At 36.5% G+C, this 60,948-nt stretch overlaps 1 protein-coding gene, 1 long non-coding RNA gene and 1 pseudogene across 2 annotated transcripts; 1 reads left to right on the forward strand and 2 right to left on the reverse strand.

Moving 5' to 3' along the window:
* Positions 1 to 17,530: 17,530 nt before the first annotated feature.
* Positions 17,531 to 40,573, reverse strand: LOC119538337. Its single transcript, XR_005217547.1, has 3 exons — positions 40,227 to 40,573; positions 24,700 to 24,846; positions 17,531 to 18,115 (listed from the first exon to the last, which is right to left on the reverse strand). It is a non-coding gene; the product is annotated as an uncharacterized LOC119538337 (long non-coding RNA).
* Positions 32,770 to 34,767, reverse strand: LOC119538336 (annotated as a pseudogene).
* BIRC3 (baculoviral IAP repeat containing 3) lies at positions 40,482 to 60,370 on the forward strand. The gene is made up of 9 exons (XM_037841225.1): positions 40,482 to 40,635; positions 43,642 to 47,178; positions 47,287 to 47,386; positions 50,066 to 50,144; positions 53,162 to 53,210; positions 54,767 to 55,009; positions 58,818 to 59,072; positions 59,336 to 59,377; positions 59,511 to 60,370. The coding sequence occupies exons 2-9, from the start codon at positions 46,329 to 46,331 to the stop codon at positions 59,702 to 59,704; spliced, it is 1,812 nt and encodes a 603-aa protein (XP_037697153.1). The 5' UTR covers positions 40,482 to 40,635; positions 43,642 to 46,328; the 3' UTR covers positions 59,705 to 60,370.
* The last annotated feature ends 578 nt before the right edge of the window (positions 60,371 to 60,948 follow it).

Consider the following 60,948-nt stretch of genomic DNA (forward strand, 5'->3'; position numbering starts at 1 on the left):
TTGAAATCTCTTAGCCACTGAAACCTTATTTTGTTACATTTATGTCCCCACTTTTGGTCAAGAAGGCATTGTCAGGTTCTATCTGATGTAAGGAAAATGTTCAGAGATAGATTGTGGTGATGAACGCATAACTATGTTATCATACTGTGGACAGTGGATTGTATACCATGGATGATTGTATGGTGTGTGAATGTATTTCAATAAAACTGAATTTAATTTAAAAAAAAAAAAAAAAAAAAGAAGGCATTGTCAATCCCACAATGCCAGGGCCAGGCTCATCCCTGGGAGTCATGTTCCACATTGCCAGGGATACGTACACCAACAGTGGGTACTATCCTGATTTTATCATCCTGATTTTATACATGAATAAAGAGAGATTTGTAGGTTATTTTGCTTCAGACCTTAGAGCTATTAAGTAGTGAAACCAGATTAAAACCCAGGTGTGCTGTTTGGATGTATTATGTCCCCCAAAATACCATTATCTTTGATGCAGTCTTGTGTGGGCAGGAAACGTATTGGTGCTGATTGGGTTGGAGACTTCTGATTGGATGTTTCTGTGGAGATCACTCACTGTGGGCAAGATCTTTCATTGGATAATTTCCAGGGAGGTATGGCCCCGCCCATTCCGCATGGGCCTTTATTAGTTTACTGGAGCACTATATAAGCTCAGACAGAAGGAGTGAGCTTGCTACAGCCAAGAGGGACACTTAGAAGAATGTATAGAAGCTGAGAGAGTAGCTGCAGATGAGAGACAGTTTGAAGATGGCCATTGAAAGTAGACTCTTGCTCAGGAGATGCTAAGAGAGAAAGAACACCCCAAAAGCAACTAAGAGTGACATTTTGGAGGAACTGCAGCCTAGAGAGGAACGTCCTGGGAGAAAGCCATTTTGAAACCAGAACTTTGGAGCAGACACCAGCCACGTGCCTTCCCAGCTAACAGAGGTTTTCCGGACACCATGGCCATCCTCCAGTTAAGGTACCCGATTGTTGATGGCTTACCTTGGACACTTTATGGCCTTAAGCCTGTGACTGTGTAATCAAATAAAACCCCCTTTATAAAAGCCATGCATTTCTTGTGTTTTGTATTCCAGCAGCATTGACAAACTAGAACAAATACCATTTAGGAAGGAAAAGGTAGGCTGAAAATGTTAAAGAGAACTTTCACTACTTTACTGTAGTGAAAGTACAGTACTTTAGTATTGGCCTAGTAGTATTTAGGGCCAGGCTGAAAGCCAGTATTTCAGTTTTAACAAATGAGATAATGCATTCACTCAATAAGCATTTATTGAGTGCCTTGTAGATATAGAATGATAATTAGATTTTAAAAATTATACAGAGGAAAATAAAACCAATACTAGAGAGATAATATGGCAAGTTTTTTCCAATGATTCTGTTATCAACATAGAATTAGCATACAAGTGCAGAGTTAAACTCCATTTTCTATGAAGCTATTGTAAAAGAGTTATGTCTAAAACTGTATCTTTTCAGTGATTTTTCTTCCCAATAATCTCTCTACTGCCTCAATACATTTTGGGACTATGACTTGCAGCCACATTTTCGGGGGGAGGGTCAGGACACCAGCACTGTGACTTTAAAAAAGGTATTATTAGAATGCATTTTAAATAAATTAAGAAAAACATAGAACTAACCTACATCTTTGTACAGCAAGGGTTGGCAAAGTAAGGTCTGCAGGTCAAACCCAGCCTGTTGCCTGTTTTTATGGCTGGCAAGTTAAGAGTGGTTTTTACATTTTTAAATGTTTGCGAAAAAAAAGAAAAAAAGAATACCATTTCATGAACTGTAAAAATTAGATTAAATTCAAATTTCAGTGTCTATAAACAAAGTTTTATTGGGACACAAACATACCCATCCTTTTACATATTGTCTATGGCTGCTTTTGTGCTAAAATGGCAGAGTTTAGTAGTTTGAGCTGCAGAGCCTACAACTGGTTCTTAACAGAAAAAGTTTTCCAACCCCTGATGTAGAGTATTATTTTCCAAACTGTATTCTGTGGAATAGTTTTACCAGATGCTCTGCCTAAAAAAGGCTTTCATGGTCATTTAAGTTGGCACAACAGATTCTGCACATCATCATTCATTTTTGGATAATCATTGTGTACATTAGCATATTAAAGATTCTGAGAAGCCCCGCAGCAAATAAATCTGAGAAGTCCTGCAGCAACTAATTGTTTATTTAAGCCAGTTTCCAAAGCTTGTTTGAGAACAGTCTCTCCACAACATTCTCTTCTACATAATACCTATCAATATCCCATGGTTTAAAGAAATTCTAGTATTGGAGAGTTAGCTAGGGTCTTCCTTACAGGGGTGAGGTATTTTCAAGCAACTTTCCTGCCCGTCCTTTGATTCAACATGCTCCCACGGTACTCATTAAATTTCTAAGGAATCTTAGAAATCATTTCATTGAAACTTCTCATTTTACCGATTGGGAGATAGAATTGATAACGATCAGGGAAATTTCTCCCTGGAAAGCCCATCCCCTGGTTGTACATATGTCTTAATCTTTCAGCTCCTTCAGGTTATTGCTGAAATGTCACCTTCCCAGTAAGAGTTTCCTGATCACCCTAAAGAAAACAGAAAACCTTCTTTCTAGCATTCCCTGTTTACCTTTACTGTTTTCTTTTCCTTCATGGCATTTATCACTATTCATTATCTAACTTACTCTATACTACCTTTTAAAAAAAAAATTGTATGTCACCCCTCATTAGAATATAGGCTCCAAGGGATTTTTGTCTATTTTGTTCACTGTTTTATCACAGGATCTACAACAGCATATGACTCATAGAGCTACTCAATGTATATTGTTGTATTCATAAGCAGCTGAATCATGCTTGTTCCCAGACCTCCTGTATCCTCAGTTAAGGAAGTATGTGGAGTAATAGAACACATATGAAATTTTAGCTTCATCTATATTTGTATTCAAAATTCTGATTCCGGCACTGAGTAGCTGTTGCAATCTGGACTAGGTGTCACCTCAGTAACAGTGATATAAACAAGACACAGGTTTTATTTCTCTTTCCTGATAAAGAAATCCAGGGTTGATATGGCAACTTGACAGTCATCAGGGATCCAATTCTCCTTCCATCTATATGTCCCACAATCCTTGGAGCATGGTTTCCATTCTCAAGTGCTCCTACGGGAGCTGCAGTCATGGCGTCTGCCTGTTTGGCAGGAAGAAAAACTCCGTTTCCTCTAAAAAGCTTTCCCAATGACTTCTAATTTTCTCTCACTGACCATCCCTTGGCTGAGAAATATAGTATTTTAGACTGGGCATATTGCCAACCCAAAGAAACCTTTTCCTTTCTTGGTAAAGAAAACGGAGAGAGTGGATACTGGGTAGGCAACCAGTAGTCTTTGACATAGTGGCTGTGTAACTTTGGCAGATTATCTAATGATACCTACCTTGTAAAATGACAATTAAAGATTATGGATATAAAGTGCGGGCACAGACTGTAATATCTGGAAAGTGGATATTTTACTGAGAACTGAGTATGAAACTACATTCAAATCACAAAACTCCTTTTCAAATATCTTTTCTGCTAATTTAGGATTGTTTATATGTAGTTTCATATATATTAACTGAGTTAGTCCTGGGGATTAAACCTAAGGAAAATAAGCTGTTGGGTTTAAGAAACATCATTCATCTGCACTGTGTGAAAAAAATTTGGAAAATTTGTGGTAGTACATGTAGCAGGTGCCTCTTGGGTTGGATGCCGTGCTCAAAATCATACCCCCACTTTGGGTATCTGTGTGACACCTGAAATTCAGAGCTACAGCTGGTCAACTATAAATGTTAGTATTATATCATAGAGCAACTGTTTAAAAAGCTGAAAAAGAGTTCAGACTTCAATTAGAGATATGAATGAAGCACATCTGGTTAGGACTAAGGCAAATCAGGCCAAGGGGTAAAGGATGGTATTAACTGTGTTTTAAAACTTCAACTTCTGTGTGAGACCAAGGGAAGAGATGTTTATTTGGTGCAGGATATATATTTTCTGCAGCACACTAAATAATTTAACTTGTATGGTCAGTTCATTCAAACACCATAATTACATGGAACTTTGAATAGGAAGTGAGATCTGGTAGGTTTGTACAGGGTTAGTGTGAAATCCTGATACATCCCAAAGTAATTTGGGAAGAGAATTAAAATATATTTGCAGGGCCCCTATGAGGAATTGGGGGAAAATGTGGAAATGTCGGACATCCCCACCTGGGTTTTTACTTACATTCACACTAACGTTGAGGACTAAACAATTCAGTAGGCCAAGTCCTCGATCGTGGGGCTTATCCTTACGACACAAAGGAGAGGCTAAGCCTACTCACAATTGTGCCTAAAAGTCTCCCCAAGAGAACCTCTTTTACTGCTCAGATGTGGCCTTTCTCTTTCTATAAGCCCATTTGGCAGGTGAATTCACTGCCCTCCCGCCATGTGGGACATGACTCCAGGGGTGTAAATTTCCCTGGGGACATGGGACATGACTCCCAGGGCTAAGCCCGGCATTGTGGGATTGAGAAAATCTTCTTGACCAAAAGGGGTAGGCAAAATGAAACTAATGTTTCAGTGGCTGAGAGATTTCAAATGGAGTCAAGAGGTCACTCTGGAGGGCATTCTTATGTGCTATAGAGATATCCCTTTTTAGTTTTTAGTATACTTGAATAGCTAGAAGAAAATACCTGAAACTGTCGAACTGCAGCCCAGTAGCCTTGATTCTTGAAGAACTATGTAGCTTACACAGTATGACTGTGTGATTGTGAAAACTTTGTGGCTCATACTTCCTTTATCCAATGTATGGACAGATGAGTAGAAAAATGGGGACAAAAATAGTTTGGGATGGAGGGGTGACAGAATGCTTTGGGTGTTCTTTTTTACATTTATTTTTATTCTTATTTTTATTCTTTTTGGAGTAAAGAAATTGTTCAAAAATTGATTTTGGTGATGAATGCACAACTATATGATAGTACTATGAACAGTTGATTGTACACTGTGGATGACTGTATGGTATGTGAATATATCTCAATAAAACTGAATTTAAAAAAAAATCATTCCTCCCTGTGGTGGGTTGAATTGTGTACCCTAGTTTGGACATGTTCTTGGTCTTGTTCCACATTCTGGCGGGTGTGTATTCATCATAAATTGGATTGCTTCAAGATGTTACTTCAGTTAAGGTGTGGCCCAGATGAATCAGGTTGGGGTTTAATCTGGATTACTAGATTCCTTTATAAGCAGAGTGGAAGTTAGATGGAGAGAGAACCCACAGGGAACAGCCAGAAGCCAAAAGTGAATGGAACCAAAAGGAGAAGAAACTTCCATGTGCATTGCCATGCAACAGAAAAGCCAAGGAACCCCAAAGATTGCCGGCCCATCAGAAGACCTGGAAGAAAGCAAGACTTTTAGCCTCTGAAACTGCGAGCCAATAAATTCCTGTTAGTAAGCTAATCCATTATATGGTATTTATTTTAGCAGCTAGGAAACTAAAATATTCCCTTTCTAGTAACTGCCAGTAGTAGGGCCAGTCCTATATGACTTTGCCTTGAGGCTTTAGCTGATTGGCCCAAGGAGAAACCCTGATCCTGGAGTATTGTAGGTCCTGAAATTCTGTGTGCTGCTTTGACATCTTTGAGCCTCACAGAACCCCAAAGGCCTAACTGTGAGTGCCCTGCTTTCTCCTGATATGCCCTCTACCTTGCAGGAAAGGCCACCTACCACTCTGGCTCCCTTATAATCTGGACCAGCTGCATACCATCTAGTCCTCATCTTAACATAACAGGCTTCAGTTCTCTGACAGACCATGAAATTATCGGTGGGAACCAGGCAGCATCCCATCCTCTGATCTCTACAAAGCCTGCCTCCCACAGCCCTGCTGATTCATTCTGCTCTGAAGTATATGCATGGCCCATGATGTGTGATGTCCTCCTCCACCTCCAGGCTGTGAGTGTATGTAACTAATATACTCATCTGTCCTGTGTCCTGTCCTGTGTGATGGCACATGTTTGGCCATCACACTCTATTTAGGGTGGGGAATCCCTCCTTTACCAATGGGATGAATAGGAGGTGTTCAGAACACATGGACAATCAGATCTTCTTTTTACAGAATCTGGAATTTTGAACTACAAATGTAGAGAATCACTGTCGCTGAGTCTTGGCGCAGCTCTCTGTCCCTGCTTCCTGCCCCTCTAAGGGTAACCAGGATACCTCCAATTCATTTGTGCTTTGGGAATTGTTGAAGTTACCATAGTTCATTTTCTGTAACCAAAACAACCTTAATAAAATGCTGATTCTCAGGACTCTAAACCCAACATATAAAGAACAGTACACAAATTATAAATTACATCTACTCTCATGTGCTTTCTATTTAAATAAGCATATCCACTTAATTTTACCAATATTGAAATCATTGATTAAAAGATAAATCTGTTAGGAAAAAACAAGTTAACTTCATACCCACTGGTGAAAGACTGAAAGCTCTTCAAGATCAGGAACAGGACAAGGATGCCCAATGTCACCACAGTTATTCCACATTGTGCTGGAAGTTCTAGACAGAGCAATTAGGCAAGAAAAAGAAACTAAAGCATCAAAATTGGAAACGAAGAAGTAAAACTTTCCTGATTTGCAGATGACACGATCCTATATACAGACAATTCTGAAAAATCCACAACCAACACTTGTTATATTTGTGCTTTGGGTGTAAAGTCTAAGAAACTGCTACCTAACACAAGGTCCTGAAAATGCTTCCCTATTTTTTCTTAGGATTTTTATAGTTTTGGTTCTTAAATTTAGGTCCTTGATCCATTTTGAGTTAATTTTTGTATATGTGAGGTGGTGGTCCACTTTCATTCTTTTGCATATGGAGGTCCAGTTTTCCCAGCACTATTTGTTGAAGACACTTTTCTTTCCCCATTGAGTGGATATGGAACCCTTGCAAAAAATCAATTTCTGAACTCTTTACACCAAAAGCATAAAGAACAAAAGGAAGAACAGATAAAGGGATTTCAACAAAATTTTAAACTTTTGGGCATCAAAGGACTTCATCATGAAAGTAAAAAGACAACCTACAAAAACCACATATCTGATAAGGGCTTAATATCCAGAATATATAAAGAAATTCTACAATTCAATAATAAAAAGACAAATAACCCAATTTAAAAAGGGGCAGAGACTTGAATAGACATTTTTCCAAATAAGATACACAAATGGCTGAACAGTACATGAAAAGATGCGCAACATCATTAGCTATTAGGTAAATGTAAATTCAAACCACAATGAGATACCAATTCACACCCACTAGAATGGTTACTATTTAAAAAAAAAAAAAACCAGAAAATTACAAGTGTTGGAGGGAACGTGGAAAAATACGAACACTTGTTCATTGCCAGTGGGAACATAAAGTGGTGCAGCTGCTTCAGAAGACAGCTTTGGCGGTTCCTCAGAAAACTAAGTATAGAATTATCATATGACCTGGCAATCCTTCTTTTAGGTATAGACTCAAAAGAGTCTACTGTCCATCAACCAATGAATGGATAAACAAAATGTGGTTTATATATATGATGGAATATTATTCAGCAGTAAGAAGGAATGAAGTCCTGAAGCACAAAACAACATGGATGAACCTTGAGGACATTATGTTGAGTAAAATAAGCCAGATACCAAAGGTCAAATATAGTATGAGCTCACTAATATAAACTAATTATAATATGTAAACTCATAGTGGTAAAATCTAGAATATGGGTTACCAGGAGATATAATGAGGCTAGAGAATGGGGAGCAGATGCTTAATATGTACAAAATTTTTAACTAGGTTGAATTTAAATGTTTGGAAATGCACAGAAGTGATGGTAATACACATGGTGAGTGTAATTAAGAGCACTGAATTATGCATGTGATTGTGGTTGAAAGGGGAAGCTTAGAGTCATGTACGTCACTAGAAGGAAAGCTAGAGATTAAAACATGGGACTGTATAACAGAGCAAACCCTGTGGTGCATGATGACTCTGATTAACAGTGCAAATATTAAAAAGTTCTTTCATGAACTAGACAAATGTAAGTCACTATTACAAGGAGTTAATAATAGAGTGGTTTGTGAGAGAAAATGCAGCTATTGCAAACTATGAACTATAGTTAGTAATGTTTTAATATTCCTTCATCAACAGTAACAAATGTACCACACCAATGCTAGGAGTCAATAATGGGGGGTACAGGAATAGATATGGGATGTTTTGGGTTTTTTGTTTTGTTTTGTTTTGTTTTGGAGTAATGTAAATGTTCTAAAATTGATTGTGGTGATGAATGCACAACTATGTGATGATACTGTCAGCCCCTGATTGTATAGTTTGAATGGATTGTATGGTGTGTGAATATAGCTCAATAAAATCACATTAAAATTTTTGGAGAAAAGCTAACTGTCCAGCAAAGGGATCTTAGTTTTAAAACTAAATCAATTGGGCATAGATACAAGGATTTATTTCTGAACTACTTACACCAAAAGCACAAACAACAAAATAAAAAAAATAGATAAATGGGACCTCACCAAAATTTAAAACTTTTGTGCATCAAAGGACTTCATCATGAAAGTAAAAAGACAACCTACAAAATGGGAGAAAATATTTGGAAAACACATATCTGATAAGGGTTTACAATCCAGAGTATATAAAGAAATCCTACAATTCAATAATAAAAAGACAAACAACTCAATTAAAAAATACACATTTCTTCAAATAAGATAAACAATGGGCTAAAAAAGCACATGAAAAGATGCTCAACATCATTACCTATTAGGGAAATGCAAATCAAAACCACAATGAGATACTATTTCACACCCACTAGAATGGTTAATTACTATTAAAAAAAGAGAAAGTTACAAGTGTGGAGAGGATGTGGAAAAATACGAATACTTGTTCATTGCCAGTAGGAATGCAAAATGGTGCAGCCACTGTGGAAGACAGCTTGATGGTTCCTCAGAAAGCTAAGTATAAAATTACCATATGACCTGGCAATCCCTCTTACTAGGTATAGACTCAAAAGAATTGAAAGCAGGGCCTCAAACAGATATTTGCACACCGATGTTCACAGCAGCATTATTCACAATTGCCGAAAGATGGAGGCTACCCAAATGTCCATCAACCAATGAATGGATAAAGAAAATGTGGCATAAACAGACAATGGAATATTACTCACCTGTAAAAAGGAATGAAGTCCTGATTTGTGCAACAACATGGATGAACTCTGAAGACATTAGGTTGAATGAATGATCCAGACACAAAAAGGCAACTATTGTATGATCTCACAGATATGAAATAATTAGCCACTACAATGGCTATTGTGCCAGTTTGAATGTATTATGTCCCCCAGAAAAAGCCATGTTCTTTGATGCAATCTTGTGGGGCAGACATTTTAGTGCTGATTAGATTGGAATTTTTTGAGTGTTTCCATGGAGATGTGCCCCATCCAACTGAAGATGATAACTCTGATGAGATAATTTCCATGGAGGTGTGGCCCCATCCATTCAGGGTGGGCCTTGATTACAGTATATAAGCTCAGACAGAAGGGGCCAGCTTTCTACAGCCAAGAGGGACACTTGGAAGAAAGCACATCTGCAGATGAGAGACAGTTTGAAGACGGCCGTTGAAAGCAGACTCTTGCTCCAGAGAAGCTGAGAGAAGACAAATATCCCAAGTGCAACTAAGAGTGACATTTTTGAGGAACTGCAGCCTAGAGAGCAATGCCCTGGGAGAAAGCCATTTTGAAACCAGAACTTTGGAGCAGACACCGGCCACATGCCTTCCCAGCTAACAGAGGTTTTCTGGACACCATTGGCCATCCTCCAGTGAAGGTACCTGATTGCTGATGTGTTACCCTGGACACTTTATGGCCTAAAGACTGTAACTGTGTAACCAAATAAACCCCCTTTTATAAAAGCCAATCCATCTCTGGTGTTTTGCATTCCAGCAGCATTAGGAAACTAGAACAGCTATTTTAAAAAAATGGAATATAGCAATTGTTGGAGAGGATGTAAAGAAATAGACACCCTTGTTCATTGTTGGTGGGAATGTAAAATGATCCAGCCAGTAGAGAAAAACAGTTTTGCAGTTCCTCAGAAAGTTAAATATAGAATTACCATATGACCTGGCAATCCCACTTCTATTTATACATCCAAAAGAAATGAAAGCAGCGACTCAAGTAGATATTTGCATGCTCATGTCCATAGTGGCATTTTTCACAATTGCCAAAAGATGCAAGTAACCCAAGTGTCCATCAATAGATGAATAGATAAACCAATGTGTATATACATACAATAGTATATAATTCAGCTATAAAAAGGAATGAAGTTCTGATACACGCAACAACATGGATGAACCTTGAAGACATGTTGAGTGAAATACGCTGACACAAAAGGAGAAATATTACATGATTTCACTGATACAAAATAATTATATTAAGCAAATTCAGAGTCATAAACTAGAAAACAGGTTACCAGGGGCCGGGGTGGGGGTAGTGAATGGGGTGTTGATGCTAATTGGTAGAGTTTCTGTTTGGGGTGATGGAAAAGTTTTGGTAATGGATGGTGATGGTGATAGCACAAGATTGTGAACGTAATTAATAGCACTGAATCATACACTTGAATGTGGTTAAAAGGGGAAATGTTAGGTGGTTACATATGTTACTAGAATAAAAATTTTAAAACACACAAAAAAACATAGGACTGTGCAACACAAACAGTGACCCTTAATGTAAACTCTGGACTATAGCTAACAGTATAGTTATAATAATCTTTCATCAATTGTAACAAAGGTACCACACTAATGCAAAGTATTAATAATGGGGAAAACTGTGTGTGTGAGGGGGCGGGTATATAAGAACTTGGTATTTTTTGCATGATCTTTCTATAAACCTACAATTCTCTATTAAAAAAATACTTAAAAACACAAACCTGATTTTAAAGCAATCTTCATTTTAAGGGTAAACACTGCACACTGAAACGTATCAGCAGTACCAAATCTTCTTAAAAATGTTAGTGGACTTCAAGAATCAAAGCCTTCACATGGAGCTAACCAAGCCAAGAAAGATGCCAAGGTTGGGATTTCTACTCAGACCTTCATTTTACTATTATTTGGCTTGAAAATCTTCAGCCCAGTCCACAAGAAAGACAAAACAGAGTGGAGGCTAAAATGACCAGTTTTTAATATTAAAAATGCATACCAAATTGAAAGTTTGATGATTTCTTTACTTGGCACCAAGAATTAAATAAAAAAAGCCATACGAGGTATTTTATTTCTTAAGCTATGCATTTAAGTATTTGTCACTGCATTTTGCCTTATGCTAATCATTTAACATAATGATATCTGTTGGTGGCATTTTTTATAAAATAAGGATAAAGATAGTTTTTGTTCTGGCAACATACTTCCTTCTGGTGTCTCTGAGGGTGGGGGAAGGGAAGATGTAAAGGCTCTCAGAAAACTCTGGAGTGAGAGAGATGAGGAGTGGGAGTTCTCTTTAGCCTACCAATATTCTTGAGAATGCATCTACTGTAATGAACATTTCTCAGATTTACATGTTACATCCCGGGCTACCTGATCTATACGCTATTTCATTTCCAGTCAAATTTTTATATTTTAAAAATGTTCTTTAGATACTGTGGATGAAGATGCAAGTCACTCTGCCAAAGGCATTTTCAATCTTTTTTAAACTTTGCCCCTTGCTATCTGACCTTTAATGAATGCTTTTATATCGATGACAGATGTTCAGATTAGTACCTAATTATAATCCCGTATAACGTGCTTTCGTATTCGTTTGAAAAAACACAATTGCTGTGCGCATCCCACAGAAGGACCACAGCCAAATTTGATTCAGATGTGTAGACTCACGATGCCACGCACTCACCAAGAGGGTACGAAAAGGTTTACTACTCACATACTGAGATTTTCTAGGGGAGAAGAGGGCAGCTCCCAAGTAAGTCCAAGAATGGCCTGAGAGCAGGAAAAGGAGACTGGCTCGGCTTTCATTGTGATTAGGGGGTGGGGCTGGCGTGAGGTCGCTTAGTGGGCTTGGGCATGCGTGGTTTGAACTTCCTTTCACTGCCAAAGGAGGAAGCAGCTGGGGTTTCTCAGCTTGCGTAGATGTGGGGCAGAAGGGGAAGAGGGAAGCTGGGAATTAAAAGCTGTCAGCAGCCAAACGTCAAAAATGGTGTCAGACTATTACAAGAATAAAAGAGTTTTAAATCTCATGTTTATTATTAATAAATGTTTAGTTTGTAGTTTATCATGTTTCCCTGGTATTCAGTAGCACAAGAAAAACACTTAAGCAAATGTAAAAAAATCCGTTTATGGTCAGAAAGTTTTAGAATTGAGGGAAAGGAATACTTGAAGTGATATAAAGTATATTAAAATACCATAAAAGTGAACTTTCAAGCTTGTTCGTTTCAGAAGCTGCTTTACTCAAGTTTTAATGTGTCTGTTTCCTCTCCGTTAAAAGATAAATTTTCGGGTTTTTTTGTTTTTAAATGAACAAGTAGCTCAATGTTTTATCTTTATTTTTCAAATTTGAGGCATCTGAACTAAGTTACTGAGGGCTAGACTACCACTGTGGGGCTTGGGGTTTATATGTCCCCCCATTAGAATGTAAGTTCGATAAGGCTGAGACTTTAGGGTCTCTCTTGTTCACTGTCTACCGTTAAATAGTATCTGGCACACAGTAGACACCTTATATATATTGAACAGATGAATGGATGGCTGGATAGATAGATGAATTCAAGAGAGTTGCCACTAGATGGCAATGTTTGCTTGGATCTGTGCTCCAAATCTTCGCAGCATTTAAACAGTCTATAGCAGGGTCAAGCCACACATGCCTAAACCTGCCTGATGCAGCCCCCTAAGGACTGCTTACCCCCTACCAACCTTCTAAAACGCTAAGGGATTGAGAATCTTTATATCATCTCCTTGGAAGTAGTCTTAGATATTATCTATTTTATTCCAACTCCTCAATTTTTCAGGCCAAAGAAATCAGGATTGGTAGAGTGATTTAACCAATATCACACAAATAAAACTCAGATCTCCTGACTCCTTCCATTTCACTGGGGAACTAAAAGTCCCCTAATAAACCATAGTAGGAAAGTGTTGCTATTTGCTATCAAAATGAATATGAACTAAAATCTACTTGGTAATACATACTACATATATGATATACATATATATATGCATGTGTGTGTATATATATATATATAGTTTTGAAAATTTATATAAAAGTTACTATTGAAAAGAAATTCAAGAACATGAATTCCGCAAGTTGGCAGTGAGACCCCAGGCAAGGAGTCTGCAAACTTTTTCCGTAAAAGGGCTAGATAGTAATATTTTAGGCCTTGAAGAGCACATGGTCTCCTTCATAACTAGCCAACTCTGCCTTTGTAGCACAAAAATAACCTGAGACAATACATAAATAAATAAGGGTGATGGTTTCAATTCAACTTTATTTATGGAAACAATTTGAATTTCATACCATTTTCAGGTTTCATAAAATATTCTACTTTTGATTTTTTTCAACCATTAAAAAATACAAAAACTACTCTTAACTTGTATACGAAACAGAGGGTGGGCCAGATTTGGCGTGCAGACCTTAGTTTGCTGACCCTCCCTAGTCCATTATCAGGGTAGGATCACAGTGATTTCCTGCCGCTCTGACATTTTATATTTCCAAATCCTGGTGATATTAGAGTCCTGGCCCACTGTGCACTTACTCTAAATACCTATGCATCTACACTAAATTATGGCTTGGCTTAATCTTGCCCTTTCTTATCTTTCCATAAAAAATTTTAATATTTTATTCCTGTCTCCTACAGCTTAGAAACAACAGTTCCTGGTAGTTTATGAATTGGTATTGCACAGGCTGAACTCAGCCCAAAAATGTGTTTTTTCGGTAGTTATTTTTGTTTAGTTGTTTTATTTTGCCCATCCAGTATTTTAAATTCTTATTTTCTCAAGCCAACATTTGAAAGTCAACGATTTCACATAAAAGAATTGATTTATGGCTTCTCTTGAAAACCGAAAAGACCTGGCAAATGCTGGTCCACATTGTCACCTGGCAGCAATGGCACCAACTTTCATATAGGCATGCACTGCACGCTCCACCTGACCCCAGCCCCCACAATTCCAGTTACCTCCCTACACCCAGGCCTTGTCAGTTTCCTGCAAAAAAAGCAAGAAACAAATATGACCAGTTTGGAACAAAAGCCCCTGGCTACTAGACCACTCTGCCCTTCATAGCATCCACCTGATCTTGGTAGGCATTTTTTATTTTTATCTTTGATTTATAACTTTGGCAGCTCTATGTTAAAGCTTGTCACTTCACCAGAACCAAAGCACCTCTTTTACCTGGAAGTTATTTTGCTGTGACTCTGCCTGATGGCTCCAGCTAGGAAATGGCTCTGCTCTACTATGGTGTGAAGGCACAGGCACTCCTCTTTCCCTTGCTCCTTTTCTCATTCACCTCTGGGACAAAGTCTCTATCTATTTCTGTGTGTTCTGCAAACTTCCTGCAACAAAGACCCACCACTTCCACCCCACTCCAGCCACTGCAGTTTTCCAGATCTGCTTCAGCTGACTCAGGAAGTCTGTCCCTGCACTCACATTGACTTTTTACTTGTGGAGAGAGAAGCTGTGAGTTTCCCTCACTTTCTATAAATCAGCTAGGTCTGCTATTTCGGTCTTTAAGACTGATTTGTTTCTCCATTTGTCCTCAGGCTCAGCTTATCTGGCTTTTTTTTTTTTTCTCATAAGTGACAGAATGTTTTGAATCTGAAAGTTCACTCATATTCTCTTAGCTGCAAACCCCATTATGGCCTCCATGGAAGGAGGTTTCTATTTTATCGATTCTAACCATTTAAAAGCACCATGGCAGCTCTGCTACATTTGGTCCTGTGTTTAATCATATTCCCATGCCTTTTAACAGTAATTCAAAAAGCACTTTTTATATACAAATAGAGTGTCTCTAATCTAGCCATGATTCATTCATTCAATAAGCATATACTACATGTATATTGCATACAGCCAGGCTCTGTATTTGTCTATAAAGAGTTTCCACTCCTAAAAACTAGGTATGCAAAAAGTTGAAGTATAATAGAGTGCATTAAATGCATAGCAGGTATAGTGAAAATACAGCAGTCTTTTGTCATTCGGAAATGAAAAAAAAATCTGGAATTCAGAGGACTGCAGCACTGAGCCTTATGTAGAAAATAGGAGTGCTACTCCCTACTTCCCAGGCTAGTGTGAAAATTCAGAGTGAAAATATAAATTACGTAGTACAGTTCTTGACCCAAAATAGGTGCTCTATACATATTAATTCCTTTCCCCTTCTCTGTAATAGAGGCGTAAACAAAATTTTGTGGGAGCACGGAGGATGGAACAGCTACCTAAAAAGTTTCCTAAAAACTCTGCAAAGAAAGTAATGTTGGAGTTGGGTCTGGAAATATGAGTGGGAATTTGGAGGGCATAGAAGAAGAGCATTCCAGGCAGAGGACAAAGGAGATGGATAGAGGGGTACATGAGGTCCTCTGTGGAGTACATGCTGAAACAGAGTTATGAGTGCAAGAGCTTTATTGGGAAGTAATGCCTATAAAAAATAAAAGGGGCTGGGGAAATAGAATTGGGCAGGAAAGCATTCAAGGGTATCATACAGTGTAATTTGGATCGTAGCATTCTATTTGGAATTTTCCATGGCTTCCTGTTGCACTCAGAATAAAGTTCAGGCACCTTACCATGGTCCCCAAGGCCCTGCTTGACTTGACACCTGCCTGAGCCGGTAGCCCACTGCTTCTCAATCAAGGCATTGTTGCCCCCCAGAGACCAACTGACAATGTATTGAGACATTTTTAGTTCTTACAACCAGGAGGAGTTGGGGTTTGGTGTCATTGGTATCTGATGCTAAACATCATACCATGCATAAGACAAGCCTCCTGCCCGACCCCCATCCCTGCAACAAGGAATTATCTGGCCACAAATGACCATAGTGTCTATTTAGGGAAACCCTGCTTTAACTTCTGCTATTACTGCCCCCCTTACTCACTCCACTCCACCCACACTTCCTCAGATATACCAAGGTCTTTCACATCCTGGAGCCTTAGCACAGGTTGTTTCCTCTTCCCAGAAGCTTGTCTCCCCACTCTACCCAACTCACACTCCTCCCTCGGCTCCCAGCTCAGAAGCCACTTTTTCAGAGAGGAGTCTGACAACCAGTCCAAGGTTTGACTCCTCCAACCTCTCCTGTTCTTTTCTCTACCATCATCCTGTTGTCTTTCTCCATGATATTTAACACAATTTGTGAATTAGGATTTATTTCAATGTTTATTCATTTATTGTCTTTCTTTCTTACTATACTGTAAACGCCATATGCATTATACCCAGCAACTAGCAAAGTGCCTATAAAGCATTTTGTATACGCTCAAAAAATACTTGTTGAATGAATTAATGAATCAAGATGTCTTGGTTTGGGGAAGTTACATCCCAGATGCAGCATAAATTTCATTGGACTTTACAGCGTTTACCATTTGTCAGTTTTTTGTTATTTATTTTATTATTGATTGTCCCAAATTTTTTGTCATCAAAGTTTTCTCAGAGATTATTTTATAATTGTTTGCCATGTAGAGTATCTTATTTTAAAAGTCAATTGTTGAACTACCTAAAAATAAAATTTAACATATTTTTATAATCTTTCTTGCCTTGCCCCTGCCCGTTCCTCTCCCCACCTCCACCCCCACCCCCACCCCAGCTCCTGAAACTCTCATTCTCAAGCACTCTGTCCCTGGCAATCTTCCTTTTTCTCCAGAGGATTCCATTCACTCCCCTTCAGGCCTGGGTGCCTTTGTTCCCTCTCTCTTCCCAGATCGCCCTTCCCTAGACTTTCCCACATGGCTCACTCCCTTATTTCAGATCTCGACTTAAATGCCACCTCCTCAGATGGGGCTTTCCTGACCAGCTCTTTGGAGTAATCATCTCTCCTCACCACTGCTCTCTACCTCTCATCCTGCTCTGTTTCCCTTCAGAGAACACACACTACGTGTTTCTTTGCACAAAGCCTGTCTCCCCATTATCGAGCAAGCTCCCTGAGGACAGGGACTTTGCCTGCTTTGTTCAAGGCAGCATCCCTCATCCCTAGCAAAGAAGCTCTTGGCAAATATTGTTGAATGACTACATAAATATAGGAATTCTGGAACCCAGAAAATGGTACACATTAATAGTAACAAGAGTGCACAACCTCTGCAGCAACAACTTCTACCCTATAAAAAGCTGCCTTCTGGAAAAGAAGGGGCCGATTGTGTAATTCCTCCAGCAAATACAACTACCATCTTCTCTGGTATGAAGAGCATGTTTTCAGCCAACCTTTGATGAATTTCTCATGAGTCTTGTGGTACCTCTCACCACCTCCCCCACACTCCTTCTCATTACTTTTACAGAAAGTGTGGTGTCAACAGTAGTGAGAGAGGCTGACTGAGCTTCTGGTAGAGCAGGATCTCCTGGAAACAGAGAGGACAAAGCTAGAGGCAGTCAAAATTGATCTCATACTCAAATCCACTCATGCTCATGGCACTACCATAGTCTGGGAGCCAGTTCTCAGCACAATAAAAAATTCTGAGGGCTTTTTAAAAATCAATTTTATTGAGATATATTCACACACCTCACAAACCATCCAAAGTATACAATCACTGCCTCACAGTATCATCACATAGTTGTGCATACATCCCCATAATCAATTTAAGAACATTTTCATTACTCCTTAGGACAAGGGAAACACCAAATTAAATATGCCCACAATTCGGAACCATTTAAACAGAAAATCTTCATAACGGTGTTCTAAACTTTCTCACCATAACACAAGGACAGAGACCTGAGGAAAAACAGAATACAGGAAATTCTATTGGAAGAAACAGAATTCTTCTCAGTATTTCCCAGTCTTAACTAGGACCATGTTTTCTTTTTTTTGTTACCAATTGTACAATGTCACATCTTCTATTCTTCTTGTCAGACAGATATGATTTAGCACAGGAGTCTCCCATCAGCATTTCTGTCCAAATGTTGTTGGAGTAATGTTGAGCTGGAGGCTATATACAAAGGAATTAGCTGCAAAGACAATTACAGTTCAAGTAGGTATTTTAAAATATGAAATTTTGTGAAAATATTAAAAAAAAAAAAACACTTAAAATTCCCCTAAATATCTTGACCTTTAGTAACTAAACTACAATGCATGGTTTCATGCTTATGAAATTGTGCTCTGAATTGACTTCAAAATATTTTAGTTTCTTTTTTGGAGTTTCTTAGTCTTCATGGCTATATTAATAACAGGAAAGAAAAGTGAAAATTCCACAAAGCTATAAATTATGTATGTATTTTTTACTTTAAACAAAACAGAACAACGAACTTGAACCATCACTTCCAGGTTTTGCTTTGATCATTTGTATCTCTAATACAATAATAGTCACATTTCATGCAAAAATAAAAAATAAAACCTCCCTGCTTCTGGTTAGTAGTTGAATGTATTACCCAATACCTCTGACAATTAGATATCTTCAGTCACAGGAAACTCAGTGCCTTTGGGGGAAAGTCCTTTTCATTTGTGAACACTTTTGTGATTAGGGAGTTCTACATACTAAAGTTTTCTTTCATATTTACCTAACAAATATTTACTGACTTCTATGTTCCAGGGATACAAAGTCCTTGCTCTCATGGGACATAACTACCATTGGGGCATAGACTAAGCAAATAAAAGATGCATACTATCGTCAGGCTATTTTGTGCCTTGGTGAATAAGTACTAAAAGTACTTCAGGATAGAGATAAGGACTGAGATATAAATTGGTGAGCTGTCAGCTTGTGGACGTTTTTAGATCCGTGAGTGTAAACAGCAATAAGAGCCCTATGGCTCTCCGATAAAGCAGACGGGAAGTTAAAGAAAGATCCCTGCAACTTCCGTTTTTGTCCTCTGGGGTGGAAGTCTGTTCCTCAGCAAAATAAAAAAATAATAATAAAAAATAAAGTTTTTTGTTTTTGTTTTTGTTTTTTTTTTTTTAATTTGAAGAGCACTATTCTGCATGGCACAGAGAAGATGGAGCGCTTACTAACTCTCGTGGGAGCAGATTCCTTCCCACAGCCTCAGTGCAGAAAGGTAGCCGTGGGACAGTGGAGCTGCTAGGACTGTGCACCTAGGGGTGGTATCACCAGCGACAACTGCCACCCGCCAGCAGGAGCAGAGGCCACAGGGAAGCAATGCCAGGTTAATGCAGGAGCCTCCCCGGGGTGCTGTCCAGGCGAGGGATTGGCAGAGGTCTGGAATTCCAGTAATTATAGTAACCGAGATTGCTATTACCATGACCTATTTTCCTGTGACTCCGCCCACTCCCCACACCCTTCTTACTCCATCCCAGACTGGTATGATCAGGTTTCACTACAAAGCCTCATCTCTGTAATTCTAACCTTAGGCTATTTTATGCCTGGGTGAAATAAATTCAGGCCACAAATCTCACTCATTGAGATCTTCTTGAATTCTAAGTGTATTATCTAATTTACTATCAATTTCAGATTTCTGCCATTTGTAAAAATGATAAGCAGTGTTTTCATCCAATCAATTATATTCATGAAAATGTTGCAAAGGACAGATGTGAAATCAGACCTGAGCATCTTCTCTCCGAAGATATTGTCAGAATCTGCCAGGTGAAAAGAATCTGTTTAACAAGTATCAAGTTGTATTAAACTTCCAGGTACAAATTGATGCCACTTACACTATCATACAATAGTTTCTCTCCATTTTGCCACAAAGATATTGTAAGAGGCTTTGTCAAATGCTTTGATGAAATTCAGACATCTGAATTCATCATCTCATAAGTCACGTAAGCTTATCAAAACAGGAAGTGGGGTTAGTTGGGTCCAGATTGTTCCTTATGATTGCAAACTTTCTCATCGCAACCACCACTTCATTTTCTAAAAGCTAGCACACTGCCCTTTGGCTAATTCGTACTAGAATCTTGCTTAAGACGATTATTAATTTTTTTTAATCTGAATTATCTGCAGAATCTCCCTTCTTCCCCCTTTTGAAAATCAGAATGCTTCAATTCTTCCATATTTTGTGTGATTTTGAAAAATAATTGATGTCAATTGTTAAGTAACATCTTCTGCTGGTTTTTGTTGTTTTTTTTTTAAAAAGTCATTTGTCCAAGACAAGAAACAAGAATCATTTAAACTCCCAAGAACTGGAAGCAGGGATTCATATAGAACTTGTACACCAATGTTCATAGCAGCTTTATTCACAATGGCCAAAATGTGAAAGCAAACCAAGTGTCCATCAACAGATGAATAGATAAACAAACTGTGGTATATTCATACAACAGAATACTATACAGCCATAAAAAGGAATGAAGTTCTGATACATACTACAACATGGATAAATCTTGAAAACATTATGCTAAGTGAAATAAGCCAGACGTACACAAAACGACAAATATTGTAATATTCCACTTACATGAAATATCTAGAATAAGCAATTTCATAGAAAGTACATTAGAGGTTACCAGGGGCCGGAGGGAGGGGGAAAGGGGAATGCTTGCTGAATGGGTCAAGTGGTTCTGTTCTGGATGATGAAAAGATTTTATTAATGGTAGGTAGTGATGGTAGCACAACATTGTAGCCACTGAATTGTACACTTAGAAGTGGTTAAATGCTAAATTTTATATTATATATGTATGCTATCATAATTAAAAAAGAATTATTGAGTTACTATTTGCTTTTTCTATAGCCTCCTCATTTATCTTTATCTCCATTTCCTTCTTACTGTTTGCCCCATCTGATGCACCCCACCTTACAGGGAGTCAGGTTACTCAAGTAGCTGCTGACAGATGATGGGACCAAAAAGCTGTAGCTAGAACATGAAAGCCTGACTTAGTTGAGAGCAGTGAGGGACAACAGGATGAATCCAGGCTAATGTCCATTAGGAAGGAAAAAAGGTCCACTGCTTAGCAAACAATTAGAAAATTAAAGTTGGGCTTCAAAAGCAAGCCAGGACCAAGCAAGTATGATCTAAGGTGGTTGTGTTGAATGTGGTGTCACTAGCCACGTGAGCCATAAAGCACTTGAAATGTGGCTAGTGCTACTGAGAAGCTGAAGTTTTAATTTCAGTTTATAATTTTTAACCTTTTATTTTGAAGTAATTTCAAACTTACAGGACTGTTGCAAAAACAATACAAAACCCATACAGAGAATTCCACCATACCCCCCCATGCAAATTTTAACATTTGTCACACTTGCTGTTGCCATTCTATCTATCCACCTATCTATCCATACATCCATCTATTCATCTATCTGTCCGACCATCCATCCATCCATCCATCCATCCATCCATCCAATCAAATTTTGGTTTAATTTCAATTAATTTATATCTAAATTTAAACACTAAAGCAGAGGAAAATATTTTCCCATTCATTTCACTTTAACTGTTGTAAGATACTATTGTGACACTATAGTATGCATGCTGAGCATGTGTCATTTCTAGTATTACACGTAAGCACATCACTGATCTAGTTGGTACTAACAAAATTATTCAGTTTAAATGATTTTTCCTACACACCAATATAACATTTTAAAGTATTTATTTGAATATCTTATGTAGGCTGCACAAGTTACAGTGATGACTATGTAAACCATAATTGGTAATTAAATGGAAATACTTATTTTAATAATAACAAAATAAAATTATTCTATTTTAAAAATTAGGTAAGGACAAAATTGTAAGTTTAAAACTAAGTCATACTAGTGATGCAGAATTGAACAGAGATGTAGAAGCTAGTACTACAGTCAGAACAGCAAAGAGAAAAAACGACTGGAGGAATTCACAATGAATAGCAATACAATTTGCTGTGGCAGAGCAAAATTAAAGGGTTTGTTTAATGGTGTAAAACAAAATTGTTTAAAATAATAAAGTAGACAATGTTAAAAACATTTTCAGAAAATATATACTGAATTTGATGTTTCCTTTCAATAGTAAAAACAGTGTATGAATAAATGAAATTAGTCACCTGAAATCAGAATGAAACATCTAATTATTTTTATCTAATTATTTTTAACAGGATCTAAGTTTATAACTTTAGCCAAAAGCTATAAAATGGCTTGAATTCTAGCACAGAAAAGAAAACCATTTTTGGATGGAGGCATGGTAGAAGAAATTTTTATTTCAATATAGAGATACTATAGAAAATTTTTAGGAAAAGAGTAAAAATGATATTTTACCAAAAGTAAAATATCTTTAATTTAACTGCCCAACAATGGCCATAGAATACAAGCCCTTTCTAAGAATATCAAAGAACAATTGACTCAAAATTTGAACAATTGCACGTAATTTTCTTTAGCTTGTGACCTAAAAAGCCAAACTCCAGGCATAGTATAGTTGAACATTTTGCATTTGTCAAGGAATTTCAGCTAGATGTGAAAAAATTAGCCTCTTTCATGATGGAGGTGCTTCAGTGTTAGGTCAGAATCTGGATTCATTGGAATTTTAAAACAAGAAACTGATGTTTCCTGTATTGCTTTGCCCCACCATATGACACTATTGGAAATGTTTGCGCTTAGCTTTCTCACTCAGACTCAGTGGAAATTGTTACGGATACATTTGTTAAAATTGTTCAGAACGTATATGCAAATGCTATGAATCAGCACGTTAACGAAAATGTTGAAAGAAGTAAAAGACACTGAATGTAGTGATCTTGTGTTGTCAGTGCTTATTGGTTGAGTTGTAAAAGGGTTTTACAAAGATTTACTCTATTGTTAACTCCAGTTCAAGAAGATTTTGAAGATCAAAGACAAATAATCAGAAAAGTAACCGAAGACAAAATCTGGCAGCATGATTTATGTGTTTTCACTGATATCACACTGCATATGAACAAGCAAAATTTGACACTCCAAGGAAAGGAAAAGCTTATTTGTGATCTATTCCAGATGTATGATAATTAATGTTAAAATAAATGTTTCGTAATACAAATCAGCGATATTGAATTATACATTTTTCTAACATGAATTAACATGCAGAAGATTTTAATTGTAATCAACATTGTTATGTAAATTGGTTGCAAAAGCTATAAAAATTTGAAGAACACTTCGTTGCTAATGATAAATTTAGAGTTGCTTTTCAATTTATGCAACACCCCTTAACTCTGAATAGACATAAGTTAGAGAATTTACTTAACTTTGACATAGTTTTAAAATTGATAGACTTTTGCTTCAAAGTCAAATCGATTGTAAAAAACATGAAGAAGTTTTGTCAATGTGGATGAAGATATTAAAAGAAAATAATTTTTCATGCTCAATTTAGTTTTTGGAAAACTTTTAAATATGTTTGGAACATTTTGGGTGTGTGAATCTACTTTTTCAACTTTGAATTTTATGAACTCTAAATACAGATAAAATATTTTCAACGAAAATTTAGTATCTGAATTGAGATGTGCTGTAAACATAAAATATGCATGGATTTAAAAAATGTACTACAAAAACTGTAAAATATTTATATATGGATTACATATTGGATTGATAATATTTTGGATATATCAATTTAAATAAAATGTATTATGTATTATGACAACAAATTTCACTTGTTTCTTTTTACCTTTTTAAAATATGGCTACTAGAAAAATTAAAATTACATTCATGGCTCTTGTTATATTTCCATTGGACAGCACAAGATTAAGGCTCTTACCATAAACAACCCAAGAGTGTCTAGAACTCACCTTTATTTTCTGTAGTACATGGGTGTGTGTAGCCACTTCAAAGGGCCAGAGCTGGAGTGCACAGTTTTAAATCTTTTCAGTTCTATTGAATTGTCAGCTTAAGAGTTGGAGGCAGTATTGTGCTGGTAAATGTTTAACAACTGGCTTTGGGGAGTGGAGGTAAGGGGGTGGGGGAGGGGAGGGGGGAAAGCCCTGTTTTTTAGCATTATCCGATTTCCATGGTGTAAATATTCCCACTAATGACCCATTTCGATTTACCAATGTGACATCACTGAATAGGAGTTGGGAAGAAATGCTGACAATTGACTTTTGCAAGCTGGTAATAGCCAACTTCAGTTTGCCATTAGTCGGGACTGTATATTATTCTTCACTGTTTCTGCAGTATCTTGAACAATGTTCAACAAAGAACAAATTCATTTAAAGTATTTGTTGAAAGAATGAATAAAGGATTGCTTCTGCTAGCTCTGAGTTCCCCATTGTTTCTGTTTTTTTTTTTTTTCCAATCTTTTTGCCAATCTTTCTGAAATGTTCTTTCCCAAAATTTAGGGTAGATGTATGACTACAATAAGTATTCTATTCCTTGGCCATTGTCATGGATGCTGTGTTGCACTGCCAGATCCCTCTTTGCCTCTGAAGAACTTATTTCCTCAGCTACTAGGAATGTTGGCTGCTAATGAATCCCAGCTGAGAATCTCCCCAAAAATTATATTTAGCTGAAAGGATCTGCCTTGCTCATGGGTTCCCTAGCAGTAGCTTGCATCCAAAACTGCTTAATGTGGCCCCTTCAATTTCAGACATCTTTGGTGTGCCATCCCATTTTCATTCAGAGTTCTCTGTAGGACCTGCCAAGACCTCTGGTGAAACTTCCATCATAATTCAACTTGTACCTGCCTTTTTCACTCCTTTAGAAGTGATGTCTCTGAGAGACTCTTCCACAACCCACCTGCACGTGATCTCCATCTCAGGTTCTGTTTCTCAGAGAAAAAAAAAGTTTCATTGAAAAAAAGTTGAAGACAATGTTGCTCTTTTCTCTCAAGGTTTCTGTTATTTCCACGTTGCTTATAATGAGGGTCATGTCTTATCATTTTCTCTGTATAAGAAAGAAAATTTATCAGCAAGGAAAGTCAAGAAGTTATCTATGACAATGTTCCTAATAAAATTCTTGTGGAATGCATTTAATAGAATGAGTTTGCTACCAGATTTCTGAATAGTTGGTGCTCCTGTAACTAATGAATGTCTTATCACCTTTGGTTTACTACTTAGAAGGTTGTAATTTTACTTTGAGTCATTGTAGTAAAACCTACCTATTGGGATGACCGACCTCAGTCACATTCAGAATTGTTTTAGACATCAGAACAAGAATGACTGCCCAAAGCTGAAGTACTCGTAATCATATAGAATGAGGGCTATTTTCAATATTCCCTTATTGCAATATTCCCAGTTTCTAAGTCAATCTACTTTACTTTTAATTGGTAAAAACTAATGCTTTCCATTTTAAGAAAAAAAAATGGCTTTCAATCTATCATAAAAGCAAATTTACTAAGTTTTTCCTTTCCTAATTACTGTTTTCCTTGAATTCTCAAATATAAAAAATAGGGTAACATAAAGTTAATTAGTCTTGTTCAATTATTGCATAACATTCTGTAGATCCTTTTGGACAAGACCAGTACATGAGTCAGAATTTTTTTTTTCTTTAGCAATGCCCTTTGCCATGGATTAAATTTTATTTTCCTAATTTGATCCGTAGACTAAAATAAAAGGAATTTATATGGAATGAAAAAATAAGAATTTGATTTTTTTCTATTTTCTGTTCTTTATTAATGGCAAATAACTTTAACTTCCTAAACACTTAAAAATAATTTTTTGACACATTAACCAAACATCCAGAGGAATAGTCTCTTGTTATTATAAGGTTTTAAACCATGGTACCTGCTAGAAGAAAACACAATTGAGTAAAAAATATTGAGATGTTCTATATAAACTGATTTTATCAGTATCAGTAAGAATAGCTCCAAATCTGACATTCACATTCATTTTCATAATATACATCCGGAGAAATAAAAATTCTCCTTATTGGTAGTTGTAAATGACTTTTCAAATATGTCTAAGAGGTAACCTGTTCTTCATTACTCATTGGTAATTCTGGTTTGATTGTGGCCTAATGAAGCAATTGTCACCTTAAATTACTGAATCTGAGGCAAGGTAGCTTTCAACATTTCTGGGAAGGTCTCATCCACTGCTTTTTATTGGCTTTTCCCCATTCTCTTTATATTTCTTTCTGGAATTCAAATTAGACATATGTAGGAACTGTCCTCCAACGTCTCTCAAACTTTTTTTCATTTTTTTGTTTCTTCATCTTGCTATGCTCCGTCTAGTAATTTCTGCAGGTCTCCTATCCAGTTAACTAATTTTCTCTTCACCTGAAGTTTACTTATTTCATTAAGGTTTTAACACCATTTAAAAAAAAAAATCTAGAAGTTCTATTTGGTTCTTATACAAAGCTGCCTGCTCATTTTTAATAAATGCTTATTCCTTACTCATGTTTCCATTCCACGCTTTTATTTCTTTAAATGTATAAAATGTACTTCTCTTATCTTTTAAAGTTGATGATTCTAATGTTTTGTGACTTTTGTGTGTAATTTCATATTCATTGGGGCTCTGTCAATGTGTTTTTGCAACCTAGTTTGAGGGTGCATTCCTCCAGAGAGAATTTTAATTTCCTTCTATCAGGCACCTGGTGTCTTTTTTTTTTTTTAATAAAATTTTTATTAGAGAAATTGTGGGTTTACAGAACAATCATGTAAAACACACAGGATTCTCATATATGAGAATTAATATTAACAACTTGTATTGATGTGGTACGTTTGGTACAATTGATGGAAGCACGTTTTTATAAATGCACTATTAACTATAGTTCATGGTTTAACTTAGGGTTCACTGTGTATGCAATGCAGTTTCGTGGATTTAAAAAAAAAATTTTATTCTATTACCATAGATGCAACCTAACATTTCTGCTTTTAACTACATTCAGAAATATATTTCAGTGCTGTTAATTATGTTTATAATGTTGTGCTACCATCATCACCATCCATTACCAACACATTTCCATCATTCCAAATGTACATTTTAAGCTTTAACTCCCTATTCCTTAACCCTGTCCCATCCCCAGGTGTTCTGGTTTGCTAATGCTGCCCTTTTGCAAAACACCAGAAATGGATTGGCTTTTATAAAGAGGGTTTATTTGGTTACAAAGTTATAGTCTTAAGGCCATAAAGTGTCCAAGATAAGGCATCAGCAATCGGGTACCTTCACTGGAGAAAGGCCATTGTCACCCAGAAAATTTCTGTTAGCTGGGAAGGCACATGGCTGGTATCTACTTGCTCCTAGGTTGCATTTCAAAATGACGTTCTCCAAAGTGTTGCTGTTGGGGTGTTTTGTCCTCTCTTAGCTGCAGCTCTCTTCAAAATGTCACTCTCAGTCACTCTGTATCTGGACCTGTATGGCTCTTTTTACAGTACTCCAGTGATCCAATAAAGACCCACTCTGAATGGGCAGGGTAACACCTCCATGGAAATTATCCAATGAAACATTTCACTCACAGATGATTGAGTCACATCTCCATGGAAACACTAAATCAAAGGATTCCAATCTAATCAACACTAATATGTCTGCCCCCACAAGACTGCATCAAAGATAATGGTGTTTGGGGGAACACAATACGTCTAAACTGGCACACCAGGTAACCTATATTCTAATATCTAACTCTATGAGTGTGCTTATTCTAATTATTTCAAATCAGTGAGATCATACAATATTTGTCCTTTTGTGTCTGGTTTATTTCACTCATCATGATATCTTCAAGGTTCATCCATGTTGTCATATGAATCAGAAATTCTTTTTAATAGCTGAATAATATTCCATTGTATGTACACACCACATTTTGTTTATCCAAATCATTGGTTAATGGACACTTAGGTTGCTTCTATCTTTTGGCAATTGTGAATAATGCTGCTACGAATGTCAGTATGCAAATGTCTGTTCAAATCTCTGCTTTCATTTTTGGAGGTTGTACGGGTTTGAATATATTATGTCCCCCAAAATGCCATTATCTTTGATGCAGTCTTGTGTGGGCAGACATATTAATGTTGATTAGATTGTAATTCTTTGAGTGTTTCCATGGAGATGGGACCCACCCAACTGTAGGTGATAAACTCTGATAATTTCCATGGAGGTATGGCCCCACTCATTCAGCGTGGGCCTTGATTAGCTTACTAGAGCACTATATAAGTTCAGACAGAAGGAGCGAGCTTGCTACAGCCAAGAGGGACACTTTGAAGAACCCACGGGGGCTGAGAGAGGACATGCAGATGAGAGACAGTTTGAAGACAGCCGTTGAAAGCAGAGTCTTGCTCTGGAGAAGCTAAGAGAGGACAAATGCCCCAAGAGCAACTGAGAGTGACATTTTGAAGAGGAGCTGTGGCCTAGAGAGGAATGTTCTGGGAGAAATCCATTTTGAAATGCAACCTGGGAGCAAGCAGATGCCAGCCACGTGCCTTCCCAGCCAACAGAGGTTTTCTGGATGCCATTGACCATCCTCCAGTGAAGGTACCCGATTGTTGATGCATTACGTTGGACACTTTATGGCCTTAACACTGTAACTGAGTAATCAAATAAACACCCTTTTATAAAAGGCAATCCATTTCTGGTGTTTTGCAATCTGGCAGCATTAGCAAACTAGAACAGATTTATATACATAGAAGAAGGATTCCTGGGTCATATGGTAGTTCTACTTAATTTTCTGAGGAACTGCCAAACTTCAGTGGCTGTACCATTTTACCTTTTCACCACCAGTAAATGAGCATTCCTATTTTTCTGCATCCTTTCTAACACTTTAATTTGCTGTTTTATTAATAGTAGCCTTTCTAGTGGGTGTGAAATAGTATCTCATTGTGGTTTTGATATGCATTTCCCTAATGGTTAATGATGTTGAGCATGTTTTCATGTGCTTTTGGGCCATTTATATATCTTCTTTGGAGAGATGTCTATTCAAATCTTTTACCCATTTTTAAATTGGGTTATTTGTCTTTTTGTTAAGTTTAAGAATTTCTTTATATTTTCTGGATTGTAAGCCTTTATTGGATATGTGGTTTCCAAATATTTTCTCTGACTGTGTAGGTTGTTTTACTTTCATGATAAAGTTCTTTGAGGTATGAAAGTTTTACTTTTGATGGGATCCCATTTACCTATTTTTTTTCCTTTGTTGCTTGTGCTTTGAGTGTAAAGAATAAGAAACCATTGCCTAACACAAGGTCCTGAAGATGCTTCCCTATGTTTTCTTCTAGAAGTTTGATAGTTCTGGCTCTTATATTTAGGTGTTTTTTTTTTATCTATTTTGAGTTGATTTTTGAATAAGGTGCGAAATAGGGTTCCTCCTTCATTATTTCACAAATGGATATCTAGTTTTCCCAGCACCATTTGTTAAAGGGACTATTATTTCCCAATTGTCTTTGCCTCATTGTTAAAAATCAGTTGCCCATAAATGAAGGTTGATTTTTTGGGCTCTCAATTTGATTCATTGGTCTATATGTCTGTCCTTGTGCCAGTACCATGCTGTTTTCATTACTGTGGCTTTGAAATAAGTTTTAAGATCCAGAAGTGTGAGTCCTTCAACTTCATTATTATTTTTCAAAATGGCTTTGGCTACTTGGGGCCCCTTACCCTTCCACATCAATTTGATTATTGGCTTTTCCATTTCTGCAAGGAAGGTTGTTGGAAATTTTATTGGGATTGCATTAAATCAGTAAATTGCTTTGGGTAGAATTGGCGTCTTAACAATATTTAGTCTTCCGATACATTAACATGGAATGTCCTTCCATTTATTTAGGTCTTTGATTTCTTTTAGCAATATTTCTGTATAAAAGTTCTTTACATCCTCGTTAAATTTATTCCTCGATATTTGGTGCTTTTAGTTGCTATTGTAAATGTAATTTTTTCTTGACTTCTTCTGATTGTTCATTGCTTGTGTATAGAAACACTGATGATTTGGGGGTGCTGATCTTGTATCCTGCCAATTTGCTGAAGTCATTTGTTAGCTCTAGGAGCTTTGTGATGGATTATTCAGGATTTTCTGAATATGGGATCATGTCATCTGCACAGAGGGAAAGTTTTACTTCTTTCTTTCCAATTTGGTTGCCTTTTATTTCTTTTCCTTGCCAAATTGTTCTAGCAAGAACTTCCAGTACAATATTGAATAACAGTGGTGACAGTGGGTAGCCTTGTTTTGTTCCTGATTTGGAGGGAAAGCTTTCAGTTTGTCACCTTCAAGTAAGATGTTAGCTGTGGGTTTTTCATATATGCCCTTTATCAGGTTGAGGAAGTTTCCTTCTACTCCTATCTTTCTAAGTGTTTTTATCAAGAAGGGGTGTTGGATTTTGTCAAATGCCTTTTCTGGATTGATTAAGGTAACGATGTGGTTTTTTTCCCCTTCATTTTGTTAATGTGCTATATTACATTAATTGACTTTCTTATGTTGAACTACCTTTGCATACTAGGGATAAATCCCACTTGATCATAGTGTATAATTCTTTTAATGTGCTGTTGGATTAGGTTTGCTATATTTTGTTGAGGATATTTGCATCTATATTCATAAGGGATATTGGTCTGTATTTTCTTCTCTGGTAGTATCTTTATCTGGCTATGGCATAAGGGTGACGTTGACCTCATAGAATGAATTAGGGAACATCCTGTCCTCTTTAATTTTTTGGATGAGTTTGACTTGGATTGGTGTTAAGTCTTCGAATGTTTGGTAAAATTCCCCTGGGAAGCCGCCTGTTGCTGGGCTTTTCTTTGTTTGGAGGTTGTTGATTACCGATTCAATCTCTTTGCTACTTACTGATTTGCTGAGATCTTCTATTTCTTCTTGAGTCAGTGTTTCAGTGTTCTAGTTTGCTAATGCTGCTGGAATGCAAAACACCAGAGACGGATTGGCTTTTATAAAAGGGGGTTTATTTGGTTACACAGTTACAGTCTTAAGGCCATAAATTGTCCAAAGTAACACATCAGCAATCAGGTACCCTCACTGGAGGATGGCCAGTGGTGTCCGGAAAACCTCTGTTAGCTGGGAAGACATGCGGCTGGCGTCTGTTCCAAAGTTCTGGTTTCAAAATGGCTTTCTCCCAGGACGTTCCTCTCTAGGCTGCAGTTCCTCAAAAATGTCACTCGTAGTTACACTTGGGGTATTTGTCCTCTCTTAGCTCCTCTGGAGCTAGAGTCTGCTTTCAATGGCCATCTTCAAAATGTCTCATCTGCAGCTCCTGTGCTTTCTTCAAAATGTCCCTCTTAGCTCTAGCAAGCTCTCTCCTTCTGTCTCAGCTTATATACTGCTCCAGTAATCATGGCCCACACTGAATGGGCAGGGCCACCCCTCCATAGAAATCATCTCATCAGAGTCATCACCCACAGTTGGGTGGGTCCCATCTCCATGGAAACACTCAAAAAATTACAATCTAATTAACACTGATAACATCTGCACACACAAGATTACATCAAAGATAATGGCATTTGGGGGGACATAATACATAGAAACTGGCACAGTCAGTATAGATAGTTTGTGTGTTTCTAAGAATTTTTCTATTTCATCTAGGTTTTCTAATTTATTCGTATATAGTTGTTCATAGTATCCCTCTTATAGTTCTTTTTATTTCAGTGGGTTGGTAGTAATGTTCCCCTTTCCATTTCTGATTTTAGTTATTTGTGTCCTCTCTTTTTCTTTGTCAGGGTTGCTAAAGCTTTGCTAATTTTATTGACCTTTTCAAAGAGCCAATTTTTGGTATTGTTGATTCGCTCTTTTGGTTTTTTGATCTCTATTTCATTTATCTCCACTCTAATCTTTGTTATTTCCTTCTTTGTGTTTGCTTTGGGTTTAGTTTGCTCTTTTTTTCTAGTTCTTCCAGTTTTAAAGTTATGCCTCTGATTTGAAGTCTTTCTTCTTTCCCTCTCAACTCCTTTGTTGCAGCCCATAAGTTTTGGTATGTTGTATTTTCATGGACATTCACCTCAAGATATTTCCTAATTTCCCTTGTGATTTCCTCTTTAATCCATTGGCTGTTTATGTTGTTTAATTTCCACAAATTTGTGAAGTTTCCATTTCTAGCTTTAATCCATTGTTGTCAGAGTAGATACACTGAATGATTTCAATATTTACAAATGTATTGAGACTTGTTTTGTGACCTAAGAAATGGTCAATCCTGGAGAATGATCCATGTGCACTCCAGAAGAATGTGCATTCTGTTGTTGTTGAGTGAAGTGCTCTATATATATGTCTGTTAGGTCTAGTTGATTTAGAGTATCATTCAATTCTTCTGTTTCCTTACTGATCATCTGCCTAGATGTTCTGTCCATTTTTTCATGAGAAATAACTTTTATTTCTTCTACAGAGGTGAGAATAAGTAAGATTTCTTATAATTCTCACTCATAAGATTTTAAACGCTTAAAAATGCAATTTCCTCTTTTCAAAGCACATGCTGTCTTAAAAAAAAATCTTAGCAATGTACATTTGCATTCAAAGAAAAACATGCAGCACCATTGTCTTCTGACAAAATCCTGCATAAAAACCCCACACAACTCTGCAAATATGTTCCCTCCTTATCATTTAGGGACCTCAAGACACAAACATTCAGTATAACATTTATTGTTTTTATTCCCATAGGAAACACAGGACCAAAGATGTCTTCTGACTACAACTGTTCCTGATGGCTGAGCAACAGCCTTTGCTTTATTTTAAAATACTTCTTTTTTTTTTTTAACTTGCAGATGTAAGGTACAACTAGAATTCAGTAAAACTTGAGGATTCAAGTGCAGGATGGAGAAGAAATACTTAAGGTCTACGCTGTTATAAACTAAGGAAAAAAAAATAACCTCAGATTTTATCAATGCACCCTTTAAAACAGTGTGGGTTTTTTTGTCTTTTAATTTTCTGAAAGCAGCTTAATGTGTATCAAAAGCAGTTCCTGAGTAGCTGCAGTAAGTAGTGTCTTTTTAAATGCAGTAAGTAGTGTCTTTTTAAATATGTATGTATACATATAGATTTATACACACACACACACACACACACACACACACACATGCAACTTAGCTCATTTTGGTTCTGCCTTAATTCACCTCCCCAGTTTTTAGTTTCAACGCAGTTCTTTTCCTCCCTTCACTTCACAATGTGCAAGTACAATATGCATCAGCTTCAAAAGTCCACAGGATGCAGATGTTTCTTGTAACTTCTGTGTGATGCTCTGCATGTCAGTCAGGTCATGTTTCTAGAGTTCTCTTAATCTCACAAAACCTGTGAGATCCATAGACACTTCATATTTTCTTCATCATGCGTCGTGACTGCCATGTGTGGAACTTGTAAGCTGTCTGGAGCATCTCTTCTCGGTGACTTACCAAATTTGTGCTTAAACACTGTTTTCAATTTTTTTCTTGGAATGAGCAGAGCTTTGTAACTTGGAATCATTCCAAATTACTTTACATCCTCACTGTCTTTTCTTCTGGGAATGGTGTATTAAAAGAAAAGCAGGACCAGAAGTGCTGTGGAAGTTCTCCAACGGCCACATACAAATGTTTCAATTCAGACTGAATGTCATTTGGTACCATCTGGTTTATGGCTTGCCGTGTCCCTCCCTGCATAAGTGCCCTTCCATGTGACAGGGCTGTGATAGTACTATTGGCTGCACTACTTTAGAGAACCTGAGTTAATTTGTGTGTATAAGCTTTCATTTCCTGTTTTATATTTTGAGAAGAATTAATAATGTCCTGACTCTTTGCATACTGTAGTGACTGGACTGGAGTTGGACTGTGATAATACCTATCTGACTTCTTGAGGTTTAGTGCAATCATTTTTATGGAATTTTTTCCCAAGTCTTCATATTCAATAGACCCTTGTAACTTTGCCCTTTTAACTGCTGGTTGAAAGCAGTCTGCATCTCTGGAATTCCCATCCATGCTGTTGGGCTCACCATTTTGCTCATTTTGTGTTTCTCGTCTCCTGAGACCTGCTGCCAGGAGCAGTGCACTGTGAGGGTTAAATCTCTTATGATGATGGCATTGCTGTTCTCCTTTATGGATTTAGACTTGGAAGTAGATAGCACAGAGGAAATGCCATAGCCCTCATCTAATGATTTATCATTCACAGCTGTCAATACTGGTAGTGGGTTCTTCGTTCCTAATGAAGCCATTGTTTTTAACCCTTTTTCATCTATTTTGGCACATTCTGCAAAGAGGTCTTTTGATCCTGTATTCAGCTTGTGAAAATAATGGGACTGGAAAAAACATCTCCAGAATTCCTTTCCATCATGCTGTGGGGAACATTTTCTGAATATTTCATTTTTAGTGCTGGGTAGGTCCTAAATATGGATTCAATGATATCAGAGGTTAAATCATATCTCAGACCACTACAGCCATCTGTTTGGGGCCAGACATCAGTCAGAAATGCTGCAGAAATGCCAACATCCTGCTTATGATTGGATGTGGATGAACTATCAGTTGCATTCACATTTAAATGATTGGTCCAGAATTCCTCAGCACTGATCACACTTGACTCACAACAAGGACTTTATAAAGCTGAAACAAAAACAGGATCTTCCTGCAGCATATTGTTTTTCTCTTCCAGTTCTTTGCTTTCCTCTTGAATTTTGGCAGCAGCTGCTGAAGAAGGTCCTTCACTGCATCTTGCTCTTTCACTGTTGTGCTTTCATTGGAAAAATGAAAGTTAGTTGTGTCCCCTGCATGCAGGACCAGCTGAAGTTGAATTATAGCTTTTCCTTCTGGACTGATTTTCTTGCATTTGAAGTCCACATACATATGGCTGATTGTAAATCTATCTTTGCCTTCGGATACCCAAGGAATTCTTTCTGCCATGAGGAATAGTACGCCAAGTACTCCAACCTGCTTCTTTTGATGCACCTTCTTTACAATCAGTAAATCTTCTTTAGATGAAGTTGCCATGATAGCCAGAAGATGCAGGTGGGAGCTACGGCCTTGGGCAGGGAGTAATTAACCAGGCTGGGTCCGGTCTCACTCTATCGCACTTCTTAGAGCCACTTCTGGGAAGAGGCTGAAACCGAGTTGCTGCCACCATTGCCACCGCCTCTGTTACTGGGAAGTCTCGCCTCCATTGCTGGCTGTGAGGTCTCTGAGGGCATGTGACCATTCTATCCATTTTTGAAAGTGATGTATTGAAATCTCTTACTATTAATATAGAACCATCTGTTTTTCTCTTCAAATCTGTCACTATATTTCAGGGTTCTGTTGCTGGGTGCATATATATTTTATAATATATATTTATAAAATTTACATATATTTTTAATTGTTATGTTTTCTTGTTGATTGACCCCTTTATCAGTATACAGTGACTCTCTTTGTCCCTCATAATAGTCTTTGACTTAGAGTCTATTTTATCTAATTTTATATAGCTACCCAAGCTCTCTTTTAGTTACTATTAGCATGGTATATTTTTTCCATTCTTTCACTTTCAACTTACCCGTGTCTTTTAATTTGAGTCTCTTGCAGACAGCCTATAGTTGGGTTATGCTTTTTTATCCATTCTGCCAGTCTCTGCTTTTTGATTAGGGAGTTTAATTCATTTACATTTAAAGTCACTGTCAATAATGCAGGACTTTCTTCTGCCATTTTGCTATTTAGTGTTTCCAAGTCCTTCAATTCTTCTGTCAAAGCCTACTTTTGTATTTATTTGATTTTTCTGTATAGTATAATATTAAGTGTCTTTTCATTTCCATCTGGATATATTTTTCATATATTTTCCTTATGGTTACCATGGGTTAAAATTAAACGCCCTAAATATATAACAATCATATTTAAGTTTGATACCAGCTTGACTTAAATAGCACATACATTCACTTTTCCTATACCCTACCACCCCTCATTTGTTTTGTACTTCTTACCATTTTGTATCTTCGTACATTGTAATTCCAAAACCATAATATATCCTTACTTTTTATGCATTTGCATTTTAACAGCCGTAGGAAGTAAGAAGTGGTGCTACATACCAAATAATACAATACAATAGTACTGACATTTATTGCCTCCATGGTTTTTAGTGAGAAACCAGCACTTAATCTAATTGGTACTCCCTTCTACATAATACATAGCTTTATTCTTGCAGCTTTCAGAACTCTCTCCTTGTCTTCTCATTTGACAGTACATGGTAGGCATGTTTCCCTTGAAGTTTATCCTGTGTGGTGTTCACTGGGATTCTTGGATATTCACGTTTTGCTAAGTTTGGGAAGTTTCTGTCATTATTTCCTTGAATATTCTTTCTGACCCCTTCTCTCTTTCTTCTCCTTTTGGGACTCCCATAATGCATATATTGGTACATTTGATCATGTACACTGGTCTCTTAGGCTATTTTTGCTTTTTTATAATTGTTTTTTCTTTCGGCCTCTCAGCCTGATTCATTTCAATTGTCTTATCTTTGAGTTTACTGATTCTTTCTTCTGCCAGCTCCAATTTTTGGGAATTTTCCATTTCAGTAATTGTGGTCTTCAACTCTCACAGTTCTGTTTGGTTCCTTTTAAATATTTCTATCTCTTTATTGAGATTCTCATATTGTTCATTCATTGTTTTCCTGGTATCCTACAGTTTTTCTCTATATTTCCCTCTGTCTCCTTGAGTATATTGATTTTTTTTCCTGATTTCTTTTCTTTATTTCTTCATTTTTTCCTTCATCTCCTTGAACATATTGAAGAACATTAAAAAAAAAAAAAATCTTTGTCCAGTATGTCCACAATTTGGTCTTTGTTGATGTTTTCTGGATTTTTATCTTCTTCCTTTCTGTGGACCATGATTTCCTATTTCTTTGTTTGTCTTGTAATCTTTTTTTTTTTGCACTCTGTACATTTTAATATTTTAAAATGTTAACTTTGAGATTTATTTCCTGAGAGTCTGCTTCTTGAGTTTGTATCCAACTAGTGATATGAATGATATTTGCTTGTGTGTCAGGAGCTAACAAATCTAAGCAAAAGACACCTTTCACCATCTTTGCAAATTGTCTTTGTGTTGGCAGGTGCTCTATGTCAGAGTTCAGCCCTCCTAACAAGAAGGTCAGCCCAAGGTGAAGGCAAAGTGCATGGTCCTCCCTGTCTTTTCTTAGTCTGTGCCTTGTCGTGAGCTTGCACTTGCTAGTGGCCTTAGGAGTTCCTCCATTTACCAAAATTTGAATGCCCTCTCTACTCCTCAGGAAACAGGTTACCCTCTTCCTGGTGTTCTACTGCAGGACTTAAAGCAGATAAGTCTTTGCTCCAGGCCACCCAACTCAATTGTTTCTTATTCTGTTTTCACTGTTTCAAGCTGCTTTTGCCTAGAGGACAAATTCTGGAAGGTAGGGCATGTCGGAGAGGAGTTTCCCCAGTCAGTCCTTTGCCAGTGGGAACAAGGTCAGAGGCCCATTAAGGGAGCAGGCTGGCTCCGAACTGCCCTGGGCAGGAAATAGGGGAGGGACCAGGAAGGGTACCAGGAGCTTCTCCCCCAGCTCCCTAAACCACACTTTTGACTCTGCACCTGCCCAGCAAATGCAGCTCTTCAGCTGTCTGCAGCAGGTGGGTTGGAACAATGGATGCCCTCAGAGCCAGGTCCCTAGTGATCTGAAGTAGCTAATCGAAAGCAGTGATCAGCGATCAGATAATACACTCCTGGATCATGGGAAACTAGGTCTTTATGTCCCACCCTGGTGTCAGTACACTGCAACAGGCCCAGGTTTGAGTATCTCACTGCTGCCAGCTGCAATACTGGGGGATAGGCAATGGTAGCCATGATGCAGAGAGTGCAATTCAATGGTATTGACCACAGTTTACCAGCCTTTTCCTCCTGCTCTTCCCTGGATGCTGCACAGTGCTCTACTGGACTCTGGAATTCTGAAATAGTTGATTCAGATGGTTCTTGCCTGTTTAATAGTTGTTCTGGTGGAGGGACTGATTCCTGGAGCTTTTGACTCCACCATTTTCCCACACTCCTCTCTGACAATTCTAAGTCTTGTCAATAATGTATAGCAACTAGAATTCTCATACATTGCTGGTGGCTGTATAAAATGGCATAAACACTTTGTAAAACTTTTGTCAGTTTCTCATAATAAATATACCTACTCAATAGCCCAACAATTCCACATCCAGGTATTTGCCCCACAGAAATGAATCCATATATCCACAAAAGACTTGAAGTAAGAGGTTAAGCTTCACTCTCATAAGGCAAACAACTCAAACATCCATCAGCAGTAGTATGGATAAATAAAACTATGGTACGTTCATACAGTGGAATACTATGTGGCAATAAAACAAACTACTGATACACACTACAGTGTGGATGAAACAAAAAATGTGTTGAATGAAAGAAGCCAGACACAAAAAAGTTCACACAACATTTATATAAAGTATAAGAACAGATGAACAGACAAACCAAATCTATGATGAGAGAAATCAGAATAGTGATTGGAGCAGGGGTGGAAAGGTTGTTGGTATTTACTGGAAAAGAGAATGAAGTTGTTTTATGGGTTATGGAAAAATGTTCTTCATCTTTAGGTTGATGGTTACACAAGTATATACGTTTGTGAAAATTCACGGAGCTGTTGACTTAAGAATTCTGCACTTCAGATTATGTAAATTTTATCTCATTAAAGAACTCTCAGGATAAAAAAAATTAAAAGTAAGCTACCATTTATAAAGGGCAAACTTCATCATATTGGGAAAAGTCTATATTGAAGGATATTTCTTTGTAAATTTCTTCATAAGTATTTGCTCAAGGTTGGTCTAATTGTATTTTATTTACAAGATATAAAGTTGCCAACAGACTAGGAAATTCCCTGTACTTATTCTGATACTTTGGAATCAGAACAGCATGTTCCCTCATTTAGATTTCACTTTCATTTTTAGTTCTAGATTCCTGAATCTGTTTATATTTCTTTAATTAAAAATGTAAAAATGTAGGCTGGAATTGAAGTTGTTACTGAGTTATTATGTGAAATTTCCTCCAGAAAGAAATTTTTTTTATCATAATTACTCTTAAGGGAGAAGGACTTTTAAGTTGATTATTTAAAAATAGGATATTGGGAAACATACCACTCTTAGGAGTTATCAAAGTTCCAAGCCAGAAATGGGGTGAAAAACCCTCACACAAATATCTCTTGCCTTGCTCACCCATGACAGTAGAAGAAAACTGGCAAACAAGAGATAACGTGGTAGAGGACAGTCTGGAAACAGCCTGTTGTCTCTCCCTGAGACCCTGGCTCCTGGGATAGATGGTGAATGTGGGCTGACTCCCTTCTCAAGAGTGTCTTGTGGTAAACACATCCCCTAGCAGATAGTGGTGGCCTGCAAACATTCACTGGAGACTGGCTAAAGTATGTACATTTTGTGGCACCTGGCTCACTTCCGCTGGTATGGCTGTTCCTGGTGGGGAGGGACTGGTGTCCTTCCACGATGACACAAGAGGGGTGTGTGTAGACCAGTTACCTGCATCAGCTGGGATTGAGACCCACTGGTCATGGAGATCTCTTGTAACTATGACAAATAATATTATTTATAAAAATTAAGTTAAAAATGTGTGAGGGAATATAGAATTTTTCAAAATTCTTTTGCTAGCCACATGATAAAAAATGTGTAAAGGCCACACAATGTTTTAGATAATCTCAAGGATGAGTTGGAAATGGCTTAGAAGCTCCTGAACTGAACAGACTCAAAAGTGGATTGAAATCTCAACATGATAGATACACTTAGTCTTTCTGATATAATTCTAACTGGAACACTAGCTATTATGGCAGCCAAATGAATAGACTGTGTGCCTTTCTTGTTTCCACAGAAACTTTTGGTTCACAACTAATCTTTAATCTACCAGAAGACAGGAATAACCAGAAGAGTTCCTTTCTAATCATCTGTTACCATGGCATGCAGTATTCTTAGATAAAATTGCCTAGATTTACAGCTTAGACAGGGAACACTGAGGAAAAGATCACAGTGCAGTCAGACTCAGACTTCTAGGTTTACATTAAAATGTCACTGTAACTTAGATACCTGCTCTGTGAAACAAACAACTAAAAGAAGGAATTTTTTTTAAAGAACTAAGTCTACCCTTTCACCTTACTTATAAAAACGACCATCCAATCAACCAAACACTAGGAAACAAGAAAAAATAAATAAAAAATACAAGGAAACAAATAAGGTAATACAGTCTTTAAAACAGTAAAAAGAAGAAAAGGCAAATTTTGTAATTTTTTACATGCCTTCCCAGACCCCCATGTTTCCATTCATACCATATTTTCTTGATTAGAACAGAATGTAAAAATAATTAGAAAGATTTCACAAAGTTTCAGTGTTTTCTTTTTAAAATACTGCACTTTTTGTAGGTGTAGTAGAAGACAGAGAAACCTAGCATTTTTTTACATGCAAAGTGAGGGTGAGCGGCAGGAGGACTGACCTTTTCCAGTCAGGTTGACCAATGATCATCTTCCCTAACACCTGTTATCAGGATTTCCTCTGACACGTGAACACTGAAGCAAAGGTCTTTCAGTAAATGCCACGCGGTTATGGCACAGTTAAGAAATAGTCACTCTTTTAGGGTCATGGAAATCCCCAAGCGGGTTTGCCAGGCCACTGATTAAGAGGAAGTATGTGTGGTTATTACCGCTGGAGTTCCCCTAAGTACTGAAAGGAAAGCACCAGCGTTCATGCACACCCTGGGGAGGCTGGTAAGGCGACCCGCGGGGCGGGGGATATTTCGAAAGACAGCGCAAGGCTCCAGACCGCCCGGAACAGCCGAGGCGACAGGTGCCACCCGAGAAAACTCGCAACGTCCCTGCTGGAGCGCGTCGGCCTCGCGGTAGCAGGTCAGTGACAAGGGCTGCCGTCAGTGTGTGTGCGTGTGTGTGTGTGTGTGTGTGTGTGTGTAACTCCTCCGCCCGCCGCGCGGGTAGGACATGGAGACCAGACTGAGGTCGCCGGGCGAGAGACAATGTCGGCGGCGCCCGACCGAGTCGCACGGTTATCAAACACCGCTTCAGGGTCCAGAGTTTGGCTCCGAGCCCAGGGATCCTATCAAGGACAGGCACAGCGTAGGCCCCCGCAAGCTCGAGGGCGGCTTTCGCCCTTGCAGCTGGTCGGGGTTGCCGGAGCGGAGCCCGCTCTCCGGCTCGCTAGGAGGCGCCGGGCCGCAGGATCCGCCCTTCTGCCCCGCGCTCCGTTTCTATTTTACTTTTGGGGTGAGCCAGCGGCATGTGAAGCTTTCACGTTTGGCGTAATTCGATTGCCAAGAGTTATCACCGGGTCTTTGAGGTGACAGATAGCTTCAAAACAGAGCCTAAAGCACAACTTTGACACAGTAAGGATTCAGAAAATGTGCCACCAAGCGGTGGCAGAAAGACAGTTTTCTTGATGATTAGCATGGAGATACTTACCTGATGCTTAAGTAACTAACAATAACATGAACTTTATTTACTGCTAATATTGTGTTGCTAACACATACTATATGCTAGCACTGAAGACTTTACATTTTTTTTATATTTAATTATAATTTTAAGAAGCAGGTACCAATATTTCTCTCCATTTAACAATGAGGAAATGAAGGCTCTTGGAAAGGGGGACTGATTGGAATCCAAAGACTGATATTAAACCATAACTGAGCAAACTTTGAAGTCACTAATGTAAAATTGATGTACTTAATACCATGCAAATGAGGGTACTGTTGTCTTTCAGGGCTCAGTCAAAGTTGCTAACCTTTACTTCTTCAACAAAAAGTCTTAAGGTCTACATTATATGCCAAGCCCTGCGGTTGCTGGGGGCGGGGGTGGTGGTGCATAGAGAGCTGAAACACAACACAATTCCTTCTCTGAAGGGGCTCACAGTCTAAAGAGGTAGAAAGAAAAGGCACACTTACCCTCAGGTGTCAGATATGGATATGCTGACAGCCCTGGGATGAAGGAGGTTGCCCACTAGAAATGAGTAAGAGAAGAGGCTGAGTACCTAAGCCAATCTGAGAAGGTACCACTAGAAGGGTAAGAATAATTCTGGAATTCTGAGACTGGTATCAGAGAAACCAAGGGAGGAGAGCATTTTTAAGGAGTGGGCCCCAGTGACAGATGGAAAAATTTCCATTGGTTTTAGCAAAGAACACATGGGTATCATTAATATAGTTTCAAATGGTGCTGGCTAAAGCAAATTGTAGCTGCTTAAGGAATAAATAGGAGGGGGAAGAGTGGAGACATTAACCACAGACAATTGTTCAGTTTGCTTAGCTACGAAGGGAAGGTGAGATACTGGACAGTGGCTAGAATGGAAAGTGGGGTTGAAAGACTTTTCATTTTAAAGCTAAAACAGACTTAAGCATGATTGTTATGTTGTGAGAAGACAGCCAGTAGAATGAGAGCTGAAGACATGAGGGGGATGGGATTAAGAGCAAGATTTCTGAGGAGTGGGAGAGGATGGGATCCCATAAAAGGAACAAGAGTCTTTAATTGAGACAAGTAGGTTGTGAGCTAGAAAGGCATGGATATGAGAATGTGAAAGGATTCTGCTCAATGACATTTCTTTGAGAAACAGAAGGTAAAGCAATTGGCTGAAAGCGAGATGGAGAGTAGGGGAGAAATTTGAAGAAGGTGCTGATGGTTTCGAAGAGTTGCCTAAGGCAATGGGCTAGGGAGCTGATTAAGGCAAAGTAAAATTGCTAAGGGATGGTGAAGGGCCAGCCCAGGAGGAGTGTGAAGTGGTGCTGGTCCCTTTCTCAGGGTTGTGGATCTTCTCCAGCTGTGTTTGGAAGCCTAGCTGTTAGAAATTGTTGACAGAAGGTTGAATTGATCCAGGGTTGGCATCTTGGCATATTTTTGGTATATTTATTATATATTTGTTGTCTATAATTTCCACAAATATATGCTTTGTTCCCATACCAAAGTTTCTTTAGGGTAAGTTCTCTCTAAGGAATTTACTAACTCAAATGCATAGAGGCCAGACAGTGATATAAATGATCAAAACTGTGTGTCTCTTTTCAATAAGTACACCCTCTTTATATAGTTAACATGTAGGTATATTCTCCATTTCCATAAAGAAACTCATTTTTCTCAAAACTTATGTCTCTCTTGGTCTATCATTCATTTTTGCTACTCTTCATAGATACGGGTTTTAGAACAATTTCACTTCTCTCTTAATTCTATTATAAGAAAAAGAATAGTGCCAGCTCAGTGTAAATGGCAACGGATAGTCTCAATATTAGGGAATCAAAGTATGATGAGAAACTGGATAGTATGTGCCCTGTCTGAGGGGTCTAGCCACTACTCTAGCTGATTAGTGCCATGCAGGAAGATAGGCCCAATGTTGCTAGCACCTCTGATTCTTCAAAAGAAGCTTGAAATCTAGAATATTATGGGGAACTTCTTACTTTTAAAAATTAGGATATTTAAAACTTATTTGGAAAACTAGTGACATTCAAATAAAGCATGTAGATTAATTAACAGCATTGTATAAATGTTAGCTAACTAATGTTTCTAGAATTGTACTGTGATTATGTACATGTTAACTTTGGGGAAGCTGGGTAAATTAAGGCATGCAGGAACTCTATTAAGTTTACCCTAAGTCTAAAGTAGTTTCAAAATAAAAAGTTAAAAAAAATTAGTAATATACTGTTACCCAATTCTGTGCAAGCCAAACAAACCTCTACTGGCCACCAGTTAGAGATCTCAGGTCTCTATCTGGTATTTCTTGTTCCCTACAGTTCCTAGAACAGTGCCTTGTACTTGGTAGACAATCAGTAAATACTAGTGCTCTACTTTGAAGCAAATGTGAAAAAAAAAATCATTGTGTTACCTTTGTGAATTGACGTTTAAAACTTTTTTTTTTTTTAACAGGTTTTACTAAAGAGAAGAACTGTTCTATTACCAGATTTTTTTTTCCAGTTTCTTCTATAGTTCAAAATATCTCAAAATGGAGGCTTAAAACCCTTAAAGGGACTTAGTCTAATCTCCGGGAGGTAGTTTTGTGCATGAATTAAAAAAAAAATTAAGTAGTTGGATTTTTTGGTTTCCAAAGAATGTTAATTTTTAAAATATGAGTTAGTTATATGTAGTGTAACTATAAAGTAATGCATTTGATTTTGAATTTGACTTGTGGAAGTAAAGGAGAAGTGATTGTAGCTGGGGCACACTGTTGAAGCATTCTTTTCAAAATTGGGTAGGCAATCTTCCACTGGCTGCAGTGTGGAACAGAAAAAAGCACCTGGATTAGTGAAGATTTTAAAATGAGTGACAGTTATCTAGAACAAAGAGTTAATATTCAACCCTCTGTTAAATTACAAAAATATTCAAATGAAGCTTATGACATGTTAAAAGATTTCTATGATGACAAAGAAATGCCATGTACAAAACTTTTTGATAGGTATAACAATTTAGAGAAAGCTGGAAAGATAAACAAGATAGTTGGTGAAGAAGTTACCCAACCAATCACAAAAGCACTGACAGAATTTTAAGTCTAAAATTCTGTTTGTTTAAATCTCTGAGAATGATGTGAATGTGAACAATGTCTGGATGGTTAAATTTTGGTAAATGAACAAACTTAACCAGAAATAAAGTTTACACAAAGATAGTGATGAATACAAAGGTTTTTACACAATCTAAACTTTTTGACTAATTAAAAAAAATAATGAAGTTAGGCACAATAATTCCCCTGTGATGGAAATAATAATTGATAATGACAGAATATTTCTCCTGCCACCTGGAAACAAAGCATTGAAGTCTGCAGTGGAAAACCCCAACATCTGTGAGAGCCAGGAAACCATGCTTGCAAATCATTGATGGAAAAGCAAACAATTTATTGGTTATTGCTGGTATTACTGATATAGTACCTCTTTACTGAAGGCTAGTCATAATTGAGAAATTCTAAATTGAGAAGGTCTCAGCTGTTCAAAAGGAGTTGGATTGTGGTAAAATAAATTATTGTTTTTTGTCGTGATAAATTCTGGTTCAAAGTGTATTATCTGTGAAATAATGTCTAATCAAATTTCTGTGAAATAATTTCTAGCCAAAACCAAATTTGTGCAACTTGATTATCCACTGTAGCCTAAAGACTCAGCACTCTGTGACTTTTGACTGTTTTAAAAAATAAATCCATTATCAGAGTGAAATATTTGATGTTAGCACTGAAGACAATTAGAAAAGCAAAGTTCAAAAATGTACATGGTAGACATTGTGCAATATATATAGTTTGAGCAGGTGATATAAGTGAATAACTCTACAAAGTTAGTTCTTTGAAGGGGACAAAAATAAAAAATCTTTAAAAGGCTTATTATGTTAAAACCACATCTAAATTATCTTAAGAAAACATGACAAAATTATTTTTCTAACCAAGGGAACATTATATCATCATTCTGTTTTTCCAAAATAATCTGGATATAACACTAAATTTCAAAGTTATTTATTGATAGTTTGTGGCAGAATTTTCATTTGCAGCACCTGTTGTCTATTTGATTATAAAAAAACTGTTTAGGTTTATCCAAGTGTACCATTAGAATGAAAAACAAAACAAAACAGTTGACTTGCCTCAACAGCATGACGCTGGATCCAAAAGACTAATTGAGCAAAATACATTCATCTTTGATGATTTATTTAAAATAGAATTTGTAATTTGCCAAGACCGAATGGTATCATGAGGACTAAGCAGCAAGTTCCTTATATATGAGGAAGTAGTTATTATTTAATAACTTGAAACCAGGTTTTAAAAAGTGTCAGTCAACTTAGCTTGTTCTATTTTCCCTATTAAAAGGATTGTAGGAAATGATTTAATTGGAGAAAGATACACCATATTGGGATATACCATATATCATTGAATCTAAGGTGTCAATTTAAGACACACTATTATTTTATGTATCTCTGAAAAATAACAATGCTAATATAATATGATGCCATTAATTGTAAGAAGCCTCTCAATAACAGGGATATTAAAACACATCTTAGAAGCGATGAAGTGCATTAATGTATTCTTTTCCTCTTTTGAGGTAAGTCTTATGCTTTTTTTCTGGCTATTAAGTTTCATAATCTACAAAAAGCAAAACAAACATAACTTGAATATTTTTGCTGTATCACACTTGTGGAGCATAGCTTTTCACCATGATAAGAAGCTAGCTACACAAGTCAGTTATTTTATCTTACAGCTGGCTTGAATGCCCCTGAAACATTCTAGTGGCCTGGAAAAGTTGACCTACCTGTGAGATGCTTGACACTATATGGTATCCGGATGACCTAAAACACGCCCCCCTCCACCCCAAGGGTTATAATTTTCATCACAAGTTATTATGTAGCATGTTTACATATGTATATATAAAAATTTTACAAAAGTACAGTTGTGCATAACTATCCCTTTAAAGTGTATGAGTATAGGATTTAGAATCATGCCATGCTGAAACCCTAAATTCATAGACAAAAAAGAATGATTTCACGTTCCAGGCATTCAATCTAGTACTAGAACTAACAAAATCAAAAGCCATGCACAAAACTACCTCCCCAGAGAAAGGCTAGTCCCTTTTCCTCCCCTCCATTTCATTATGAACATAGTAGAAAAAAGCACATTCTTATCAAATTTGATGAAAAGTGCCAACACGTTTGAACTGAAATACGACTTTTCATGTGAACTGTACCGAATGTCTACGTATTCGACTTTCCCCATGGGGGTTCCCATCTCAGAAAGAAGCCTTGCTCGTGCTGGTTTTTATTACACTGGTGTGAATGACAAGGTCAAATGCTTCTGTTGTGGTCTGATGCTGGATAACTGGAAACAAGGAGACAATGCTATTGAAAAGCATAAAAACTTGTATCCTAGCTGTAGCTTTATTCAGAATCTAAGTTCAGTTAACAGCCTGGGAGCCACCTCACAGCCTTCCCCTTCTTCTTCAGTAAATCCCACACATTCATTACTACCAAGTTTGGAAAACAGTGGATATTTCAGTGGCTCTTATTCAAGCTTTCCATCAAATCTTGTAAATTTCAGAGCAAATCAAGATTTTCCTGCCTTGAGACCAAGCTCCTACAGTTGGGCAATGAATACTGAAAAAGCGAGATTACTTACTTACCAGATGTGGCCGTTGACCTTTCTGTCACCAATAGATCTGGCAAAAGCAGGCTTTTACTATATAGGACCTGGAGATAGAGTGGCTTGCTTTGCCTGTGGTGGAAAATTGAGCAACTGGGAACCGAAGGATGATCCTATGTCAGAACATCTAAGACATTTTCCCAAATGTCCATTTTTAGAAAATCAGCTTCAAGAAACTTTGAGACACACAGTTTCTAATTTAAGCATGCAGACACATGCAGCCCGTTTTAAAACATTCTTGAACTGGCCATCTAATGTCCTAGTTCATCCTGAGCAGCTTGCAAGTGCTGGTTTTTATTATATGGGTAAGAAACTTAATCTGATAATAATAAAAATATTCAGTATATTTTATTTTACAAATTTTAGTAGATAAGTTATATACATTCGTAAGTTTTTGTTCAAATTAACTTTAGGTCACAGTGATGATGTCAAATGTTTTTGCTGTGATGGTGGACTGAGGTGTTGGGAATCTGGAGATGATCCATGGGTAGAACATGCCAAGTGGTTTCCAAGGTAACTGTTTTCAAATTCTCTGAAAATTTTTGTTATTATCAGGGGATAATGTGACTACCTTACAGTCAGCTGTTACTTTATTCTGTCTTTGCTTCAAAAATACATTTGTGATTAAGTTTTGTATGAATTACTTAGAAAAATAATTCTGTAAAAGATTTTTGTGGAAATTTAGGATGAAAAGTAATAGGCTTAGAATTTTGTTTAAGTTTTAAAGAAATATCTTTTCAAAAATAACACATGCTCATTATAAAAACACAATCATACATTATAGAAAAGTAAAGAGAAAAAAAAATTGTCCCAAAATCCTACCACCTAAAGATGATCATGGTTACCATTTGATTTAACATCCCTCCAGACATCTATGCATATGTACATATATAGATAAATGCATGCAATTTGACATGAATGAGATACCGTATTGTTTGCCCCCCAAATTACAAGGATTCAATATAGATATGTACTTCTATAGAATGTGACACTCTTCTTACTCAAAGTCAGAGGCTGTGCTTTAATTCTACTGAAAAAAAGGAGAAAGGAAGAGTTAAGGAATATCTGTGCCTTCAAATGGTAGATAAGAATAATGACAGTTTGAAATGAAAATTTCTGGTAATATTTACCTTTAAAAATGATTATATTTTTTAACCTGGGAAACTTGTTTCCCACCAAATATAATCATTGTAAGTGAAATGTATTGAAGCTTGAAAAGAGATGCAAATTAATTTAGGGAGTAAGTAAGAGAAAGACAACTTTTTTTTTAATAAGATGATTCAGAATTAGCCATGGTCTGAATGAACAGCTTTGCAGTGACCTGGAGTTTCTTGGGCTTCAGAACAACTATTGACTCTTAAGAAATTCACAGGAAAATTGAGGGTGAAAACCCACTACAAATTAATTTTAATGGAGAATATTCTCTTCTGGGGCCAGAATGCCTATATCCCCATTCTCAGAACTTAGAATCCACAAGAGTAATGAGAAGATTTCTCGTTCATCAATGGTCAGAGCAGAAATTGGATGGTTTCGAGGATGTTTCAGATTATAGCTTTTCCCCTCAATCATTTTATGTAAAGTTAATTTGCTCTCCTGTTTTTCTTACACTGAGGTAGATCACCCATAATTATTGTCTCTTCCTTAAGCAATCTCCTGAGGGAGGCACTATTAGACTTCATTTATAAATAAAGAAACAGGTTAAGGCACTTGTCCAAGATCACAGTATTGTCTTTTTGAGTCTTTTTTGTGAGTCTTTCTAATAAGTGCATCTGTTTCTCACCCAGCCTTCCATCCTGCCTCCCTATATCCTTCTCCCACCACTGAGAAGATCAAAATACAAATCTGAAATATATTTTTATTTTTTGCAATATTTACTGAATACAGTTTTTGTATACTTACTCTTTATTTAAAATGAAGGTTTTATATTGTGAAAATGTAGGATTGCTATTTGTTAGTTTTTATGTGGGTCTTTCAGCTTTTCCCCAAATTTTTTTTTGAAAAATTTAGGCCCTAAAGAAAAACTGAAAAAGTAGTACAATGAATATCTGTATGCCCTTCACCTAGATTCACCAATTGTTAACACTTTGCCACATTTGCTATATGTGTGTGTGTGTGTTCACGCATACTTTTTTCCCCTGAACCATTTCAAAGTATGTAAGTTACAGACATGATATTTCACTCCTGAATACTTTAGTGAGTATCTCCTAGGAATACTATTATATTATAATCACATTGGGGTCATTATCTTTTGACTTAGAAGCAAAACATAGAAAGGTGTTTTTCTCTACCTTAAACACAGGAAAAACTCAGCTATGCATAATTTTCTAATTCAATAGTTACTAACAAAATGGCACTGAAGATTTTTCTAACTGCAGAACACATCTTCATTTATGTTAGTAAAGAAAAAATTAAAACAAATGGTTCTAATAAAATTATGTCTCATCTTAACGCTTTTTTTTTTTAAAAAAAGTAAACTTTATTAATGTATTTTTGTTCTACTTGTTACCCCTAAGAGATGTGTATGATGGAACATTTGGGAAAAGAAGGCAAAATCTGTTCTAGATTACTTATTTTTATTCTTCCTCTTGTCTATGTCAGCTTGGTTTTAACTGCAATATCTCTTACCAGTTGTTAACTTCCCTTACAGTAAATGAAAACTCAAGTGATTATATGTTTATGCTCATTCGAAATATTTAGCAGTCTGCAAATAGCTGGATTAGTTTTGCCTAAATGAAGATAAACATTTAGGGCTTTTCAAAATTAGCTGAAGCATACTATATCTCAGTAAATATAAAATAAGATAAATTTTCTAAAACATTCAAACCTCATAAAACAGAACTAATAGCATATCAAATTTATGTTAACTGATAAGTAGCATTTTAAAAAAACAAAATACAAAAACTTTGAATCCTATTATAGGATATTTAGGATATTTATGAGGAAGTTTTGGGAAAAAAATTTGAAAGAAAAAGAAACACAATAGAATAAACTCCTACTGTACTAGGATTTATTTATTCTTCTAACTTTAAGTTTAGATAATCAGTGATCTTAAATGATATTGTGATTTGGGCCAAACACCTAACTAGATTTGAAATCCAATTTGAAACAGCTAGAGAGAAAGAACTTATTAAAACTTTCTTTCCACTTTCATAAATTAACCCCATCAAACTTTATTTTCTGTTTACATTTTAGGTGTGAGTACTTGATACGAATTAAAGGACATGAGTTTATCAGACGAGTTCAAGCCAGTTATCCTCATCTACTTGAACAGGTAATGAGGTTTTTTTTTTTTTAAATCATTGGCTAACAACAGATAAATTAGTTTTTGATAACTGTAGAGAGTAGTGTTTTTGCAAAAAGACAAGAGTTGCTTTAAAAAGACATTTTCTTTCTTTCTTTTTTTTAAAAAAAACTAACATCATCTTAGAAAATGCTATTCTTTGGAGAAAAATAAATCTATAATTAGTAACTGCTTAAAAAACATTATGTTTCTCTCTAAGCATTTCTCCAATCAAGTTGCAATGAATTAAACTATTTGAGATTATAGCATTTTTTATTAAATTCAGTTTTATTGAAATACATTCACACACCATACAATCATCCATGATACACAATCCACTGTCCACAGTATGATAACAGTTATGCGTTCATCACCACAATCTATCTCTGAACATTTTCCTTACATCAGAAAGAACCACAACAAGAATAAAAAATAAAAGTGAAAAAAGAACACCCAAATCATCCCCCCATCCCACCCCGTTTGTCCTTTAGTTTTTATCCCCATTCCTCCACTCATCCATATGCTAGATAAAGGGGGTGTGATCCACAAGGTCTTCACAATCACACTGTCACCCCTTGTAATCTACATTATTATATAATTATCTTCAGGAGTCCAGACTGCTGGGTTGGAGTTTGGTAGTTTCAGGTATTTACTTCTAGCTATTCCAATACATTAAAGCCTAAGAGGTGTTATCTATATAGTGCATAAGAATGTCCACCAGAGTGACCTCTCGACTCCATTTGGAATCTCTCAGCCACTGAAACTATTTCGTCTCATTTTGCATCCCCCTTTTGTTCAAGAAGATACTCTCAGTCCCACGATGCCGGGTCCACATTCATCCCCGGGAGTCATACTCTGCATTGCCAGGGAGATTTACACCCCTGGGAGTCGGGTCCCACGTAGGGGGGAGGGCAGCGAGTTCACCTGTCGAGATGGCTCAGTTAGAGAGAGAGAGGGCCACATCTGAGCAACAAAGAGGTACTCAGGGGGAGATTCTTAGGCACCATTACATACAACTTTAGACTCTCCTTTGTGGTAATGAGCTTCATAAGGGCAAGTCCCATGCTCGAGGGCTCAGCACATCAAACCGCCAGTCCCAATGTTTGTGACAACATCAACACCAGTCCAGGTGAGGATGTCCAACACATCCGCATCTTCCCCCAGATCCTCGGGGCTGGGGAGGGGGAGGCTGTAAATATATTTTTTATTATCTGCCCAAATTACTCTAGGATGTGTCACTATTTCATTCCAGCCTATACTAACCTACCGTATCTCACTTCCTATTCAAAGTTCCATGCAGCTGTGGTGTTTGAACAAATCGACTGTAGAGTTGTACCGTTTAGAAAATTTAGATCCTGTACCAAATAGATATCTGTTCCCTTGGTCTCATATGAAAGTTGAAGTTTTAAAACACAATCAGTTTCAACCTTTATCCTTTGGCCTGGCTTGCCCTGGTCTTAACCAGACCTGCTTCATTCATATCACTAATTGAAGTCTGGGCTCTTTTTCAGCTTTTTTTTTTTTTTTTGACAGTGGCTGTATGCACTAATACTGACATTCATATCTGCCGAGCTCTAGCTCTGAGTTTCAGGTGTCTCAGAGATGTGCATTGTTCCAGAGACCAATCAGGTATACGCTAGGGGATCAGCATCTCAAAGTTTAGAGATAGGCCTTACAATTCAGGGATAGAGTTAACTGCTGTAAGAGCTTACAATCTAGGGACTATTACAATTATTGTGTCCACGTTAGGCTATGTTCTAAGATTCAATTCTGAGTTTACACATTGTAGTTAGTCCATATTGGTGAGGCATCATCCCTCTCACCATGTTTTCTCCAACACTTTTACTCCTATATATATATTTTCCTACAATTTTATAGAGTTATATTCACATACCATACATTTATCCACAGTGTACAATCAGTTGTTCATGGTATCATCATAGAGTTGTACATTTATCACCACAATCAGCACTTGAACATACTGATTACTACAAGAAAAGTTGTTTTTTTTTTTTTTTTTAGCAATAAGAAAAAATGATAAAAAGAAAAATAACATGTCATACAATACAATATACTACTAAGGACAGCAAATAACACCACTACAAGAATCCCATATTACTCCCCTATATCCCCCTCTCATACACATTTAGCATTGGCATATTGCCTTTGTTACATTTAATGGAGGTATATTACAATGTTACTGTTGACCATAGACTCCAGTTTGCTTTGATATGTTTTTTCCTGAATACCATCCCTTTTTCAAATTTCTACATGGTTGACATTCATTTGCTTTCCCACATGCAAAAACATTTTTATATTTGTATATTTAGTAACAGTCATTGGCCACTCCAGTTTTTGCCACGTTATACAGTCCCAGTCTTTATCATCTATCTTTACCTCTGGTGTCATATATTCTCCTATCCCACCTCTTTCAGCTTTACTCACAGACATCTTTGTTCAGTGTACTTACAATACCGTACTACCATCACACAGTATTATGCTATGAGATAATAGCATTTTATCATTTTAATACATAAAAGCTTCTTAAAAAGATCTGAGAAAGAGAACTTTATTGACCTTTCTCATCTTCCTCAAAGAACAACTAACAACCTATATGATAATTTGAGGGTCTTACACTTTCTAGACATGGTCAACAGAACTGATATAGAGTCTGACATCCCAAAGAATGACCTAGGAAAGGTAAGATCTGTGAGATGAAAGGCAAACAGTGTCTGTCTCATAGACCACTGAAAAGGTATAGCCCTTTTCTGCCTTAGTGAAAACAGCTTCATTTGCTAAACACACATATACAAGAAGAAACTCTATTAGTTTATGGATTTGGTAATAACTGTTGAATGTAGATGAAATAGCTTTTCAGTTAAAAAAATTATTTTGCCAGTAAGCAAGTCAGTTTGCAATATACTGAATAAAGCAGATCTGTTGACCAATTTTATGGCAATGGGCAGGACAAGATTTATATTTTAATTTATATACTTGTTTTTCTGTAGCTGTTATCCACTTCGGACACTCCAGAAGATGAAAATGCAGAGTCACCAAGTATGTAAAATAATACTTACTACATTTAAATAGATCCATTTGGTACTGTTAAGAATGAAAGTGTAGAATAATAATGTACATTGGTATTATGATTAACAGTTTGCAATGCATTTTCAAATACATTAAGTTTTTCCTCAAACCTCAGTGCAAAAGAATTGCCTGGAGAACTTAAAAAAATTACAGATTTCTTGTCTCTGCTTCAGACCTACTGAATTGAACAGTGTGTAAGGGTAGGGACTGGGAATCTATAGTTTTAATAAACTACATAGTCACTCTCCTAGACTTGTGTTTGGGATCAGAGGCACTATGACATAAACTGCTCATGTATTTTTTCCATGAAATGGAAAGGGTTTGAAAATATCTTTCCCATTCTTTGATAGGGAACCTGAGGTTCGGAGAGGTTAAGTGACTTGTCCATCACCTTAAACCTAAAAGGTGGTACAGCCAATATTTGAACAAGCTCTTCTATTCCATTATCTAGTGCTCAATTCAATAAATGTTGTATAACTGCAATTCTGAGGAAACAGTGGAGAACAGGATATACGTAACTCCTACTCTCATGGGCTAATAGTCTAAAGAAAGAGGAAAAAACACATAGGATAAAGGTTTTGATAGGGAAAGTAAAATGTGCTATGAGAGTGCATGAGGGACAACTAACCCTGACTTGAAGATCAGAAAAGATTTTTCCAGAGGAAGTATTTGTCTTAGAGGAGAACCCAAGGGAAAGGTAGGAGTTAATTATGGGACTAAGGGAGGAAAAGAGTATTCCAGGCAGAGGGAACAGCATATGAAAGGCCTAAGTGATAAAAGAGAACAGGCTTATTTAAGAACTGAACAACATTTGAGATGGCCAGAAGCAGGAGCTGCAAATAGATAAACGAGTAAAGCAGGCCAGCTGTAAGAGTGGTGGGCCCTGAGGCAGAATTTGGCACAAAAGCCATCAATTTGTTACTTCTCGGCTAGAGAATAGAATGCAAAGATGTGGAAAGAGATGAGGCTGAAGAGGTAAACAGGGTCAAGACTGTAAGAGATCTTGTAAGCTGCAAAATTTGGATTTTATCCAAAGTTCTAAGAACAATGGAATTTTTATGGAATTTAAGAAGGCATGTGACAAGATCAAATTTGTGTTTTTAAAGATTCAATTTGACTTCAATGTTGAGAATGAATTGTAAAGGAGCAATATTGTAGGAGGCCATTTCAGTAATAGAGGTGAGTGATGATGATGGCCTCTTTCAGAAATATGTGAAACATTTGATTTAAGAAAGCTTATTTGTTCATTCAAAATGGGGAAAAAAGAATCTCAATTTTGTTGGGGGGTGATTCTGACATACTCTTTCTTTCTTCTACTCACATATGTATATCCAGTTATGCCAGATAATGCATATTTTGTATCAGAATACGATATTCCATATTCTTATTTTAGTGACTGAAAAAATTATTTTAAATTCAACAAAGTTCATACATTTTCTGGATTTTATGTTTTTGATATTGCAGTAACTTTCAATAAAAAATATACAGGCTATCTTAATATGCTTTAAATTCTTTGTTCCATATAGTTATTCATTTTGGACCTGGAGAAAACCATTCAGAAGATGCAGTCATGATGAACATACCTGTGGTTAAAGCTGCCTTGGAAATGGGCTTCAGTAGAAGCCTGGTAAAACAGACAGTTCAGAGTAAAATCCTAACAGCTGGAGAGAATTATAAAACTGTCAGTGATCTTGTATTAGATTTACTTAATGCAGAAGATGAATTAAGAGAAGAGGAGAAAGAAAGAGCAACTGAGGAAAAAGAATCAGGTACACATATTTATTTACATAGTCTCTATTTCCATAAGGATTTAATAACACTGTATGTAACTGAAAGCATAGTCAATTCAGTCAAATTTTTCTGATCTTCAGTATTCTGAATTGCTCAGTAAATTGAATTTTCAGTAAAGTAAAAATGTACATGCTGAGTGAAATTTTTTCCCCCGTTTTTCCTTTATTCATATTTTTACTCTGGGCAGTTAACTGTGTATATAATTATCTGTGGCACATTTTTGATCCCAGGCCAGTTGCTCACTATCATTTGCTATAAATTGGAGAGTGATCAAACAATTACTAATTTTATTATTAGCATAATAGTATGTCTCAGCCTGTGACAATAAATTAATGTGAAAATTATGTTTAAGTCCCCAACTGCCCACACAAGAACTTAGCTCCTCTTCAGAGTACCCTCTGTTACTGAGACAAGTCCTAGGATAATGTTTCACATGCTCTCAGGACATATTATCCCATGGCCTTCCATTCTAGCCTTGTCTGCTTCTCTACTACCTCTACACTATTGTCTTTCACAAAATCTCTTTTCCTCTGGGCATGCCCATTTTCATCTGGTGGCTCTCACTGCTATAATCACTCTTGCGTTGGACAAAGAGAAATGCTGATTTTTCTTTGCCACTCTTTCCTAACATGGACAAGACCTGTAGGCCCTTCAGCACATCTGAAAACAGAATGTAACTTTTAACAAGCCCTTACTGGTGATCTGGGATAGCAGAAGGGAATTATATCAAAGATGACAATTTACAATGGCAACTAGATGTGGCCTCTTTTGGTGCCCCATGCCCATCTTTATGAATCTCTCTCCCTGGCTTCTAGTTCATCTCTTTGTAACTCTGCCCAGTTTACAAATATGACTAGAAAGGCCCTAAGCATGTTTTCCCTTATCAAAGCTCAGGTCCCCAAATATGTAGAAAGCACAGGAGATAAAAAGTTTGCCCCTTAAATTTGTCTAAGGCCATCTGGGAAATGTTTGTTCCCAGGATGATCGAGAGTGAGATTCCACTCTATTTAGGGATAAACCTACACTGCCCACAAATTAATCTTCACTTAGAAAATCTGACTGTTACAGGTAAAATATAGCATTTAGAAGTTTCATTTAAAAATACAAATTTTATGAAACTTTCAAGAATTTCTGAGAATGAGAATTATAAAAGTCAATGCTAAAAATATTTACTTTCAGATAATGTGTATCTTAAAAAATTATGAAAAATATTCTTTATTCTGAAAACAATGTCAGGAAAGAATACCCGAGTTCCTTTAAAACTAGTTCCAGCTATCCAATTGCTGTTTTGGTAACAAAAAAAAACACATTTACAATTTAACACTGCAATCACCTGTCATATACTTAGGATAGAATAAATGTTGCAGCATACACATTACGTTGAACATCATTTATATAATTTTTAAAACACAGGGTTCTTTCACTCATTTAATCTTTTGATAAACTGGACTACACACTTCAATCTTATAATAGTCTAAAACACTTGGAAACATTTTTCTTAACTTCTAGACCTGAAAGTCCACTCTAATGCCTTTATCAATAGGCACTGTAACCAAATAAAGTCAGTCTTTCATGGCCTTAACAGTTTATAGAACTTAATATATTTGAAGGTGTGATGAAATGGCTCCATCTTTCCATTTGTTTGTATGGTCTGAAATATAGTTTATTTGGTCTTAATGGCCCCCACCTAGACAAACATACCAGATCATAGTAATCCAGCATCTATATATTCACCAAAGTGTGAATTACTCGGTCCTATATACCATCGGTACAGCAGCAACACAGTATAAGTTAATCTTTGCCTAGCCTAGTCAAGCTTTTTTTTTCATTGTGAAGTGAAGATGGGCCAGCATGACCTTCCAAAAAGTAGTCTTCTCAGTCTTATCCATTGGTCCCTAGTAACAGTTATTCAAAGAAGAGCAAACCTATCTCCACAATTGTTCATGGACCCCATTAAGTCTAAAGCCATTAGCCCTAAATTATATTTCTTAAAAAAAAAAAAAAAAAAATCAACAGCCTCTAGAGATAACCCCAAGTCAACAATATGCTACAATTTGCATTGTCACAAAGATTCCTTATCTTCTCAGTCTCACCATTAATTCCTCCTGTCTAGCACAGTGCCTGCACATGGTCTGTGCTCAAGAAATATTTTTTGAATGAGTGAATGAAAATACTCACATTTAGACTAATGATTATAGTTTCACCAAGAAGAGTGGGTGAATAATTTCTTGACAGGAGTGTAAATAAAGAGACAATTTAGGATTTTTTTTCCAAAATAAAAGAATAATCTATCAGAGGGGTACTGAAGTCTTCACTTCTTTATAAGCTAGAATATAATCTATAACTTTGAAATAAGACTTTTTTTCCCATTTACTAGCAATCCAATTTTAGAAATCTTGAGAATTTCAAAAAAAGTACTTATTACATTAGGCTAAGTAAAAACATAATTAGAAAAATAAATCTTAGATTGCAGAACTGTTAGATTTCAACACCAAGTTAAATTATATTTTTATTTTTTGGTATATCACAAATTCTCAAACACAGAAGATTTAACATATTTTAGGTTCTAATTCTTCTGCCCCTCTGGATATTACTTCTTTATGCGTACCACTCTTTAAATAACTAAGACTTGATTGCTCATTTATTCAACAGATATTATGGAACAATGACTTTGTGCTGGGCACTGGTCCTTTACTCATTTATTCTCAGAGCTTCAACTGTCTTCAAAATGTGTCTTTCCAGCCTTTACTTTTCAGCTAAGCACCATTTTTATTCATTATTAGAAGGTTCTACTTGTGTGTCCTATTACTTGACAAAATCACTGAGTCTAAAATCCAACAATCATTACCCCTAAATAATTCTTTTTTCAGACAGCCCAATTTATGTCATTAAAGTATTTTATATACATAGCTTTATGGATCATGGTAAAACTATCTTAATTAACTAATAAACTTAGATTCATAAATGCATAGTTATTTTCCAAAGAGATAATAAAATTGCAGAGTTTCAAAATATAAAATTACTACCAAAAGATACAAAAATCCATATGAAGAATAAGATGGTCCTATAGGATAGAAAGGTTCATTGACAATGTTTATTTTTCAAAATGCTTAGTGTCCCCTTATTATAAAAATTTAGGAAATGGAAATATCATGTCTAATTGGGGGGAAGTAATTAAAATTTCAATGAAAATGGAATTTTAAAGAAATTTATAAAAGAATGACAATTGAAGAAAAAAATTTCTATCCTTTTAATTTCTCTTGATTTGACCTTTTCCCAATTTGACTAGATTGAATTGGAATTTCAATTTTTTTACATTCTAGATTTTATTTAACCAAATAAAATCTAGAATATAATACATATTATAATATATATATTCTATATATAATAGATAGTAGAATGATTGAGAGCACAGATCCTGATGCCACATTGCCTGTTTGACTTTGGCTAGTTGTGTGTCCTTTGCCTCTCTGTGCTTCAGTTTTCTCTTCTGTAAAATGGGAGCATTAGTATCTACCTGAAAGGGCTGTTATGAAGATGAAATGAGTTAATACACAGAAAGTGCTTAACACAGTGCTCAGTAAGTCTATGTCATTATTGTAAGTAGCAGTACTATTATGTACAGGGGAATCAGGTACCTCCAAACCTAGCACTCAACTTCAGTGCCTTACTGATGATGGATTAAGATTGGTTTTCATTCAGTTGCATATGATGTAGGTACAGAAGGAATTTTGTGAGCAAAGTTAGAATATGTTTTGTGTTTGTTTTTCTTTTTTTTTAATAAAGATGACCTATCATTAATTCGGAAGAACAGAATGGCACTTTTTCAACATTTGACTTGTGTGCTTCCAGTCCTGGATAGTCTACTAACTGCCAGAGTGATTAACGAACAAGAACATAATGTTATTAAACAGAAAACACAAACATCTTTACAAGCAAGAGAACTGATTGATACTATTTTAGTAAAAGGAAACATTGCAGCTACCATATTAAAAAACTCTCTACAAGAAATTGATCCCATGTTATACCATAATTTATTTGGTGAGTGATGGAAAATTATTTTTGGGAACTTTTTAGTTCAATTGAAAATATGCTCTCATTAATAATCTGTGATTATTGATAATGCAACTCATTTTGTAAACTATTAATCGCACAAAAATATTAAAGATCTTTGTTGCCTTGACATTATGACAGTTATTTATAGTATTTGGCCAGAATCTAAACTGTTAGTTCAAAAATATATATTCTTTGGCTAAAATAAACCTTATTTGGTATAGTAATCCTTTCTCTTTTTCCTCTCTTAGTGCAAAAAGACATAAAGTATATTCCCACAGAAGATGTTTCAGGTAAAACAGTATTAACACTCTAAACTAGTGGAAAACATTGTTTTTTTTTCCTTGGCTTTTCATTAGAAAAGATGCAAAATTTTAAAAAAAATTTTAATATTTACTAATTAAAAAAATTCTTTTCTCTTCTTAGATCTACCAATGGAAGAACAATTAAGGAGACTACAAGAAGAAAGAACATGTAAAGTGTGTATGGACAAAGAAGTGTCCATAGTGTTTATTCCTTGTGGTCATCTTGTAGTATGCAAAGAATGTGCCCCTTCTCTAAGAAAATGTCCTATTTGTAGAGGTACAATCAAGGGTACAGTTCGTACATTTTTGTCATGAAGAAGATCCAAAACTTTGTCTAAACTTTTAGAATGAATGGATTAAAATATATTGTATCTTTTAGTTCTTACACTGATTTGGTTTTCTTAAAAAATTCTATTTATTTACAACTTTGAAAATTGTTTTATATAAATATAATTTAAATTTATATAAAGACATATATACATATATGTGTGTGTGTGTATACATAACATATAAGAGCACAGACCACTTTTGCTGGTTGTTTGTTCTTTGTTAAGTACTTGCCTGTGCCTCAGTTGTCTTATCGGTAAAATGAGGATTCTAGTACCTACCTCAAAGGGCTGTTGTGAGGTTGAAATTAGTAAATACATGTAAAGTGCTTAGTACAGTGCTTTAGATACCAAAAGAATCATCTTTTGAACAAAAAATAGGGAAAGCACTACAAACACAATACTAAATGAAAATTTCACATTACTGAAATTGTAAGTGAAGTAAAATCTAAGATTCTTGAGTTAACCTTTCAGAATTTTAAATATTTGTATTAAAGAGATGTATTTATAACCAGGAACGTAGATTCTCTGTCTTTTCAAGCAGTTTCCTATATGTAGGTCTTAAATTTGTTGAATGACTTTTCAGTGACAAGGTGAATTTTTTGTTTTTGTAAAGAATTCTGTTAGGGCAATTTAATGAAGTAACAAAAATCGTTGTTCTTGTTATCTTTATTTTTATGGTCTCTGATAATTTAGTCACTTCCATGCTCCTTCCACACCTCCTTTAAGACCTTTTGAGTATCAAACTACAGTATAGATTCCTTTTTATAAGATGCTTCTTCATTTACACTTGTAGAGCACAGGGATCAGTCACGCCTGGCTTTAACGTATAGGATTTTGAGATGGCTGAGACAAAATCAAACATCCTCCTTAGTAAGTTTGGTTATTCATCTGTCCATTAACTCATTTAGGAAGTCTTGTGCCAGTCCTACTCATTGCGAGAAGCCCCTAGTTTTAGTCTCACCACTTTGGTATTAATTCTGGGGTGTAGAAAGTACACTGGTTAGCAGCCCTTGGGATAAACAGCTTGTTCTGGTAAAATAACTCTGTTTTGTATTGTTAGTGCAGCAGCATTTCCTTCTCCATTTTATTTCTTTGTCCTCAAAATGTCTAACTCAAAATTCTCTATTGTTTGTTTCCTACAGAGGTATCAGGGCTTTAAGACCAGAATTAAAACTATAATAGGGAATATTTTAAGAAGACATGAAAAGGCCAGTCATTTAAGTCAGTCCT

Source organism: Choloepus didactylus, chromosome 6 (assembly GCF_015220235.1).
Source record: "Choloepus didactylus isolate mChoDid1 chromosome 6, mChoDid1.pri, whole genome shotgun sequence".
Classification (NCBI taxonomy): Eukaryota; Metazoa; Chordata; class Mammalia; order Pilosa; family Megalonychidae; genus Choloepus; species Choloepus didactylus.

Coding starts and splice junctions, on each gene's coding strand:
- BIRC3 (XM_037841225.1), top strand. CDS start 46,329: ATGAACATAGTAGAAAAAAGCACATTCTTATCAAATTTGATGAAAAGT. Junction 53,211..54,766: donor TGAAAATGCAGAGTCACCAA/GTATGTAAAATA, acceptor TGTTCCATATAG/TTATTCATTTTGGACCTGGA. Junction 59,073..59,335: donor GTTATACCATAATTTATTTG/GTGAGTGATGGA, acceptor TTCCTCTCTTAG/TGCAAAAAGACATAAAGTAT.